Source organism: Bubalus bubalis, chromosome 14 (assembly GCF_019923935.1).
Source record: "Bubalus bubalis isolate 160015118507 breed Murrah chromosome 14, NDDB_SH_1, whole genome shotgun sequence".
NCBI lineage: Eukaryota > Metazoa > Chordata > Mammalia > Artiodactyla > Bovidae > Bubalus > Bubalus bubalis.
In genome coordinates, this window is record NC_059170.1 from 22,511,890 (window position 1) to 22,582,701 (window position 70,812).

The following is a 70,812-nucleotide window of genomic DNA, read 5'->3' on the forward strand; positions in this document are numbered from 1 at the left end:
AGGGTGCCAAGCACATAGTAAAAGAAAAAGTGTTAACACATAGTGGAAAGTGTCAGTTGCTCAGCCGTGTTCTACTCTTTGCGACCCCATGTAGTGTAGCCCATCAGGCTGCTCTGTCCATAGAATCCTCTATGCAAGAATACTGAAGTGGGTTGCCATTTCCTCCTCCAGGGGATTTTCCTGACCCAGGGATCGAACCTGGATCTCCTGCATTGCAGGCATATTCTTTACCATCTGAACCACCAGGGAAGCCTAGCATAAAGCAGATGCTCAGGAATCATAACATGCATTTATGGAGCACTTGTTTTCATTCATTGTGGTTAACATTTACATGTATGTATTAATTGACTCATTTGAGCTTCACACCACCTATCTATGGGCAGGCATCTTCATACAAGTGGAATCTGAAATACAGAGGCCAAATAATTCACCCAAGGTCACACAGCTTGGCTGTGTCTAACAGACATTCATTGAATCAATGGATGAGTGATTCCCTGGCATGCACCTTGCTCTCTTTGCCTCCAGGCTGTCCCTCATCTCACATAGTAGTATCCACAATATTGTAATTAAGTGGGTCAGACCCTGGAAGGGGACTGTCTCAGAGCCTTCAGTGAGTGCCTGAGGCCCACGGGCCAATGTTTTCACCCTTGGGGCTAATGTGACTGATCCTTTTTAATCACCTTTGACCCCTCCTGTAGTCTCCTCTCTTCATTCCCAGCTTTACACCCTGCACTTCCACAAGTGAACTACTCACAGGTTCCTAGATTCTTTCCAGCCCCCTGCTTTTGCTCAAGTTCTTCCCTATATGGGGACCATCCTTCCAAACCAGAGGTTGGAAGAGATAAATAATGAGATTCCATTATTCTGGAAGATGCTAACAGGAAGGTGGGCCAGTTCTTTAAGCCACACCACCCCATTTCTGGTGCTACTCCAATGCCAGATTGTATCTGGTCTCCAGCCACCTTATGATGGTGATGGTGACGGAGGTGCTTATAGAACACCGTATGCTCATCGCCATTTCTCTGGTGGGACACAAAGTCCCAGAGAAGAGAAGGAACTTGATAAAAGCAAAACAGGAGACGAGATTCAGAGTGGGGCTAGAATGCAGGTTGCTGGCCTCCCAGCCCAGAGTTCTTTCTGCAACGAGGCAGCTCTGTCTGGCATCACAGAGGGTCTGACCACCCAGAAAGAGCACCTCAATTCTGAGCTAACAGTGCCTGAAGTTCTGCCACTGGAGATCTTTTCCTCTGGGGTGCTTAGGGTGTTGAAGGCTTCTCAGTCTTCAGGGAGCCCCAGCTAATGATGAAAGCCCCTGCGATGAATCCTCCACTAAGCTCATGTCATCCAGTTCCCAGGAAGATGAGTAGCTGACAGGCAGCCAAGGGTGAGATGCCGTGGGAAGGAGACCTTGACTGAGAGCAGGAGGAATATGGGAAGCACGAAGGCAGGCATAAAAACGGGGGCAGGGGCGGGGGTGTCAGCCACAGAAAGGGCGGGGCTGCTGTGACCTTGGGCTTGGGACTCAGGAAACTTGGCTTCACCAGTAACTTGCTCTGTGATGCTGGACAAGTTTCTTTCCTATGCCGAGCTCTGATCTAGGTCAGTGCTGTGGAACAAACTTGCTTCAGGGTTTATCTTAGGGCTCTTGGTGTCAGGAAGTTGGGGCTCTGGGTGGTAATTGCCATGACAACTATCTCTGAGGTGATGGTGACCAAGGAGACTGTTGCCAAGTCTATGATTACCAGGTACAAGAACCAAGTGATTGGCTCTCAGTTCTGTCTTGGGACAGGTTGCTCCCTGCCACCTCCTACCATCACCTGCTAAAGTTTAGTGTTTGTGGGGCCAGACAAGTTGACCCAGGGATTTGTCAGGAGTCAGTCATTGTGTTCTAGCGCCCTTGCTTATGCTGACAGGCTGTGTGACCTTGGGCAAGTCTCTGCTTTTCTCTCCGCCTTAGTTTCCTCATCTGGAAAATGAAGGATTTGCATAAGTCCCTTTCACCTCTATATTTCTATCAATTTGCTTTTAAACAAGAGCCAAAGTGAAAGTGAAAGTGGCTCAGTCGTGTCCAACTCTTTGAGACCCCATGGACTTTACAGTCCATAGGATTCTCCAGGTCAGAATACTGGAGTGGGTAGCCTTTCCCTTCTCCAGGGGATCTTCCCAACCCAGGGATCAAACCCAGGTCTCCTGCATTGCAGGTGGATTCTTTACCAGCTGAGCCACAAGTGAAGCCCAAGCAAGGGGGTCATTTCCAGGAATGATATGAAAAGTGTTAACTGTGATGACTGACACTCACTAATGTATCCACACATTATGGGCAGGTACTAAGTCTTCAGTGGCTGTAAGTGGGGAGGTCTGTGTGGTTCCAGGGGAGGGTCTGGGGTGGCCATTACTCGGCGGGGGTGGGGGGGCAGTACTTGGGGGCATTCAAGGCAGGGGTTCTTAACAGCTAGTCGCAATGTATCTAAATATTTTTCACAACCAATATGACCATACTTTGCATTCTGGCTGAACACCAGCCCCAATCATATCTATGGTGGTGGAATTGCAGGCATTGTGAGCAGCAAAGAGAGATTTTCCAGGCAAAGGGGCCGCACTGGTGAAACCAATGACTCTCAAGCCCAGCCCTGGTCAACATCTCTGAGAGTAGCATCAGTCCCTCTTCCTGGCCAGGGCACCTCCCTGAGTCAGCTGTGCACAGTCCCCAGAGACTCGGGTTTGCCAGTGTCTCAGTTTCAGGATGGCTGATGCCCAAACAGGCAGGCAGGGCACAGCAGGAGCTGGCAGAGCGGGAGAGCCCAAGGAGGAAGCAGGGAGCTTGGGGGACGCCTGCTCCTCCTCTCCCGAGAGACCAAGCCTTGGGCCGATGCCAAACCCTTGGCCTCCCGGATCTGGTCCCCTCCCCTCTGCTTTCACCTCCTTGCCTCTCCCAGCAGGACTTTGCAAACAGCCTCTCCGGATGGGGGTGGACACGGCTGCCGCCTCCTCCCTGCGCACTTTCCATTCCCAGCCCTGAGCCTCAGCCAGGGTTCCTCAGGAAAATTGGCTGAAAGAGACATTTTCCATGCTCTTGACTCCTCTGCTGGGTGGCTGTCCCTGCCTCCACTCTCTTGTCTCTTCTGCAGCTGGTCACCCAGACCCAGCAGGAGGGGAAATACTTGGTCAACGGGTTGCTGCTCACTCACAATTTAATTTTATATGTTATTTTATCTCCCTGGACCTCAGTTTCCTATTCAATGAGATGAGCTAGCTACCCTGGGAAGCAGGTTTGGGAGTCAGACATTGTTGACTTAATCCTTAGCTCTGCAGGTTCCTAACTGGGTGACTTCGGACAAGACACTTAGTCTCTTGGAGCCTCGGTTTTCCTCGCCTGTAAGATGGTGTTGTCTCTTACTGTTGTGAAGATGACTGAAACAGCTCTGGTAACTAGAAGAAAGAACACCCCTCTACTCCAGGCAGAAAAATATGAAGAATGGAGTAGCCCAGGCTAAGATTTCACTCCATGACTTGGAAGCTGCAATTTAAAAGCTTTACTGGGATTTTGGGCAGTGAATAGGCACAATCGTTGAAATATTGCTCAACTTTGGAGGAATCAGAGAAATGCAAGTAAACAGTGAGACACCTTTTCTCTCAAACTTCTTTCACCCTGTGCATGAGAGAATGTATGTGTGTGTGTGTGTGTGTGTGTGTGTGTGTGTGTGTATGTGTGTGTGTGTGTGTGTGTGGTGTGTAGTGTCTGTGTTTGTGCATGCTTCCTCATACCAACAAGCAATTCTTGGACACCTTGCTGGTATCAATTCTGACACCATCTACCCAGAGATAGCATCCAATCATGCAGGCAAAGGGCCCTGTCCCAACAGACTGTCCTCCATTTTGGATGCCAACTGCCAGTCTGGGTTGTTACCTGTACTTCTGGCTGACTGGCTATAAATCAGAGGTTCCCACAATCCCCTTGGGTTTGGTGAATGGCGCACAGAACTCAGGAAACCCTTTTACTCACTAGATTACTGATATATTACAAAACATATTAAAAGGACATGGAATCAACAGCCAGATGAAGGGTACATAGGGTGAGGTCCTTGGAGTCTGCCTGGGAGATACATGGAAACGGTCTGGTTTCCCCAAACTGGAAGCTCTCTGAATACCCTCTGTTGGGTTTTCACCTGGGCGTGATGGATTAACCCATTGGCCATTGGTGACTGATTTAACCTTCAGCCACTTACCCCTCCCTGGAAATCACAGGATGGAAACAAAAGTTCCACCCCTCTATTCAGTGTTGGTTCCCCTGGCAACCAGGCCCCATCCTTAGATGCTTTCCAAAAGTCATCTTCATGAACATGTTGTGGTGACATAGGGTTTATGAATAACAAGAAACTCATTTCATCTTTATGGTTTTGAAACTAGTTTTCAAGAAACGAGGACAAGAGACCAAATATTATAACAAAACATTCTCCCATTGCTCTTATGACTTATCCCAAGAGTTTTGGGATCTGTGAGGCAAGAACAGTGGATGAAGACCCAATATATATGAAGAATGTATTTTGGTTGTCTGAATGACCAAATATATATTTTCTATAAATTACATTATAGCAACTGGTAAAATTTAGTGTGGGGAATTGGGCAGTGTTGATATAACTATAAATAAAAAGACCTCTCTTGGAGGGCAAGCTGGCAGTCTGTCAAAATGTAAATGTACATGCCCTCTGACTTAGTGAATGTGGATTGGGTAATTTCTCCTCTAAGTGCAAGAATATTTACTGCCACACTATAAAACAGTTACATTAACCTAAATTCACTCACCTTTGATTGGTAAAATATGTACATCCATATTGTAGAATATTTTGCAGCAATGAAAGAGAATAAGTTAAAGAAAAATGGACGGACTGACAGGAGAAAAAGACCCATCACAATTAGAAGATTTCAACACTCCTTTCTCACAAATTGATAAAACAAGTAGACATAAAACCACTGAGTATATAGAAGACTTGAACAGCATGTTCAATCACTTAGACCTAATTGATATTTTAAGAAGACTACACCCAACAATGGCAGAGTGCGTATTATTTTCACACACACATGGAACATGAATCGTGATAGACCCTATATATAAAACAAATCTAAAATTCTCAGTTGGATTAAATTAGAAATCAATAACAAAAAGGCATATAAAAACCTTTCAAATACTTAGAAATTAATATATTTCTGCATAACCTATGGGAAGAAGAAATTACAGAGAAAAGGGAAAATATTTTGAACTGAATAATAAAAACACAACATACTACAATTTGTAGGATGCATCTAGAGCACTGCTTAGAGGAAAATTTATAGTTGACAGCTTTTTTTTTCCAATATAGCTTTATGTGCTTATATTATAAAAGAAGAAAGGTCCCCCCAAATAATCTAAGTTTCTATGTTAAGAAGCTAGAAAAAGAAGGACAAAATAAATCTCCAGATAATAAGGTTCATCTATATGTACTGGCATGGATAGAAGGGCAGGATAAATTAAGTGAATAAAGCAAATTATAAGGACTTCCCTGGTGGTCCAGTGGCTAAAACTCTGCACTTCCAATGCCGGGGGCCTGGATTTGATCCCTGGTCAGGGAACTAGATCCCACAAGCCATAACTGAGTTCACATACTGCGACTCACGCCACAGCTAAAGATCCTGCATGCCACAACGAAGTTCAAAGGTCCCGAGTGCTGCCAACTAAGACCTGGTGCAGCCAAATAAATAAATATGAAAAATAAAAGCAGATTATGCATAATATGTATAGTATCAGGGGAGAAATATCAATAACCTCATACATCCCTGGAGAAGGAAATGGCAACCCACTCCAGTATTCTTGCTGGAGAACCTCATGGATAAAGAGGCCTGGTGGGCAGAGTCAGACACGACTGAGTGACTAAACATATGCAGATGACACCACCCTTATGGCAGAGAGTGAAGAGGAACTAAAGAGCCTCTAGATGAAGGTGAAAGAAGAGAGTGCAAAAGCTGGCTTAAGAGTCAAAATTCACAAAACTAAGATCATGGCATCTGGTCCCATCACTTCATGGCAAATAGATGGGGAAACAATGGAAACAGTGTCAGACTTTATTTTCTTGGGCTCCAAAATCACTACAGATGGTGACTGCAATCACGAAATTAAAAGACACTTGTTCCTTGGAAGAAAAGCTATGACAAACCTAGACAGTGTATTAAAAGCAGAGACATTACTTTGTTGACAAAGGTCTGTATAGTCAAAGCTATGATTTTTTCAGTAGTCATGTATGGATGTGAGAGTTAGACCGTAAAGAAGGCTGAATGCCAAAGAATGGACTTTGAACTCTGGTATTGGAGAAGACTCTTGAGAGCCCCTTGGACTGCAAGGAGATCAAACAAGTCAATCCTAAAGGAAATCAATCCTGAATATTCACTGGAAGGACTGATGCTGAAGCTGAAGCTCCAATACTTTGGACACCTGATGTGACTAGCTGACTCATTAGAAAAGATGCTGGGACAGATTGAAGGGAGGAGAAGAGGACGACAGAGGACAAGATGGTTAAATGGCATCACTGACTAAATGGACATGAGTTTGAGTAAGCTCTGGGAGATGGTGAAGGACAGGGAAGCCTAGCATGCTACAGTCCATGGGGTCACAAAGAGTCAGACACAACTGAGAAACTGAACAACAACAATAATATCAAGGCAGCAATAGCTTGCTGCCCCTTGCTGTCCCTTCTTTCTTTAAAACATAGAATCCCTGATATTCCCTGATTTTGAGCTGGTATATGGCTATTCAGAAATAAAATATCCTAGACTTCTTTGAAATTAAGTATGGTGATGTGACTAAGCTCTGGTCAATAATAGGATATAAGCAAAAGTGATATGACCATTTTCTGAGAGGTAGTGCTTTTTTGAGTTCCTAACTACTTCTTGTTGGCTGAAATCTGGATGTGACTATTGCAGTATAATGGATCGAAGATGGTGGAGTCACAAGATAGAAGGAGCCATGCCAGCCTTGGACTGTCTGCTTCTGGATTTCTTTTCCATGAGAGACACACATACTTCTATCTTGTTTCCATCACTGCTATTTTGGATTTCATCTCTTCCAATGTTTCAGTCCCTTGTAGCTTTCATTCCTATGCAACTAAACACATATAACTATGACCCCATTTATGTGGGGGAAAACAGCCAACAAACCTATATATTTCTGTGTTAGATGGTTCATTTTTGACTTCGACACAGAAATCCCCAAGGTAATTTGCTTCAACATTGAAGATGTATTATCTTACGTAACAGTAAGTCCAGAGGTGAGACAGCTTCATAGTTGGCTCATTCCGTGGCTCAACTTCGTCACCAAGGGCTCAGGGGCTTCCCATCTTTCAGCTTTGCCACCTTCTGACTAGAAGCCATCATAATTGCAAGATGGGATCACGCTCTGGGAAACATGTTCATACACTTCAATGACCAGAAGACAAAGGACTTCCCCTTTTTGCTGCAACTCTTTGTTTGCTTGCTTGTTTTTCATCTCTTTTTCAAAGGCAAAGAAACTTCTTCTAGAACCCTCCAAGTTTGTAGGTCCATCTTTAATTTAAATTAATTAATTAATTAAGCTGTGTTGTGGGGCTTGTGGGCTATTAGTTCCCTGACCAGGGATTGAACCTGGGCCCTTGGCAATGCGAATGCCAAGTCCTAAACACTGGACCACTAGGGAATTACCAGGATTTGTTCTTTATTCCGAGGTGGAAAAGGAGAACAACAGGGCAAAATGTGACTCTTGAACGTGTGGAAGAAAAGAAATATGGCCAAATGTCTGCTACAATGTATATCTAAGTGGGCTGAAAAATCAGGATGGATACACCCCCAATTGCTAACAGTGGGTACTTTTGGGGAAAGGAGTGGGATGGGGGGAAAATGAAAGGAGTTGTGTAGAAAGTACTAAAATTGTTATCCAATAAACCTGACCCACTTCTCTGTTGCTTGCAAAAGGGATGACTCATTGGCTCAAGCCAGGTCTGGTGATCTCATGCCTTTTTGACTGATAGTTGCTTTCTTAAAGTCCCTTACAGTTAGCGGTGGACATGAGACTCAGTCTTGTAAGTGAAGATACAAAAGGAAACTGTTAAGGGAATAATTTCCTCCTTAATTTAATAAAAAGAAAACCTCTTTCTGTCCTTTCCCCTTCCATTCTTGCTTGAAATACTGGTGTGAGGATGTGATGCATGGAGTTGTGGCAGCCATGTTGCAACCATGAAGGAAATGCCTAGAGGTTTATGGAAATGCAGACCCAGTGTCCTGATATTATAAGGTGGATGAATCAACCTTAGAATTGCTTACTTCTGGACATTCTATAAGAAAATATCCTTATAAGGATTTGTATCGTGTGCAATTGAGGGCAGCTTAACAGATAAATGCATTTTTATTTTTACCATATCTTTTATGTGGTTCTGATTTATCTTTATAATTAAAATGTATTATTTATGTAATTCAAAGTTCAATTTAAAAAATGTACTACTTGGCATTGGGCATCTTTGGAATCCCAATAAGTCTGAAGAGGCACTCTTGAACAAAAAGAACAAACTGTTCTTTATAATTAAGTACTAACTTCATGGTATGAGGGGTGACCTTGCAGACTGGGGGGTGGCTTAAAATACATTTCTCGATCACTATTTGGGTTTAGACCAGAGGTTACAAACTCTCAGCCTCTGGTCAGAATCCTACTGGGGGACATGTTTTATTTTTCCTGTCTAGGGCTTAAAAAATATTGGAATTAGCAGTAATTATTTAGGAATTGGGATACTTCACATAAATATCTGGCTTGCTGCCTTTCTTAGAAAAATGGAAATATCTGGCAACAATGGGTTCACATCCTAACAGGACTAACAGGAAGCTTGGTTCTGTCTCTCTCTTTAGGCAAGGCAGGACTTCAGTTTGCCACAGAACTTGATGCTTCCTGATGCCTGTTACCCAATTGACTTCACTGATTTATATTCTCTGATTCTGTGAGCACTTGGATTAGTGACCCTTTTTAGTTTTGGAGTCACTGTGCACATGTGTGTACATACACACGTGTATGTAAGATTCAACTGTTTCCTAAACAGACTGTGAGAAATGGCATGGAAACTTATTCACACAGGTGGGCAGACCTTAAAAAGGACTGAGTTTGGAGTGGTCACATTTACTGTGCGCTGTTTTGTAAGACTGCTGCTGCTAAGTCACTTCAGTCATGTCTGACTCTGTGCGACCCCATAGACGGCAGCCCACCAGGCTCCCCCGTCCCTGGGATTCTCCAGACAAGAACACTGGAGTGGGTTGCCATTTCCTTCTCCAATGCATGAAAGGGAAAAGTGAAAGTGAAGTCGCTCAGTCGTATCCGCAACCCCATGGACTGCAGCCTACCAGGCTCCTCCATCCATGGGATTTTCCAGGCAAGAGTACTGGAGTGGGGTGCCATTGCCTTCTCCGTTTGTAAGACTAGAAGTGGTAAAAAAGAGCAAAGAGCACCCTTGACTGCCCTGCTGGGACACCTGGGGTCTTAAGTGAAAGTTGTTCAGTCATGTCCGACTCTTTGTAACCCCTTGGACTGTAGCCCACGAAGCTCCTCTGTCCATAGGGATTCTCCAGGCAAGAATACTGGAGTAGTTTGCCATGCCCTCCTCTAGGAGACCTTCCAAACCCAGGTCTCCCACATTGCAGGCAGATTCTTTACCGTCTGAGCCACCAGGGAAGCCCAAGAATACTGGAGTGGGTAGCCTATCCCTTTGCCAAGGGATCTTCCAGACCTAGGACTCGACCCCAGGTCTCCAGCATTGCAGGCAAATTCTTTACCATCTGAGCTACCAGGGAAGCCCAATAACTGGGATCTTAATACAACCCCAATAACTCAGACTTCTGAAGATTACTGCTGAGGGAGGGGGATAATTCTGAAGAAAGGCTTACATCTGTCAGTAGGGAGTAGGGTTTTCCAAAAGGTGAATGGAGATTTCCTCAGGGTAGGCTTGAAAAGGCTGGTGCTTTTGGAGAGAAGCATGGGCTTGAAAAAGGAAGACAAGCTCAGACTCTGGGGACAGCGTCCTATGTCCCTGACATCCCACTAGGAAGGAACCCCTTTACCTTAGGGCCTTCTTTGTGTATTCATTAGAACAAGACTGAGTTTGTGTGCTGGGAGAGAGTAAAAACCTAGCCACAGTCTTCCTACAGCCTCCACTTTATCCTGCCATGGGTTGGCTCCCCGCTTCCCTCAAATGTCCATGTCCTAGTCTTTGGAACCTATGAATATGTTACACAAAAGAGGGAAATTGAGGTCACAGATGGAATTTCAGGTTGCTTATCATCTGACTTTAAACTAGGAAGATTATTCAGGATTGTCGGGGTGGGCTCAGTGTAATCACAAAGGTGGAAGTGTGAGGCAGAAGAGAGAGAACCAGAGAGATGGCACCGTGAGATGGACTTGGCTCCATGATGCTGGCTTTGAAGATGGAGCAAGGGGTCACAAGCCAAGGAAAGTGGCTGACTTCTAGTAGCTGAGAAAGGCAAGGAAACAGTCTTCTCTAGAACCTCCAGAAAGTAATGCAGCACTGCAGACACCTTGGTTTTAGTCCAGTGAAACTCAAGTTGGACTTTTATTCAATGGAACTATAACAGGGCTCCCCAGTTAGCTCAGCTGGTAAAGAATCCTTCTGCAATGCAGAATGGGTTTGATCCCTAGATTGGGAAAATCCATTGGAGGAGGGGATGGCAACCCACTTCAGTATTCTTGCCTGGAGAATCCCCATGGACAGAGGAGTCTGGCTGGCTATAGTCCATGGGATCACGGAGTTGGACACGACTGAGCAACGAAGGATCCATATAATAAGTTTGTGCTGTTTTAAACCATTAAGTTTGTGGTAATTTGTTACAGCACCAACAGGTAACAAAAGCACCAGGCCACCGGGAGAGGCCACGTGTAGGTGAGACTCCACTTTACTGCCAGGATCAACCTCCTCCAACGTGAATGATTCCAGCTCCAGATGTGTGAGATCATTCTAGTCACTCTGGTCTTTGTGAGTTTCCTAGCTGAGGTCTCAGAGAAGAGCCATATCCACTTTGCTTTGCCCAAATTCCTGACTTACAAAATCTACGAGTATAATAAAACGATTGTTTTTATGCCACCAACCTTTGGGTGGTTTGTTATGCAGCATAGAAAGTAGAAGAGTGATCCATCTTAGCCTTGAACTTGAATCAGGTGGAACTGGGGAAAATGACACACACTGCTGAACCCAGAGCTCCCATCCCATCGTTAATATTATTTTTCACTAAATCCTGAGCTGAACAGAAGGAAACAGGGCTGAAATTGAAACTGAACTTGTATATTTCTTCAAGCTGTTCCACTAGAATATTCAAATATTCTTGAGACAGAATTCTGAGAAAGAATTCTACCCTAACCCCTTCACTCCATATATTTTGATTTGCCTAAGGTTACCCAGTCATGGCACAGCTGAGAGATTCTTAATTTTTAAAAACAATTGAAAAAAAAAACAGCAACACAGCAGCCAATTGTGTCTTAACCCTCCTTAACTTCCTTCAGAGCACACACTCTTGTCAAAGTTTGAATAAAGGAAGGACTGAACTGTGCCTGTGAGATCCCACCATCCAAAAATGAGGGAGTTCCAGCCTGAACCTGATTCCTTCCTTGGGGGTCCCTGAGTGGAAGCTCCATGCCCTTGGCTGAGAAGCTGGAACTTTCCATCCAGGCCAGGATCAAATACGGATCCTCAGTGTTTGAGCAGCCAGGCTGGGGTGTGTAGGGATCCAGGTGGCCCTCATCTCATCTGAATCGGGCCAGCACAGTTCGTGGCCCTCCCCTAAAGCAAAAGAAGGGGGGAGGGAGACTCTGAGGAGACTTGGGGCCCCTGGGGAGACATTCATCTTTCCAGAGCTTTATCACTTTTTCCATAACAGTACCCTCCCTTCAAGGTGGAAAGTCCCAGCTGGCGGCTAAGGATACTCTCAATATGCTTTTGTTCTTCACCCTGCTCCCAGCCAAGGCAGCAGGGTGCTGGGCAGACACCAGCTGCCCTGAACTTTCTGCACCACCGAACAGCACCATATAGATAGCCCCTCACAGCATGGGACTAGACTGCCTTGATTCCAATCTTGGCTCTGCTATTTGCTAACTGTTTAACCCTGGCAGGGTTTGAACCTCTCTCTGCTATAGTTTCTCCATCTGAAAACTGGAATGGTGATATGACCCGTTTTGAGGATTTACTGTATGAAAAGCATTTAGCACAGTACCCGATACATGATAAGAGTGAAGGAACTGTTTTCTGTTTTTATTACGTAAACTTGGGCAATCTTCCTTTCTCTGGGCCTCCGTTTCTCCATATGTACACTGAAGATGGCAGTTCCTACTTGCCTCTTGACAACTTATCTGGTTGTGAATCCTGACTACCCTTTCTTGCTGTGTGGCCTTGGACAAATTTCTTTGGCTTTCTTAGCCTCAATGTGCTCATCTGTTATGTTACTTAATGATAACTATTAAGTAGATGGTGATGATGAAATGAGAAAATGCATACCAAATATGGAACATGGGGCCTACTACATAGAAAGAGCTAAAACAAAGTTAGCTTTTGGGTTTTGTTTTTTTTTTTTTTTGGTTTGTTTTTATGTCTGAGAAAGAACTTTCTAAACTGTCATAGGCTATGTCCCTGGGAGGAATATTGTGGCTTTCTGGCATGCTTTCCCAGCCATGCCTTATTCACAGACTCCTAGAATCCGAGAGATTGGGATTGAAAAGGCCCCTTTACAGATTGGTTAATAAATCGATTCAGCAAATATTTACTATGATGAGTAGTAATCTCCTACGATGACACAGGTTTTTTCCCTAAGGTTTTAAGATATGATAGTAAGAACCAGCATTTACTGAATCTTCCTAGACACAGGAACTGTTATAAGTCCTTTACACGTCTTAAGTAATTTAATCCGCCCATCAATCCTGAGGGAAGCAACTGGCATGAATCTCATTTTATGGATGGGAAAACTAAGGCACAGAGGGATGGAGGGGGGCAGGGGCTGAACACCGAACCCCTGGTTTAGGGTCCATGCCCTCCCGCACTGTGTTGTCTTGCCGTGTTGACTGCATACCCAACCTTGTATGCAGTCTGCACTGCTTTATTTTTCCCTCCACTTCCTCCCCCTAATCCTGGTCTCAACAATTTTTCTCCACAATCTGAGTAGCTTCCTCTTGCTTTCTGGCCCTCAGTTTCCCCATCTGTGAATTGAGAGAATAGGATTATTTTCATGACCACCCTGATTTTTGGCGCCTTATCAGTTTGTAATTATTTTAAACGTATACTTGTTTTCTAGTGTGTTCCAGGGAGTAACACCCTAGTCCTTCTGTTCACCACTGTCTCCCTAGAATCTGGCACTCTGCCCTGTACCTAGTAGGCCCTCAATTAATATCTGTGGATGAAGAAAAGAAGGAATCGTGGTGACTGTCCCCAGGTTTTCCCAAACCAGCTCCTGTGTTCTCTCCCCAGCCCCTCTTCTTTTCTCCGTCTGTGGGGCCTCCTCCTTCCCTCCCTCCCTCCCACCTCCCAGGGCCGGCTTGGGCCCTCCATCCGGCCTGCATTTTTCCGGGTTTGATATCATTTTTTCCACTCTCCCGCCTGCTGCCGGCTGCCTCTGCCAACTTTCCACAAGGATAGCCCCTCCCCCATGACCACAGGCCTCCAGAGACCGCTTGGGGTGGGGGAAGACCCTCCTCCTTTTCCCTTCCCTAGGCTGAGGTTGGGACAGGAAAGTTTGCCATCACTGCCCACCGGCAAGATTGGGGTGGGGGCAGGTCATAGCTGGAGGACATGGTGGCTCGCCTCCCTGTGCTTTGGTGTCCTGGCAGCAGGGACTTGGCCCACATGCGGGGCTGAGGCATCTGAGCAGGCAGCTGGACGGGGGCAGGGGGTGTCAGGCATCAGGGACACAATGGTCCAAACCGTTTGCATCTTGTTCTCCTCTCAAAGTAGTGTGACACCAATTTCCCTTAGGCTGGAAACTCCTGACCTGACCCCCAAGGCCCATCCCCAGCCAGACTGGATGCCTCATTCCCTCCTACTTGTCACACAGACGTAGGAGAAGGCTGGGCTCTGGGGTCTGGTCCTTACTCTCACTGGCTGGGTGGCTCCGGGGCACTCACTTCCCCTGTCTGGGCTTCAATTTCCACAGCTGCAAAAATGAGTGAGTTGGATTACATTGGGGGGTCCATCCTGGGGATTAACGGATTGAATTTCATGGAGCCCACCCACCCCCTTTATATTGTATGCAAAACTTGTGTCTGAAAGTCCATTTCCCTGAGAGTCTATAGTTTTTTGTCACATTCTCCAAGAGAACGGTGGGAGAGGTGAGGGACAAGGAAGCCTGGCGTGCTGCAGTCTATGGGGTCACAAAGAGCTGAACATGATTTAATGACTGAACACCACCACCACCAAGAGAACTATGGATAAGTTGGGCCCAGCCTTGTAGTCTCACAAGCCTGGATTGAATTCTGGCAACTTCACTTACAGCAGCTGCGTGATCTGCAGCATAAGCCTTCAGTTTGTTCGTCTGTTTTCTAACTAGTTAAACATGGGTTGTGAAGATTAATTGTTGTGACAGCTTAGTATCCAGTCAGCTCCCAACAAACACCAGCTATTATATTGCTAGGGTGCAGGCTAAAATTCCTTTCAGAGAATATTTTGTGGATTTAAACTAAAAAATGGATTAATGAGAAAACTGGAGGTTATCACACTGAACTGTGGGTGTTTGTACTCTACTAGGTCTCCCTCAGAGTTGTGGGGCAGGGGCTGTGCCCAGCAGTTCCGGGAGGAGCCTGAATATACAATTTGTCCAGTGATCTTACTGACTAACCCTGACACCCAGAAAGTGAAAGTTAGTCCTTCAGTCCTGTCCAACTCGTTGGGATACCATGGGTGGAAATCTCCAGGCAAGAAAACTGGAGTGAGTTGCCATTCCCCTCTCCAGGGGATCTTCCTGACCCAAGGATCGAACCCGGGTCTCCTGCATTGCATGCAGATTCTGGGCCACCAGGGAAGCCCCTACCCTGATACCCAGATCAGCAGGCTAACCCAGTCTGCAGCCCTGTGTACATGGGCAAGCAGGACATGGAGACACCTGGACGAGCCCCAAAGAAGAGGTCTGGGCACTCAAACAGGAGATCCTTTTGGTGTGGTTTATTGTGGGGGGCATTTCTGAGGGTTGGCCAGAGCCCAAGGACAAAAACGATTTTTGTTTTTTTGCATTTTTTTTTTTTTTTTAACAAAAAGATACCCACCGCATAAAAAACCCAATTTAGGCTTTGGCTCCCTAGTCTGTCCATCACTTCCCTAGGGCAGAGAGGTCCGTGAAGCTGTGGCTGGGGTGATGCTCTGTCCCTTGGGGCAGCGGGCGGCCAAGACCCACGATACACACTCGAACCACCAAGTCTCTGCCCCTCGGTGGTGCTAGTGGAGCCTAGAACGCACCCCAGTGTCTCGTCACCCCTTGGAGGGCGGGTGGGCGGCCTCAGAGCACGGCCAGGTTGTGGCAGGACTTGGAGCGGGCCTTGAGAGCCCGGCGGCGTGCGCTACGGGCTGTCAAGCGAGCCAGGAAGCGTCGAGCACGCTGCCCTAGGCTCGCCCTTCGTCTGGGCGCGGGCGGCTCCCCGACTGCGCAGTCCCGGCGGCGCAAGCGCAGTTGGCGCACCACGCCTTCGAAGAGCTCCGCTACGTTGTGCTGCAGCGTGGCTGACGTCTCGATGAACTTGCAGTCGAATACCACAGCGCAGGCGCGGCCCTCTGAGGGGGCGGGGTCAGATAAGACGTGATAGAGCCACAACCGGAAAAAGGAGATAAAGGTAGCAGAAGGTGTGGTCAATTTCAAGCAGGAAGCACAGTTTTTCCTTTCCCCATACCTCGTGCTCCATGCCAGAGGACTCAGACATAAATCTGGCTTTGAGGAGTTAGTTCACAGGCTAGTGATTGATACTGGTGGCAGAAATGAGGCTGGGAAGACAGGGAGGTTGGGAGCAGTTTGGTCCCACAAGTCTTGAATGCCAGGGAAGGGGTCTAATCTGTGCATCAGAATTATCTGGGGGAGCTTGTTAAAATGCAAGATTGCTGAGCCCAGCCACGGAGATTCTGATTCTGTAGGTAAGGCTTGGAACCTGCAATTTAACACAGTCTCCCGGGGGGCATGTTGCTGAATTTTGGGATGTCTGCTTATAAAGCATATGGTCTTCCAGCTGCAGGATGCCACTGGACTGGATGTAGGGCCCTGAGGTCTAGTCCTCAGTGGCTGGTGACCTTGTGGAACTGGCTTTCCTGCTCTGGGTCTGTTTCCATAGTTTTTAGATTTTGCCCAATGAGTAGGGCCATTTTAAGATCTGTATCTTGGGATTTTCCCAAAGTGACACAGGGAATTATGGCAGCATTTGCCCCCCAATCTGTCTAAAGTATAAACCTCATTCCCATCCTACTAGTTAGATCATTCCAGCCCTTCTTCCTCAGCCAGGGTCTCAGTACCCTGAGAAAGACCTGTATCTGTCTCATCTGATACATCAATCATATTAAAATATTCTCTATCCCACTTTAAATACAATTTAAATATAACATTAAACATTTTGGTTTGCAGTTGCTGGCTGACAAATATTATGTTTTGCAGACAAAGCTCTGTGAAATTTGAATGTATAATTTTCTAACTATTTTGGAGCCAATAATTTGTCTTTTTCCGGTCTCAGATGTAAGTCCCTGAAAGCTTACAGGCACTGGGCCTGTCATGCCTGGTGAACTGTGTCTCTGACTAAGGGCACTGGGGCACACAGGGGAACTTTTAGGCAGAGAAGTGACAAAGTCCGCTCTAGTTCTGGAGAACTCCGGCAACTGGTGAGGAGAACCCACGGAATGGGGACAGAGACATATAGGGGTTGGCCCAGGCTAGAGTGGAGATGCCAGGATGGGGCAGAGGCTGTGGGCATGGCAGGGGGAGGGAATGTGGGGTTAAGGGAAGTGGACTTGACAGGATTTGGGGACTGGTTAGAGGGAATGAGAGAAGAGGCAAACATGGTTTTTAGCTTTCAGGTTTAGGCAAATAGATGTGGTGGCCAGGGGATGGGGTGGGGTGGGATGGAGGTAGGGGCTGGAGCACGAATTACTGAGAGGAAGAGCACTGGAGGAGACAGTGACAGTGGGGCTGAGAGAAAGGCGGAGAAGGAGGGTGGAGGGCTCACCTTCCACGGAGACTTCTCGGCAGCGCGCCAGATCTGCCTTGTTGCCCACCAGGATGATGGGCACGTGGTCCGCCTGGTGTGTGCGCCGCAGCTGGATGCGGAGCTCAGAGGCACTCTCGAAGCTGCCCCTGTCTGCGATGGAGTACACGATGACGTAGGCACTGCCCACCTGCAGGCACGACTCCTGGCTCCAGCTTTCCTCCTGCAGGGCAGGGAATCAGAGGGTACTGAGGCCCTAGCTGAGAAAGGAAGACTGGGATGGTCTAATGGGTGGGATGGGGCTGAGGTTTATACTTTGGACAGATTGGGGGACAAATTCTGCCATGATTTCCTGAGTCACCATGGGAAACCACCAATCCTCTCTGAGCTGCAGTTTCTCTGCTTGAAACATCTGACTAATGGCACTACTTCGCTCCATTCTCTCATTCATCAATTCCTTCTATAGGCGGGACAGAGGGGCTTCCCTGGTAGCTCAGCTGGTAAAGAATCTGCCTGCAATGCAGGAGACCCTGGTTTGATTCCTGGGTCAGGAAGATCCGCTGGAGAAGGGATAGGCTACCCACTCCAGTATTCTTGGGATTCACTAGTGGCTCAGATGGTAAAGAATCCACCTGCAATTCGGGAGACCTGGGTTCCATCTCTGGGTTGAGAAGATCCCCTGGAGAAGGGAAAGGCTACCCACTCCAGGATTCTGGCCTGGAGAATTCCATGGACAGAGAAGCCTGGCTACAGTCCATGGGGTCACAAAGAGTAGGACATGACTGAGCGACTTTCACACACACATAGGCAGAACATTGGAGACAAAAGATCTATTTGGTTCCTGTTCCTTCTAAGGAGCATTCTGGCTTTGCCTGTTCAGCTCTTTTGTCTGGTTTGAGGAGGGGCTGGTCTTGCTGGACAGTTCTTTTGACCTTTTGCAGTCCAGAGTTAAGAGAGAAAGGAAGGGAGAGAAGTGAGGACAGAAGGCTGTCTTCCGGGGGAGGACTTTTTCTGGATAGTCTTGGAGAGTTGGAGGAGCAACGGTGGGTGTGAGGAAAGGGGGTGGGTGAGAGGCAAGCGGCCTTTTAAAAAGTGGAGTCCTTTCAAGATGTTTGACAAGGAAAGGGAAGAACTGAAATAATTTTGATATTCTGTTTTGGATGATGGTCTTTTGACAGGGACAGCACTCAGACTGAACCACCTGGGTACGAGCTTTCTACGTGTTTAATAAGACACAGTTCCTGCCCTCCAAAAGCTCATGATCAGGAAGGGATGCTATGGAAATAGAGATATAATGCAGTGTGATAAGTACCATTAAGAGAGGCATAGGCAAGTGGCTGTAGGAACCAGGGGGCTTGAGGCAGGGGTAGACCAGAAGAGCTCAACTGGGCAGAGTTGAGAGGGCTTCCAAGTAGACTGGTAAGTGGGGTTAGAAAGGCTGAGCAGGCTGAGCAGGAGGGGAGGTGGTGGGCAGGAGTGGGAGATGCAGAGTGTGATGGAAGCCTTGTTTGTTAGGGCCAAAGAAGCCAGGAAAGTTTTCTGATAACCAAATAAGGTAGATAAGTAGGGAGGCATCACTATTCATTATTCTCAAAGCAGGTAAGTTCTCAACGGTCATACTGATCCTTCCCAGATAACTCTGAACTGAGTCAGACAGATGTGGGTTCTTATTCTGGGTTCTTAGCTTTGACTATGGACAGGTTCATTTCTCTCTCTGAGTCTGTTTTTTCATCTGTAGAATAAGAGGGTGGGTCTCGACCATTCACTCATTCATTGCACATATTTATTTATGAAGGATTTGTTATGTGTTAGGATCACAAAAGCTGATTGGTACATGGATTGGTAGGTAAGAACCCCTTGAGGGTTGATTAAAAATGTAGATTCAGAACTCTACTTTTATAGGTTCTATTTCATTAGGTCTGGGGTGAGACTTGAGACTCTGATTTTTAATACCCTCCAGGTGACCCTGATGGACAGCAAGGCTAAAGTACTACTGGTTGAGCCAACAGCCCTCCCAATCCTGTCAGATTTTGCCTCTCTGATATATAAAAATATCGTCTAGCCCAAGGATGGAAAGAATGGATGCTTATTTCAATAAGGCTGCTGCTGCATGGACCCTCTTTGGGAAATGCCTTCACAGACACTGGCCAGGGAATCTGCAGGGAAACCAAGGGCCAGACAAGAAGAAAACACTTTCTTAGGCCACACAACAGTTGGGCAATTCCTGCCACCTAGTCCAGTATTCTTCCTACTCTGTCTCCCACGTGGGACTCTTAGTCTGATCACTCTTCTTAACTCCCTGGACTCTGCCCCATAGGATTCTCAACTGTATCCAAAAAGTGATACCAGACCCCAGACCCCAGTCTGTGAGCTCCATGAGGCCAGAGGACACGTCTGCTTTATTCACTCCTGGGTCTCCAGTGTCCTGGTCCATGGTATGTATCCACCAAGGTTTCTTTCTTTCTCCCTCCTTCCCTCCCTCTCTCACTCTTCCCTCTTTCCTTCCCTCCCTCTATTCTTTATTTAATAAAAAGCTTGGGGTATGAATCAGTCACTGGATCCCCAAGGCTTTCCACTGGGGCAGAAGTATGTGGGACCCAGAAGGCTGCTGCCACGTGGATGACCCCAAGGGTGGCCATGTGCAATGGGGCTGCAGGGACCCAAGATCAGACCCTGGGGTGGGCCTTGCACACCTGGCCCTCCCCTTGCCTTGGCTGAGGTGTGGACCAGCCAGTATTTCTGAATGAACAAGTGAAGGAGTAGAACCTTGGATGGAGGTTCAGAAGGTGATGCTCCCAGTGGGGATAGATAGGGGCAGTCCTAATGCATAAGAGCGCAAACTTGGATTTCCCTGGTGGTCCAGTGGTTAAGAATCTGCCTGCTAATGCAGGTGACACAGGTTTGATCCCTAATCTGGGAAGATCCCACAGGCCGAAGGGCAACTGAGCCTGTGTGCTACAACTACTGAAGCCCTTGCAAACTAGAGCCTGTGCTCCACAACAAGAGAAGCCACCACAATAAGAAGCCCACTCACTGCAAAGAAGAGTAGCCCTATTCGCTGTGACTAGAGAAAGCCATTGCACAGTCAAATAAATAAACAAATATTTTTAAAAAGAGTGCAAACTTGGGGGTCTTATAGATCTGAATTTGAATCCTACTTGCTATCTGAGAACTTTGGACATGTTACTTAACCTCTCTGAGCTTTTGATTTCCTCATCAATAGAATGAGAATCAGAAGTACACTTACTCAAGTTTTTGTCTTGACCGAATATCATAAAATACATGTCTAGTGCTTAGCACTTGGGGCTGACACTCAGGAAGAGGGTGCTCCATCAGTATCAGCTGCTCTTAAGAGAATCATCATCATTCTTATGATGTTCATTTGGACCTGGGTTTCCTTTTATGCTGGTGAAAAGGAATTGGTCCCATAGCTCCTTCATCCCTAAATTTGGGCCTATCACTGGAGCTGTCAGCCATTCTTGTCAATGACCCAACACTGTCCCTCTAAAGCCCCACTCTGTGGACAGGGCCTCCCTGAGTGTTGGGGGAGGGGCCTACCCCTTATAGAGATGGGATCCAGGTGATTTTTGGATCCTTCTCTTTGCTTAGTTGTATTTCTTCAGGGTTCTACAGTGAGCATACCTGTATAGCAAGCAGAAAAGAACTCCCAACAAGTTAAGAAAAGCATATTGGGGACATGTCCTTGGCTGATGCTTGCTAGCCCATTCCTGCTTTGGAATGGGCTAGCAAGGGACATCCTTGGTGTCCTTTTTTTCACTAGCAACCAAGTTATGATTAATAAGAATTATCTTTATTGCCAATTCTTCACTCGTGTTCACCAATTTTTTCATGCTCCAAACTGTGCTTATCTCTGTGAAACTGCGTAAGTATGTTTAAAAAAAAAAACTAGCTGGTAAGGAAGGCAGGAATGATCCACCCATTTATCAGGTGAGAAAACTGAAGCTCAGAGAGGGTAAGCCAATTGCAGAAAGCCTGTATGTAAGACAAAGGAACGGCGGTGTGGGGGGGTGTTCCCTCCTCTGTGCAATGTGAGTGGGTGAAGTGGGATGATGGTGCTCATGAGAGGAGGTTTGCAGGGTTAGAAGCACATCCTGGGATGCTATCAGGAGGGGGTGAATAGACTGGGAAGAGAGGGTCAAGGTCATTAGGTTCTTCTGGCTTCGGTGCTGCTGAGGAGCTGTGGTTTAATGGGCCCTGCCCTGTCCCTGCTCTGTGGTGTCCTACGAGAAGACAGGAGTCTGGTACTAGCCTTAGCGCTGCTGCTGTGCTTAGTCGCTCAGTCGTGTCGGGCTCTGTGCGACCCAGGGACTGTAGCCCACCAGGATCCTCTGTCCATGGGATTCTCCCAGGCAAGAATACTGGAGTGGGTTGCCATATCTCCAGGAGATCTTCCTCAGCACCCCTCCCCCCCAATCCTGCCTGCTGTGCCATACCAGCTTCTCAGCCTCCCAGGTGTCCATGACCAGCAGCGTGGTGTCCTCTCCATCCACTGTGAGTGTCCTCTCGTACACATCTTCTGCAAAAGAAGAAAGCCGGGTTTCAGGGAGGAGACGCAGGCCTGGGGGAGGGTGCAGCCCTTCCTAACCCCTCTTTTGGGTCACATCGCGCCCTCCACTTCTCCTTGAAGTGTTCACTATACTTGTTTGACGTCTGTTCCTCCTGACGGGTCAACAAGCCCAGGAGGAGTCCTGGCTCCCCAGCTCCCAGCACAGTACCCGGCACACAGTCGGTGCTGAGAAAGCGTTTGTTGGTTGGTTCGACTGAACGGATGTGGAGCCGTGGGGTTAAAGTGGGGCTGGGAATTCTCCCAGTCCTGCTCTGTCCCTGGCTTAGCGTGTGCTTCAAGAAAAGATCACGTCACCCTCTCTAGACCTCCGTCTCCCCATCTGTTATACATACCAGTGTACACGTATAGACCTTTCATATAGGTTTTCATTCTGGGCGACCAAGGCTGGAGAAAGAGCCTGGTCAGAGTATCTCCACCTCATCTCTGCCGTTAAGCCTCCCCTCCCCCTGACCACTCCACACACACACTCATCCTGGGTCCTTTCCACCAGCCCTGAAGGGACCCATCTTCATTTCCTCTGTCCTGTCCCTGATTCCCATCATCCTAGGACCCCCAGCCCTCTCAGTTCACTGTGCCTCTTGGGAATAGAGGAACCCAGGGCCCCAAACTTAGAATTTGGGAGTTTCCATTTTGGGCAGGATTTCAGTTTGGCTGCAGGTCATGGTGGACATGGATGGTTGTCTGTGGGGCTGGTAGGATCTGAGAATTGGGAGAAAATCCACTGTTTCTTTATAACTGGGACTTGTGGAACTCAGAATTGCTTCCCTTATGACAGAAAAATGAAGCACACACCATGAGAAACTAGCAAACTTCTCAGCCACTATTCAAGGAATTCCCCCTCCTATATATCTTTGTGTGGGTTATGCCCTGCACAGCTCTAGGGGGCCTCATTCACTTCACAGCCTGGTTGAATGACGTCCCTTAGGGTTGAGCAGGGCAGGAGTTGTACAAAGGTTCTTGGCAGCCGTATGTCCCAAATGACAGGGATTTGACTTCTTCAACCACAGCCCAGCCCAGCCCACAGGGTCCCTACCTCCCAGCTGTTCGTGGAGGTCCCTCTCTTGCTTCCCTGCAAAGAGACTGGCCAGACTGGTCTTCCCGACACCAGGATCTCCGAGCAGGACCACGCGATACAGGGCCTCCCAAGAGCTTTCAGAGTCGCTGGATTCAGAGGACCAGCCGTTGGGGGCAGGTGAAGGTTGCCGGGTAGGGGCGTTGAGGGAGACTGACTGGCCCAGTCGGGGATGCTGGGACTGTGTAGAAGGTGCTGTGCCCAGAAGGCCAGGCTGGTGGCCCCGGGCGGACAGGGGCAGTGGAGTGCTGGCTCGGCGACGCACGGGGGTCTTTGCTTCTTGCTGAGTATTTAGGGTCATCCTTGGGAAGGGGAGTTTCCTTCCTTCCTTCCTTCCTTCCTTCTGCAAGAAGTGGGAGTGGGTGGTGAGCCAGGTGAGGTGCTCTGAGCCCCTTCTGTAGTGTCCTGATGAACTGCTGCTCAGGCTTCCTCCAGAGGCCTTTTTTGTTCAGATGGGAGGAGGCGGCACCTCAGATCCTCCAGATGGGGGCTTTCTGGCTTCAGGCCCAGAGTGAACTTGGGTCAGGCTAGGAGGGGTGAGTGCGCGTGAACACACACATGCATACACTCCCAGAGGTCACTTCCTATGCTTTGAGGACGACCCACTCCCCCCAGACACACAGGCAGAAGGGCAGCAGGGAGACAGGATGTCCACACAAGCATGCACACAGAGCAACCCCCCGCATTCAGAACAGGAGACCCATGTTCATGAAAGACACCTGAATTGCCCCCTCCTCCGCTTCCTCACGGTTGGATTGGGGTTGGGGAGTACAAGGAGGGTGGAGAGCCCCTTGGTTGGGGGCGGGGGTGGGGTGGGGAATTCATTTTTGCTGCATCCCAGGAGAGCTGAGGAAGAGGCCCGGGAGGACAAATCCGTACTGCCAAAGACTGGGGGTCGGGGTGGGGGGTTTCCCTCCGGCTGAAACATGAGAGCCCCGGTGCCATGGGAACAGCGTGTCCGGCCCGCCCCCTCCGTGAAAAATTCAGGAGCGACTGGCACGACGGCCTCCAGCTGCTGTAGGAGGGCGGGGTTCGGAGGCAGCCAGACCCCAGGTCTGGTGACAAGAAGGGGTCCCGGAGGGGAGGGGGGGTGGAGAGGAGACCCACAAAGCCCAGGAGGGCATAGCATTCCCAGAGTCCGAGCTTACCTAGTCCCGAGGGTCCTGGGTGTGAGTCCCCAGATCCCTGGAGGGTTCCCAGGCTATCTAGCTCTCCCGACCCCAGATCCGGGGACCTTCACCCAGCGGGGGGCTTCGAGGGCCCCCTCCTCCTCCCAGCTTGTTCGGCAGAACTCTTCCGCCCTTCTCCCCCCGCCAACAGACGCCTTGGAGAACTCCGCTCCAACTCGACTAAGTTGGTGGCGGACTGGGTGGGCCTTTACCTTGGAGTGGGGAGGGATCCAGGGTCCTCGGCGGCCGCAGCTGCCCGGTGCTCCAGGGTGTACCAATGCCTCGCCGCGCAGCCCCTCGACCGGGTCCCGCCCAGCTTCCCGGGCCGGGGAGGAGCCGCGACCCCGCCCCGTCCAGCCCCGCCCCATTAGGGCAGCCCCGGGGTCTCCGCCCCAAGGCTTTGGCTGCTGAATGAGTTTTTGCAGAACTCCGCTGACCCATCGCTTTAAGTTCTTTGCCAGGGAGGGGGGAATAAGAGAGTGGAAGGACACGGGTCCCAGATTCCTGATCCTGGATCCACTTTGCATCCACATCTATCCACTCCAGCAATGGGGCGACCAACTCTTTGTTGTTCTTGTTCAGTTGCTAAGTCATGCGGGACTCTGCGACCTCATGTACTGTAGCACGCCAGGTATCTCCCAGAGTTTGCTCAAATTCATGTCCAGTCTGATGATGCTATCTAACCAGCTCATCCTCTGCTGCCCCCTTCTCCTTTTGCGTTCAGTCTTTTCCAGCATCAGAGTCTTTTTCCTATGAGTCCACTCTTCATATCAGGTTAGCAAAGTATTGGAGCTTCAGCTTCAGCATCAGTCCTTCCAGTGAGTAATCAGGGTTGATTTCCTTTGGATTGACTGGTTTGATCTCCTTGCAGTCCAAGGGACTCTCTTGAGTCTTCTCCAGGGCTACCCTGATGACTCAGTAGTAAAGCATCTGCCTGCTAAGGCAGGAGACTTGGGTTTGATCCCTGATCTGGGAAGATCCCACTTGGTGTGGAGCAGCTAAGCCCATGCACCGTAACTACTGAGCCAGCATGCTAGAGCTCGAAAGCCACTGACTCCTGATGCTTTTCTGCCCTAGAGCTCATACTCTGGAACAAGAGAAGCCACCACAATGAGAAGCCCGTGCACCGCAACTGGAGAGTAGCCCCTGGCCACTGCAACTAGAGAAAAGCCCTTGCAGCAACTAAGACAAAACACAGCCAAAAAAAAAAAAAAAAAAGTCTTCTCCAACACCACAATTCAAAAGCATCGATTCTTCAGCTCAGCCTTCATTATGGTCCAACTCACATCCGTACATGATTACTGGAAAACCCATAGCTTTGGCTATACGGTCGTTTAGCTTTCACAAAAACCCCTTGGGAAACTTGTTAAATATTCGGATTCCTGGTCCCACTATGCAAGAAAGACAGATTCAGCAGTCCTGTAGAGAGGTTTGAACATCTGCATTTTAAACAGAAGGCTAACTGAGCCTGATGCAGAGTTCATAGACCCCACTTTGATGGACCCCGCTTTGGATGGAGAATTAATTTTGGAAGGGGGTTTGGGGGGCGGAGGGAGCCCAAGAATTCTGCCCTGCAGGGTTCTGAATGTCTTGTTTTGATCATTCATTCATTCAACAAATTCTAAAGTAAGCGCCCCTTATGCAACTAGGGCTGTCCTATGCCTGGAAGAATGGCTGTCCCCTACTTGATGAATATTTACTGAACCTTTTAAAAAAAGTGTTTATTTATTTTTGGTTTCGCTGGGTCTTCGCTGCTGTATGTGGGCTTTCTCTAGTTGTGGAGACTGGGGCAACTCCAGCTGCAGTGGTCTCTCTTGTTGGAGAGCATGGGCTCTAGATTCCCAGGCTTCAGGAGTCGCAGCTTGAGGACTCTAGAGCTCCGACTCTAGAGCTGTAGTTGAGATGCAGCTCAGACTTAGTTGCTCTGTGGCATGTGGAATTTTCCTGGACTAGCGATCTAACCTGTGTTGCCTGCATTGGCAGGCGGATTGCTAACCACTGGTCCACTAGGGAAGTCCTTACTGAACTCTTGTGCTGTGCCTAGCATAGTTTGATCACGTTGCCTAGATTATTAACTCATTTAATCCTGATACCACACTACAAGGATTAACATAGTGTGGCTTACCTGAGCCTGGCACTCAGATCTCTGTGTACTGTCCCTTTCTATCATGGTCTGTGCTCCTCCTCACCCCTTCCAGTTTTCCTAGGCCTGTAGGAGGAGAAAAGTGACATTGTGAACTTCATATAGAAGAGAAGTTGGCTGTAGGAAACTTGTGGTTTGGCCATCCATGGGTCTTTGAGCAGGCTGCTTCCTTTTAGGTCGTGATGGACTGGGGTAGGTATGCTTGTGGACCCCCTACGGACCAGGCTGTGCCTGTAGATAGGCCTCATCATCATGGCTGAGGGGGTCCAGGTGTCCAGCTCGAGGCAGCTCCCACAGCAGCCTGGCAGACTTGCTCAGTCCCTGCAGGGCTTTGGGCAGATGCTGAACGCCCCTGCCCCCCATGCCTGGTTTCCTTCTGTGGTATGGCCCTCTAAACTTCCATTTGCTACCTACAGGATGCGCTGTGAGTGGTGCAGCATTGTTTGGGAGTGACACAACTTTTAAAACATTTATTTATTTATTTGGCTGTTCCAGGTCTTAGTTGAGGCCTGCAGAATCTTCCATCTTCATTCCTTGTGCCATTCGGGATCTTTAGCTGGGTCCAAATGATAAAGATCCCGAGCGGCACAAGGAATGACAGTATTCTGGCTTGGAGAATTCCATAGACTGTATAGTCAGTCCATGGGGTGGCAAAATCGGATACAACTGAGCAACTTTCACTCCCTGGCCAGGGAATTTTTTTTTTAATTGGAGTAAAACTCATTTATTTATTTTTAATTGGAGGATAATTGCCATACAACGTTGTATTGGTTTCTGCCGTACAACAACATGAATCAGTCATAATTACATATATGCCCTCCCTCCTGAACCTCCCTCCCACCCCTAAACTAGGTCATCACAGAGCACCAGGCTGGGTTCCCTGTGTTATATAGCAACTTCCCACTAGCTATCTATTTACACATAGCAGTGTATATATGTCAATGCTACTTTCTCATTTCGTCCCATCCTCTGCTTCCCCTGCTGTGTCCACAACTGACCAGGGATTGAACCTGGGCCCCTTGCAATGGGAGTTCGGAGTGTTAGCCACTAGACCATCAGTGAGACTAGACCAGTGGGAGTGAGACAACTTTGAGTCCCATCTCTGCAACTCTATTGCTGTATGCCTTAGGCAAGTCACTCCCTTCTTTGGGTTTCAGTTTCTTTATTCAAGGGCTTCCCTGATAGCTCAGTTGGTAAAGAATCTGCCTGCAATGCAGGAGACCCCAGTTCAATCCCTGAGTTGGGAAGATTCACTGGAGTAGGGGATAGGCTACCCACTCTGATATTCTTGGGCTTCCCTTGTGGCTCAGCTGGTAAAGAATCTGCTTGCAATGAGGGAGACCTGGGTTCAATCCCTGGGTTGGGAAGAACTCCTGGAGAAGGGAACGTCTACCCACTCCAGCATTCTGACCTGGAGAATTCCACGGACTGTATAGTCTATGGGGTCACAAAGAGTCGAATATGAGCAAGCAAAGTTGCAACTGAGCAACTTTCACTTCTTTATTCAAAACTACAGTCCGAACAGGTTACACTGTTGCTACAAAACTTAGAGTTGCCTACCAAATAAAAGCCTGAACTTGGCATTCAAGGCCATTGTGCTCTGGCTCCAGTCCTCTGCAGCACCATTTCTAGTCTCTCCGAACAAACCCTTCGCTCTAGTTAATACTCTTTTAGCCACATTCTGTTCCTTCAGACTGGAATACCCTTCCCTCTACTCATCTTTCAAGATGCAACTCAGGTGCCTAGGTACCAGCCACTGTTATGAGCTCTGTACATGTATTATCTCAGTGGTCCTCAAGCTTTAGTGGTGTGTAAATTCACCTGGAAGACTTGTTAAACCGTAGCTTGCTGGGATTCACCCCCAGAACTTTTGATTCACTGAATTTGGATTGACCTTGAGAATTTGCATTTCTAACAAGCTCTGGTTATTGGACCACCTCTCAGGTGGGGAAGCTGTCCAGGTTCTGACCCCAGGACATTGTTTCAAGACATTCTGTCCCCAGCTTCAGGGCTCAGCAACCTGCAGATGGTATGGTTGATCAGTTCCCCACATAGCTGGCTAAGATCCAGCTACATCCTTGGGCCCACAAGGCCTCAGACTCCCACTTAGGTCTCCTGCTGCCCACACCCCTGCCTTGATCTGCAGCCCGATAAAGGCTGATCCACAGGCAGCAAGACTCAGTGAGCTTGGTTCCTCTTCTCTTGTGCTCTCCCCAGTGGTTCCCTGCCCCCTCCAGAGCCCTGTGGCCATGACACAGCTGCTTCTGCTTCTTGTGGCTCTCCTGGTCCTGGGTCATGTGCCGACAGGTAACATCACCCTGTGTGTGTGTGTGTGTGTGTGTGTGTATGTGTGTGTGTGTGTATGTGTGTATAGAAATGAAGGACAGATTCTCAGCTGCTGGGGGATAGAGGAGGCCTGGATCAGTGTTTAAGTTCTGGCCTCACCACTGACTTTGTTGGGCAGTTTAGAGCGAGTTGTTAAATCAGACTGCACTTCAGTTTCCTCAGTTTAAAAATGGGATTCACTCAACAAATATTCATTATGAAAATATTTACTGTGTGCCAGGCACTATTACAATTTCTGGGAATCAAGCAGTGAAAGCAAACAAGGTTCTTGCTTTCATGGAGCTGATATTTTAGTCAGTAGAGACAGAAAATAACCAAATAAACATATAATATGTTAGGTAGAGATAAGTACTATGAAGAATAAAAGCGAGACAAGGGGCTAGTGTGTCAGGGGCATGGGGAGAGTGATGGAAAAGCTGATGGGGTGGTGAGAAAGGGCTCCGATCCTTTTTTTTTTTTTTTAAAAAGCTTTTTATTTTGGAACATTTCAAGCTTACACGAAAGTAGAGAGAGTGATACAATGAACAAGGCAAGTTAAAAATCTGTTTATTATGGAAAAATTTAAACTTATACAAAAATAGAAAATAATGTAGTGTTTTTAAAAGAACCCTTTTTATTTTTAGAAATTTTCAAGCATAAAGAAAAAAAATAGTATAAAACCTCACATGTATCTATCACCCAACTTCAACAGTTAGCAACTTGAACCAGCGCTGTTTTGTTATTCATCTGCTGCTTCTTCCTCAGTGAACTATTTTGAAGTGAATTTCAGATCTTTTATATGAGGGAAGCATGAGCAGAGATCTGACTACAGTGAGAATACAAAGGAGATTATTGCAAGCAGAAGAACCAGGGAGGCAGGAGGCGATAGGTGTGCTGGAGGAGAGGTGAGGAGGCCAGGGAGGCCAGGGCGAGGGGCACAAGGAGAGTGGAGAAGGGTGAAGTCCAAGATATGAGGAGAGGACAGCAGATCATAGAGCAGAAAATAATAACCTCTGTATCTCAGGATTGTTGGAAGGTTGAAATGCAATGATATATGAAGAGCAGTTGTTGTAGGAACTGCCCTCCCCTGAGAGTCAAGGTCTTGCATTCTGGTTCCAGACCCACCACTTACTGGTGAGGAGTCTGGAAAATCCCTCCCCTTCTTTATCTGGAACCAGAGGGGCTGGCCAGAGTGAGCCCTGGGTGCTCCAACTCTCTAAGCTGTCATACTGATAAACCTTTCCATTTATTGAACATGTACTGTGTGCCTGGCACTGTGCCCTCTGAAAGAGAGGTCTACAGATGAGGAATCTGAGGCCAAGGTCACTCATCTGGGAAATGGCAGAGCTGGGATTTGGACCCAGGGAGTCTGAGCTGGGTTCACACCAAACTGTTAACCATTGCACTGCATGCCCCCTTCGGAGTGTGGGTTCTTTGCCTCATAGAAATTTTGATACCAGCTCTGTATCATTGTAAAATTCTCTACCTTGGCAGGACGTAATGGGCTGAATAACACTTATGGGTAGGCCCAGGGGATCATGGGAGGATTCCTTGGGATGTCTTTTAATCCAGGGAGAGGCAGGTAAGCTTTCCCCCTCCACCTCCCACTCAACCTCAGTTCTTTTGAGTTTCTGGGTCATATATCTGGAAATAGCGCTGTAACAGGCCCATCTAAGTGGTCCTCCTCTCTCCTCCCTTCCCACACTTGTCCTAATTGCATCACAGCACCCTGATCACTTATTTCAGGACACTTACTGCAACTCTACTTATTGTATATATTTGCTTGAGTTTTAATCCCCTTTTCCCAGTTGACTGACAGTTCCTTGAGGGCATGGCCACGTTGTCCCTGTGTACTCCCAATGCCCCATGTTTGTTGAATTTATAAATGAAGGAGCTGCCCCTCATCCCCCATGCTATGACCAAAAACCCTTGGAAGGGATATTGACCCAAAGTCTTAACTTTTTCATGGCCTATTTTTTGGGAAATTTCTTCACTAAATCCTAACATTAAAAAGGTCCCTATGTATAAAATACAGTTTGAATAATGGTTACAAATGTGGACTCTGGAGCCAGATGGTTGTGCGACCTGGGACAAAGTTGTTAACCTTTCTGTGCCTCAATTTCCTTACTCATATACTGGGAATATAACAAGACAAACTGTAATCTAATACTGCTGTTATGAAAAGTGCTTTGAGTGTATTTGGGGTGTGGGTTAACGTGGACGAGAAATTCGTCTTTGACTTGTAACCAGTGGTCTAAATTGTGACGAATGGGTTAAACTGGACTGAGAATGTGGTTTAAACTGTAACAGGTTGTCTTATCTATGACTCATGGTCTAGCCTGTTACCTGTAGTCTGACCCTTGACCTGTGGTCACAGCTCAATTTATGACCTGAAGGCTGCTCTATGAGCACAGTCTAAGAGCTAACAGTGGGCATGTGTTCTACCTTGTGGCCGGTGGTCTAATCGGTGACCCTGTTCTGTAGTAACATCTGCGACCAGTGATCTAACCTGCCCCCGCTGGGTGGCTCTGTGACCCTGGGCCTTCCTCTGCATAGGGAGAAGTGAATTCAAACGGTGCTGGAACGGCCAAGGGGCCTGCCGGGCTTACTGCACGAAGTATGAAACCTACATGCATCTGTGCTCGGATGCCACCTTGTGCTGTCTGCCTTATGGACTCAAGCCTGTCAAGACTGAAAAGGTCTAGCTGGTTCTGGGACTGACACCCTTGCCCTCCAGTAAAATACAAGCTGCCAGCTGTGTCCTCTTGTCATTGCCTCGCCACCCTCAGGGCTGGAGTGAGGGGTGGGGGAGGTCCAGAGTGTGGGAGGGATGGAAGGATGGTTGATGGAAGGAAGTGTATTGCCCAAGGAGAGTGGGCTCTAATAGCCACTGTAAATGGTTCCGGTCCAGCCTGTAACACTTTCACTCTAATTCTGGAAAAATCACTCAGCTTCCATAAGCCTTTCCAGACTTCTCATCTGTAAAATGGGGATAATGATACTATCAGGAGGTTAGGAGTTTATACAAGGGATGCAAAAAAGAAAGGTAGAGTTAATAGTAATGATAACAAGAGTTAAGTAATGGGAATAATTAGTAAGTAATAGAGTTAACAACAAGCTTCTGGTGTTCAGAATGGGATAGTACATTTGGGTTGAAGGGTGGAGCCTGCTGAGAGTGAAAGGATTTTTCTATGCTCGTTTATCTTCTATGTTAATATTTCAAGAGTCTGCTCAGATGGAAAGGACCATGAGGATTTTCTGAAAGCAAAGTCCAATGCAGGGGACACGGGTTCAATCCCTGGTCAGGGAACTAAGACCCCACATGCTGCAGGGCAACAAAGCCCAGTGAGCTGCAACTAGAGAAGCCTGAGTGCCATTTGCATGGAAGACTCAGAACAACCAAAAACAATAATAATAATAATAAAAACCAAGACCTGCCCGTTCCTGCCCCCAAACCCCTAAAGTACTTAACCTCAGAAGACATTTGAAGCCTGGAGCCTGAGGATAGTCTTGGCGGCTTCCTGCTGTGCAAGGTGTTAACTCTTTAGTTTCTGGTATGAGAGGGATCTGGGAATCCCTGGACCAGACACAGGAAGCTGCAAGTGAAGGGGGAGACACCCGAGGGCTTGGGATGGTAGCTTTTACCAACCAACCAGGAGGGAAGCAATGCGTTATTTAATAACAAAGCATACCACCAGAACATCAGTCCTTGCCCTGCACCTTCCTTAGTTTCTGGGTGGTCCAGACCAGAGGTCCCCAACCTCATTGGCACCAGGGCCCAGATTCACAGAAGACTAGGTTTTCCATGCATGACGAAAGGGCTGGTTTCGGGATGATTCAAGTGAATTACATTTATTATGCCGCTGAAGATCTGACAGGAGGTGGAGCTCTGGCAGTATTGTGAGCGATGCAGGAGTAGCTGTAAACACAGATGAAACTTGCTAGCCTGTTGCTCACCTCCTGCTGTGTGACCTGGTTCCCAACAGGCCACGGACTGGTACCGGCACGAATCTCTGGCCCCGGGAATTGGGGACCCGTGCTCTAGACATTGAACCTATTGCCAGTGGGCCTGTTTTAGAACCCAGTGTGGTAGAGGTGAGGTGGGCATGGTGTCTAGAGCCTAGAAAGAGGATAAGAATCCCAGACATGGCCACAGGACCACAGAGATCTGACATGGAATGGGGGTCAGTCTCCTGTTCTTCCCCCAGGCCTCAGTGAGTCCGAGAGAGGCCAAAACAGTTCACCAGCAACTTGACTTAAGTGGGAAGCAGTGGATGTTTTCGACGACAGGCCCAAACTCTCCAGACTCCAGCGAATGCCGGCCAGCACCATACCAGCGAACCTCCTCGCTCTTACCCCGCCACTGTGTTTGGGAGGAGCAGGGAGACAGAGGAAGAATCCAAAACCTCGAGAAATTTTACCAAAGAGACTAAGTCCCTAAGAACTCAAGAAACCTCAGGAGACTATTTAAATTGTTGAATTAAACTGGATTGAACTAAATTTAGATCTGCACTCAGACTCCCCGGCCCTCCCTCTCACCCTCCCCGAGTTGTTTTACAAAGAATACAGAAGCTGTGTTTTCTTTGTACACTCCCAGACATAGTGCAAGGGAATTTGTGACTTTTCTTGGAGGGAAGATGGTAATGATTTCTAAGTGAGGAGTCAGACAGACTCAAGTTCATACTCTGCCACGTATAGGCCACAGGCTGTGCCAGTGGGGCGAGTCACTTCCCCTGTCTGATACCAGGGACCTTCTGTGCAAGATGGGCGCAATGACAGCTTTTTGTGGGGTAGCTGTGGGGTCAGAGTGGATTGTCTGGCCCTTCATAAGTGCTCAGCAAATGAAAGCTGCAGCAACCACTATCGTGTCTACGGAGCGAGAGACACGGCACTGGCCTTCTCCGTGGAATTTCAGACCTACCGAAAATCTGCAAGAACAGTACAAAGATTTCCCATAGATCTTTCACCCAGACTTCCCAAATATGAATATTTTACCACTGTAACCTTTTCATTTCCTCCTCTATGTATACGTGTATATATGTATAAATATAGGCAGGCATGCTAAGTCCCAACTCCTTGAGACCCCATGGACTGTAGCCCTCCAGGCTCCTCTGTCTATGGGATTCTTCAGGCAAGAATATGAGAGTGGGTTGCTATGCCCTCCTCCAGGGAATCTTCCTGACCCAGGGATCGAACCCATGTCTTTATGTCTCCTGCATTGGCAGGTGGATTCCCCACAACTGAGGCACCAGGGAAGTCCTGTGTTGGATCTTTTTGTTGAATCATGTGGAATCTTTCATTGAGGTTCATGGACTCTTGGGTTTATTTGTGGGTTTATTTGCTCTGTGGCATGTGTGATCTTAGTTTCCCAACCAGAGATCAAACCTGTGTCCCCTGCATTGCAAGGTGAACTCTTAACCACTGGACCACCAGGGAAGCCCCACAAATATAGTTTATATAAGTGTGTGTATGTATATATATATATATATCAGATATGACAGCCTTTTATAGAGAAATAGTTTTGGATTTTTGCTAGAAGCCAAAGGCATTTTCTTACATAACCACAGTACAATTATAAAAATCAGGACATTAACATTCACAAATTTCTGTTGTCTAATCTTTATCTACAGAAAACCCCTGGATCACACATTCCATTCAGTTGTCATGTTCCTTTGATCTCTTTTAATCTGGAACAGTTCTTCATTCTTTCATGACATTGATGGTTTTGAGGCATCCAGGCCGGTTGCTTTGTGAAATGTCCCTCAGTTTGAGTTTGTCTGATGTTTCCTTATGATTGGCTTCAGCTTTGGCATTTTTGGTGGGAATTCTACTGAAGTGATGCTGTGGGTCTTTCAGTCATGTCAGAGGGCAGCCATTGTCCTTCCAAGACTGAAATAGGACAAAACAGATGAGACGTTTCTAAAGTTTACACACGTGCAGGGCTATTTCCCACCTGGTATCCTAACAGACCCTCATTTAAGCCTACATTCAACCTCCTAAATCCCAAGGATGCATCTAACAAGCCAAGGAAACAGGGCAATTCTAGGGCAGAAGATTCCTCAAGATACTTTATGAATGAGGTTCCAAGCCCAGAGAGACAAAGTGACTTGTCTAAGGCCACACAGTTCTCAAGGCACACAGCTAGAGCTTGGACTTAAAGCTTTGGACTTCAAGTCAAGACTAGTTTTGAAGTAAAATAGGAGCCACCCATTGGTAGGACGGGCCAGTGTGAAGGGGAAACGTTGGGAGGAAGGGAGCTCCATGGCACTGGAGATGTGCAAGGTGAGCCAAGTAGGTGGGGGATGTTAGAGAGGAAGTTTTGCTTTGATATAGGTGCTTAGACATACTATTCAGAGCATAGACATTCCCAAAGAGTCACTGAATGGCTGAGTTAAGGATAATAATAGTATCAGTTAGCCTTTAGCAAGTACCAACTGCTTTATATATATCATCTCACTTAATTTTCACAGTTGTTTGATATTATTAATAGTTGTGGCACTCGGGATCTTGGTTGTGGCATGTGAACTCTTAGTTGGAGCACATGGGATCTAGTTCCCTGACCAGGGAATGAACCTGGGCCCCTGCATTGGAATCTCAGTGTCTTAGACACAGAAACACCAGGTAGTCCCCTTTTTGTACTTTTTAAATAACATTTTTTTCTTATTGTAAAAATGATACATGTCCACTGGAGAAAAGTTAGAAAACAGAGAAGCACAAATAAGAAGGCAAAAGTCAATATTTTCACTATACATATATATATAAAAAAAAATCCATAAAAATGTGATTTACAGATAAAATGGAGTCAAATTGTACATTTTTTGTGTGTCTTGGTTTTTTTAAACTTGTCTAAGTATCATGAACATTTTCATTTGTGCTTTGTTTTCCAAAACAAGATTTTTAGCACTAAAATGCCTCTGGAAATTTCTTTAAAAATTTCAAACTTTCATAACTTGAATAATATGCTTAGAACACATTGTGGAAAAATAAAACATAGATGAGCTTCAAAATATTCACCACTTTTTCATAATCCTTGTTAGCTTTTGTTACATACTTTGTCAGAATGGATATATACATTTTATATAATCACTAAAAATTATATACATATTTTAAAAGTTACATGATATATATAGTGCACATATACAAAATATGTAATATTCATATATATGTATTTTCACATGCATCAGGGTTTAGAGTAGAGTTCAGTTAGAATGGAGGTTAGAGGAGTTTCTCATCCTGCTGATCAGATGGATCCCTTCCGGCTTACAAGAAAGGAAAAGAACAAAGTTAAAATGATGGATGCTGTAGGAGGCTCAGGGTGGGATTGGGGGACACCCCACCCCCTTCCCCACCTGGGTTTTTGATGGCAGATGGTTGAGTGGACTTTTTGTACTGGGCCAGGGCTACATTTAAGTCTGAAAGCCAGGTGACAATCACATTTGGGCCAAATAATTCTTTAAAAAATTTTTGTTTATTTATTTTAGTTGGAGGATATTTACTTTACGATACTGTGATGGCTTTTGCCATACATCAGTATGAATCAGCCATAGGCATACGTGTGTCCTCTCTACCCTGAAACACACCACCCCCACACACCCTTCTTTTCCCTGCCCACCTCAACTCTCAACTTACTCTTGAATCAGGACATTGCCTTTCAGGAGACTGACAGAGATAGTGAGGTTTCCTCCATCAGTGGAGCACATTGTGTTTCCCTGGTGATAACACCAAAGTAAGTGATTGTTTATCTTTAGGGGCCATTTTAATGAAAGATAAATATCTCTATGCAGTGGAATTACACAATGCAGTGTGATGTCTTCAATGACAGATATTTTCTGTGTGTAGGGATTGGGAGAAATCCCTTCTCCTGTTCAGGCAGCCACTGGCTCAAGGAGGGATTCTCCTGGCTTATTTAAACTGCTATTGTTCATATTTGCAAGACATTTATCTGACAAAGGACTCATTTCCAGAATACACAAAGAAGGCTTACAAGTCAGTAAGAAAAGCAATGTAATAATGGAGTGGGCAATATTTAAATAGACATTTTACAAAAGAAGGTGTATAGATGGCCAATAAGCCCGTGAAAGATGCTCAAAATCATTAGGCATCAGGGAAATGCAAATTAAATTCATAGTAGGATGTCATTACCTACCACCAGCATGATTAATATAAAAAAGACTGACCATAATGAGTGTTGGTAAGGATATGGAGCAACTGGAATGCTAATACATTGTTGATGGGAATGTAACGTGGACAACCATTTTGGAAAAATAGTTGCAGAATTACTTACAAGAATAGAAATATGTACATATGAAGACTTCCCTAGTGTTTGTGGCAGTTTTATTCATAGTATCTCATAACTGGAAACAACATGTGAATAAATTGAGTTACATCCATATAATACAATAATAATAAACAACAATAACAATATACTGAAGCACACAGCATGAATTAACCACAAAAAACCATTATGTTAAACAAAAGAAGCCAGGTACAAAGGTGTACACACTAAATGATTCCATTTACGTGAATATTTGAAAAGGCAAACCTCCCAAATGCCTATCAACAAATAACTGGATTAGGAAGATACAATGTCTATCAAAGGATTACTACCCAGTCATAAAAAAGAACAAAATACTGCCATTTGCAGCAACATGGGTGGACCTAGAGAATATTATGCTTAGTGAAATAAGTCCAACAGAGAAAAACAAATATATGATATCACTTGCATGTGAAATCTAAAAAGTAATAAAAATGAGTGTATATACTAAACAGAAACAGACTCACAGACATAAAAAACAAACTTATGATTACTAAAGGGGAGAATGGAGGGGAAGGGATAAATTAGGGATATTGGATGGACAGATACAAACAGTCATATATTAATATAACATAGATAAGCAACAAGGATTCACTGTACAACACAGGGAATTATACCCATTATCTTGTACCAACCTATGATGGAATTTAATATGCAAAAATTCTGAATCACTATATTGTACACCTGAAACTACAATATTGATTATCAATTATACTTGATAATCAATTAGAATTAATATTGTGATCAATTATACTTCAATTAAAAAAAATTTTACTTGAAGAGTCAGATCAGTTCAGTTCAGTTGCTCAGTCATGTCCAACTCTTCACGACCCCATGAACCGCAGCATGCCAGGCTTCCCTGTCCATCACCAACCACCGGAGTCTACTCAAACCCATGTCCATTGAGTCGGTGATGCCATCCAACCATCTCGTCTTCTGTTGTCCCCTTCTCCTCCTGCCCTCAATCTTTCCCAGCATCAGAGGCTTTTCAAATGAGTCAGCTCTTTGCATCAGGTGGCCAAAGTATTGGAGTTTCAGCTTCAACATCAGTCCTTCCAATTAACACCCAGGACTGATCTCCTTTAGGATGGACTGGTTGGATCTCCTTGCAGTCCAAGGGACATTCAAGAGTCTTCTCCAACACCACAGTTCAAAAGCATCAATCGGATAGATAAAGGAAAAAAAAAAGTCAAAACTAAGTTGATGCTGAAGCTCCAATACTTTGGCCACTTGATGCGGAGCCAACTCACCGGAAAAGACCCTGATGCTGGGAAAGGTTGAAAGCAGGAGGAGAAGGGGGAAGAGAGGATGAGATGGTTGGGCGACATCACTGACTCAATGGACATAACTTTGAGCAAACTCCCAGAGATGGTGAAGGACAGGGAGGCCTGGTGAAATGGAGTTGCAAAGAGTCTGACACAACTGAGCGACTGAACAATAACAATCAAGTTGATTTAAAAAGTAAGAAAATAAGTTGAATACAAAACCAAAACCCCCACTATCTCTCTCTCAGCACATGTAGTTCAATTTGGGTAAATTATTTTGCTTGTGATGCAGCTCCATTTGTCTCAAAAAAATTGAGAATCCAGGGAGAGACTTAATGGCTAGATCAGATTCTCAAAGGGGAGATACTGCCCTCTAGGGGTTACTTTGGGAATTTTCTGGAGGCATTTTTTGATCAAAGTGAATGCGACCCCTGCTGGAATTTGTATATTGAGCACCTGGGAAGCCCCCGGCATCAACATGAGTGACTGTCCTGGAAAGTGAAATATTGACCCATTTCCCAAACAAAATTCAAATGTGCTGCTAGATCATTTACTTAGGTGAGAACTCGTCTGTAGTTCTCTAAGTCCAGAATCTAAGACTGTTTTGCAAGTATTTTTTGCCCATTGAGTTTTCCTGGAATGAAACTACCACGTAAATCAAGGAATGATTATATTTTGTTTTGGTTAGCACTTTATCCAAGCTGTTTACCATTTTGCAAATTCAAGACACAGATTGCAGGCACTTTAGTTTGTTTTTGAATTTGCATATGTAACACATTCATTCCTTGGGGCCTGCTCCGGGAGTTGGTGATGGACAGGGAGGCCTGGCGTGCTGCGATTTATGGGGTCACAAATAGTCGGACACGGCTGAGCAACTGAACTGAACTGCACTGCACTCATGGTATGTACAAGATCTGACTGCTTCATTCTATTTTTAAGTGTATTTACACACTGAAATGGGCTTCCCAGGTGTCTCAGTGGTAAAGAATACACCTACAAGTGCAGGAGACTCGGGTTTGATCCCTGGGTCGGGAAGATCCTCAGGGGGAGGAAATGGCAACCCACGCCAGTATTCTTTCCTTGGAAATCCCCTGGACAGAGCAGCCTGGTGGGCTACAGTCCATGGGGTCACAAAGAATCAGACATGACGAGTGACTGAGCACACACACACACATTAAAGTACGTATAAGTAGTTTCTCTTCTCTTCTTTTATATTATAGTTGATTTTTCTTGAAATTTTGTGAGTAGATAGGTTACAATATGGGCTTCCTGGTAGCTCAGCTGGTAAAGAATTCGCCTGCAATGCAGGAAACCCCAGTTCCATCCCTAGGTTGGAAAGATCCCCTGGAGGAGGGCATGGCAACTTTTTTTTTTTTTGGTTAAAAAAACTTTTCTTTTTTTTTTTCAGTAAAGAATCTGCCTGCAATTTGGGAGACCTGGGTTGGGAAGATCTCCTGGAGGAGGACATGGCAACCCACTCCAGTATTCTTGCCTGGAGAATCCCTATGGACAGAAGAGCCTGGTGGGCTACGGTTCATGGGGTCCAAAAGAGTCAGACACAACTGAGCGACTGAGCACACACACACAGAGGTCAGATGATACCTAAATTTTTGGATCCAGGATATCTCACAATTGAACCACTGGATCCCCTGAACCCTTAGGAGATTCTGCTCCATTTCTGAATACATAATTAGAATAGACATATTTTGTAGCTGGAGGAATTTCACGTTGGTTCCCTGTTCTATGAAGTGAGGGCTCTATTATGGTAGACAGGGACAAGTGGGAGCCACCGAAACATTCCCTACATACTATAGTAGAGAACCAATAACAATAACATTTCTCTGGGGAATTGCAGGGACTACAGTCACCATCAAAGACTTGAAGATGCAAGGATATTGATTCTCATCACATTCACATTCTATTTTTCCCATATGCCCTGTGCAAAAGGCAGATGGAGCTCAGAAAATGACTGTGGAATCTATCATCTATCACCTATCTATCTACCTAAACAAAGAAATTTCTTTTCAAAAGCCCATTCCTTATCACTTCAGTACAGCATAGGAGTAAAAAACAGTCACACAGCAAGGATTAGCGTTAACTAATTCAGATGGGGATTCTAACAGAGAGAGAGGTGGTAGAGTAAATACCTGAACTTTACTCCCTCCTCCAGAAATCTTGCTGAGGTTACCCCACTTCTGAAACCCAACTGGAGGCCAGAAGTAAGAGATCCTGTTGATGCAGGGGGTCAGACAGTTGGATGGAGAAGGATGGAGAATGGAACTGGAGGGACTGGAGGCGGGAAGGAAGGGTCTCCCAGCCTTAGGAGTTGTAGCCCCTTCCTGTAGTTACTAACCTGTAGATAACTTTAACTTCATTTTTGGCTCAAGTTTTCCAACAAATGTGTGACCAATTTTCAGTATTAAATCCTTTTAATAAAAAATACTTAGTCTGTTTTTTGTTTTCCTGTCTGTACTCTTTCTTTTGGGCTTCTCTGGTGGCTCAGAAGGTAAAGCATCTGCCTGCAATGCAGGAGACCTGGGTTCGATTCCTGGGTCGGGAAGATCCCCTGGAGAAGGAAATGGCAATCCACTCCAGCACTCTTGCCTGGAAAATCCCATGGATGGAGGAGCCTGATAGGCTGCAGTCCATGGGGTCTCAAAGAGTTGGACACGACTTCTTTAGGTAAAATAAAACATTTGTTTTCATGCTCAGTTCTTTGACAAATAAGCCTAATGTATATTCAGTGTGGGCTTCCCAGGTGGCTCAGTGGGTAAAGAATCTGACTACAGTGCAGGAGACACAGGTGATACAGGTTCAATCCCTGGGTTGGGAAGATCCCCTGGAGGAGATCATAGCAACCCACTCCAATATTCTTGCTGGGAGAACCCCACGGACAGAGGAGCCTGGTGGGCTACAGTCCACAGGGTCGCAAAGAGTCAGACACGACTGAGCAACTGAGCACAGCACAACACATATTCAGTGTACCTTTATCACATTCTCATGGAGGGCAATAAACACAATAAAGAAAAAAATATGATAGATGCTGAAACATACTATGGAGAAATTCAAGCCCAAAAGAAGCACAGGAGAGCCATTTTTGAAGAAAATTTTAAAATAAGGTATTTGGTGCAGGCTGCAGTGCGAAGAATTGATGCTTTTGAACTGTGGTGTTGAAGACTCTTGAGAGTCCCTTGGACTGCAAGGAGATCCAACCAGTCCATTCTGAAGGAGATCAGCCCTGGGATTTCTTTGGAAGGAATGATGCTAAAGCTGAAACTCCAGTACTTTGGCCACCTCATGCGAAGAGTTGACTCATTGGAAAAGACTCTGATGCTGGGAGGGATTGGGGGCAGGAAGAAAAGGGGACAACAGAGGATGAGATGGCTGGATGGTATCACTGACTCGATGGATGTGAGTCTGAGTGAACTCTGGGAGTTGGTGATGGACAGGGAGGCCTGGCGTGCTGCGATTCATGGGTTTGCAAAGAGTCGGACACGACTGAGCGACTGAACTGAACTGAACTGAACTGCAGTGAGAAAGTGATATATGAACAAAGACCCAAAGGATGTTAGAGACAAGTAGAGGATTGGGGATGACAGTTTCAGTCAGAAGGAACAGCAGCTGCAAAGGCCTTGAGTTGATGAAACAGAGCAGGAGCCTACACATAGTCTTTGCCTCCCATATCTTCAGCCTGTTTTTGTCTGTGGAAAAAACTTCAGCTAAAGAATAAGTTTAATCGGAGAAGTGAGAAAATGCAGAAATAAAAAGAATCCAACAAGACTAAATAGTCATTTAAGCAAAATCAAGGACCTCCTTCTCAAGGGCTATGGATAATATTCTAAAGCCATAGCCTGTGAGCTACCTTGTTTTACTGAACTCCCCTCCCGCCACCTGCCACCCCCATTGCCAACATCCAAAATATAAAAAACTTTCTTTTCTGCCAACCTTGCTTCATATTGGCATTTGAGTGACGAGCAGCTGGACTGCACTTTCAGTTACATTGGGATGATGCCTGGTGTGTCTGAGGACTAGCAAGGAGGCCAGGATGACTTGAGTGGAGCGAACCAGCGGAAGAGTAATTGAAGATGAGATCAGAGAAATAATGGATCCAGACTGCATGGAAAGGAGGGCACCCAATAACCAAATGGACAAAAGCAGTCAGGGGAGACTGGACTGAAAGAACAATAAAGGTTTGGGGATTGATGTGCTGCCTGAAATGGATTCTCTGCCATTAGTATCTACATTTGCAAAACAATTTTTAAACTTGGAAAGTCCTTCATGATCTAGCCCTTGTCCACCTCTTTGTTTTCATCACATACTATTTCCTTATTCTCTTTTAAATAACATCTATTTTCCTTTAGCCTTTTTTCTCCTAATAAGCATTGCTCATTTACTTTATTGAGGTATAATTGATATATAATAAACTGTACTAATTTATTTATTTTTAAACTGTACTAATTTAAAGTGTGCAATTTGATGTCATACATGGCATCCATATGAAATTATCACCAAAAATCAAGATAATGAACTTATCCCACCATCCCCCCAAATTTCCTTGTGCCTCTTTGTAATCTCTTAATACTCCCCTCTGTTTCTCCTCCTCTTACCTTCTGTCTAGTACTGATGTACTCTTACTATAGATTAATAGTTTCTAGAGCCTTTTACTTGGAGAAGGCAATGGCACCCCACTCCAGTACTCTTGCCTGGAAACTCCCATGGACGGAGGAGCCTGGTGGGCTGCAGTCCATGGGGTGGCCAAGAGTCAGACACGACTGAGCGACTTCACTTTCACTTTTCACTTTCATGCATTAGAGAAGGAAATGGTAGCCCACTCCAGTGTTCTTGCCTGGAGAATCCCAGGGATGGGGGAGCCCGGTGGACTGCTGTCTATGGGGTCGCGCAGAGTCGGACACGACTGAAGTGACTTAGCAGCAGCAGCGGAGCCTTTTACTACTGGAGTCATACAATATATTTATTTTTGTGTGTTTTATTTGGCATTATTATTTGGAGAGTCAGCCATGGTTTTCTAAGATTCAAAAGTTAATTGCTTTTATTGCTGGGTATTCTGCTATACGGATAAACCACAATTTGTTTATCCATTCACTTGTTGATGGACATTTGGATTGTTTCCCTTTTGGGCTACCACAAATTAGGCTGCTGTCCACATTTATGTGTAAAGTCTTCATGTAGACCTATGTTTATATTTCTTCTGGGTAAATACCTGGGTATGGAGTGGTTGGATCTTGTGGTTCATTAGACTTTTAAAGAAACTGCCCAACTGTACAAATAGTGTAACTCCAAAGTGGTTGTACTGTTTTACATTCCCACCAGCAGTGTATAAGCGCTTCCACTGCCAATGCTTGTTCCTCATCAGCAATCATTATGATCAATTATTTTAATTTTGGACACTCTGATATATGTGTAGTAGTATTTTATTGTGATTTTAATGTGCATTTCTCTAATATGTATCCATTTTCATGTGCTTATTTCTTACATGTGTAATTTTTCAGTGGTGTCAGTTCAAATATTTAGCTCATTTTGTTATCAAATTTTGTTTCCTTATATCGAGCTTTGAGAGTTCTTTACATAATCTGGAAAAAACATTTTATAGGACATGTAATTTTCAAATATTTTATTTTCTGGGACTTTTAGCTGATTTAGCTTTTCCATTTTTTTGTGTTCATAGCTTTTATCTTCTTTTGGAAAAACCTGATTTTTATTATACATTGAGAAAGCAAAGTAATATTTAAAAAAATATAAAAAGTAAAAAACAAGAAGACAAGAAACATCTCTATAACTACCACCCAGATAAAAAAATTAGAATATCAGCATTACTTCTTGCAATTCCTATATTCTTAGAATTAACCATCATCTTATATTTGTGCTTTACAGATAGTTTTGTCATCTATGCCTATGTCCCCAACAAAATATTTGTTTATCTCTATACAATTTTCAACAGATACTGGAAAAAATTCTGTTAGTTTTTTGATTGGAATTTCAATGAATCTAGGAAACAGTGTCCGAGAAGGCAATGGCACCCCACTCCAGTACTCTTGCCTGGAAACTCCCATGGATGGAGGAGCCTGGTGGGCTGCAGTCCGTGGGGTCGCTGGGGGTTGGACATGACTGAACGACTTCACTTTCACTTTTCACTTTCATGCATTGGAGAAGGAAATGGCAACCCACTCCAGTGTTCCTGCCTGGAGAATCCTGGAGACGGGGAGCCTGGTGGGCTGCCGTCTATGGGGTCGAACAGAGTCGGACACGACTGAAGCGACTTAGCAGCAGCAGCAGCAGGAAACAGTGTAGAATTGACATCTTTAAAAAATTGTTTTAAAAGTCCTTATTGAAATTGTTACAATATTGCTTCTGTTTTTATGTTTCGGTTTTTTGGCTGTGAGGAATGCCAGATCTTAGTTTCCCAACAAAGGATCAAACCTGCACCCTCTGCATAGGAAAAAGTGAAAGTGAAAGTCACTCAGTCGTGTCCTATTTTTGCAACCTCGTGGACTACACAGTCCATGGAATTCTCTAGGCCAGAATACTGAAGTGGGTAGTCTTTCCCTTCTCCAGGGGATCTTCCCAACCCAGGGATCAAATCCAGGACATATATATAGATATAGATATAGATATAGATATAGATATAGATATAGATATAGGAAGGTGAAGTCTTGCTCACTGGACTGCTAGGGGAGTCCCAGAATTGACATCTTGAAGATACTGAGTTATCTAAGTCACAAAATATTATGTCTTTATTAATTTAGGCTTTTTATAGTATCCTTCAATAAGGGCTTCTGATACTCTCTATAAAAATTCTTGAACATGTTTTGTTTGAAATGTTCACAGTTATCAGAAAATACTTTTTCTTTTTGGTTGTTAATAGTTTGATTATGTTATGTTATTTTGATTCTCTTTGTGTCTATCTTGCTTGGAGTTCACTAAATTTTGTGAGTCTATGGATTAATACCTTTCCACAATTTTGGAAAATTTTCAGCCATTGCCTTTAAAAAACATTTCTTCCCAATTCTCTTTCTTCTCCTTCTGAGACTCCAGTTACCTATATGTTAGACCATTTGGTATTCTCCCATAAGTTTCTCATGTTCTGCCCTATTTGTTCTGCATTTTTTTCTCTCTGTGCTTTGATTGCATTTCCTATTCATCTGTTTTTGAGTTACTAGTTCTTTCTTCTACTCTGTTCAATCTGCTGTTAAATGCAACCAATAAATCCTTAATTTTAGATTTTGTATCTTTTAGTTTAGAATGCCCAGTTTATTCTTAGAGATCCCATTTGTGATGTATTGAAACGTTGATGATCACGAGTGGAATCATTCCTCCAGTATTCATGTCCTTGTGTAGTTTTTCCTATATTGACCTCAGGTCACATGACTTCCTTTGCCCAATGGGTCTTATAAAAACATAACATCACAAGTTTGATAAATGATGCATATTGGGGCTTACCTTCTTAGACCTAGCCATTGTGTTAGAAGCCAAAGTTAACTTCCTTGAGATGGGGAGGCCATATGGAGAGACATGTGATTATATCAGTGACCCCGGGTGAGAATAGCAGAAGAACCAGTTAATTAACACACATAACTCTGAGAAATAATGAATAGTTGTTATTTTAATCCACTAAGTTTTAGAGTGGTTTGTAATGCATTGATAGAAAATTGGTACTTTTTTTTTCTGTGTATTGATTAAATTATTCTTTCAGTCAATCTTTTCCTCAAATTTCCTTGACAAATTTATAATAGTTATTTAGAAGTTGTCTGTTGCTTCTACAACTGAAGATATAAAGAAGGAACCATAGTGAGGTGGATAGGAGGGGGTGGAGTCATGGTAGAAGTCAAGACCTATCCCCCCCCCCAACCCTGGGGTGGGCGATCCACACACAGGAGGGTAATTACAATTGCAGAGGTTCTCCCCAAGGGGCGAAGGGTCTGAATCGCACATCAGATTCCCCAGTCCAGCAGTTTTACACCAGGAAGATGAGAACCCAGAATGTTTGGCTTTGAAGGTCAGTGGGGCTTACTTTGGGGACAGCCAGAGCACTGTGGGAAATAGAGACTCCAGTTTTAAAGGGCACACACTCTGGGACCCGTCTGCTGATCAGACCCACCTGCTGATCTCGGAGAACTTCCTGGAGAGGCAGGAGGCAACTGGAGCTTACCCTGGGACACAGACACTGGTGTCTGTGGACACCGGTGCTGATAAGTGGCAGTTTGGAATCCTCCCTCTAGCTTTACAGTTCCAGGGGACCTGATTCCACCCACTAGCCTTTTGGCACTAGTCCTGGGACACCTCAGTGTCCAGAAGGAGAAGAGGCATCAAAGGATAAGATGGCTGGACGGCATCACCGATGCAATGAATATGAACTTGGGCAGACTTCGGGAGATGGTGAGGGACAGGGAGGCCTGGCGTGCTGCAGTCCATGGGGTTGCAAAGAGTTGGACATGACTGGACAACTGAACAACTGGGACACCTCAAGTCAAGCAACTAGCTGGGAGGGACACAGCCTCACCCCCCAGCAGGCATAACTGCCCCAAGATTCCCTGAGCTCACAGCTGCCTTGGAACCTGGCTCTGCCCACCAGAGGGCCTGGCCCCAACCCTGCACACCAGTGCTCTAGCACTAGCTCTGGGACCCCGAGAGCCCTGCACCCAGTGACTCTGGGATCTTGCTCCACTCAACAGTGGGTGGGCACTACTGGCCCCAGGACCCCAGTCTTGGGACTCCCAGATCCTGCAGACAACAAAAGTGCTTTTAGTTCTTGTATTTCCATATAGGCTAAAGGAAAATTTCGGAGTTTCAAAGCAATGATTTATTAGATGATAACCTTCCACTAACTGCCAGAATAATGGTGTTATTGTATGTAGTGTAGATTTCAGAAAATTCCACTGAGTGCTTGTGAAATATAATGAAATGGTTTTGACTTAAACGGATCACCTGAAAGAGGACTTTCTGAGAACCACTGGGTAGACTAACAAGCAAACATAGGGATCAGCCAGAGATGTTTATTGATAGAGTTCAAGAATCTACTGGGGTCAGACGCAGGGTAGCTTCATCTGCCTTTTGATAACTTCAGGCTTCAAGGAACTTAGATTTGCCATGGTAAGTTTTTTGGCAGGTACCTGGACTTCACACAGCACAGTTTATTATTTGTGCAGTAAACATAGACCTTTTCCTTCTTGAAGCATTTATGGCGGCACTTGCCATGAAAATTCCAGCATTTTCGGGTGCCACCTGAAAAGAAAGAACAGAGACAGTGTCAGCCCTAAGAAGAGGTAGATTCTGGATTTGAAAGGTCTGTAAAAGGATTAAAACCGATGTGATAGAGGGTCCTCAGTGTCCTTTGACTTTCACCCTGGTCCTTCTTTCTCTTTTTTCCTTCTCTCTCTTCCTAAAAATTGTGGTAACATACAAACAACATAAAGCTTATCAGTTTAAGTATTTTAAGGTGTACAGTTCAGCGGCATTATGTAAAGTCACAATGTTGTGCAACCATCATCACCACCTAGTTCCAGAACTTTTTAATCATCCCAAACAGAAACCCTGCACCCATTAACTGTTCCCATTTCCCCTCTCTTCATCCTTGGGCAATGACCAATTTGCCATCTTCTCTATAGATTTGCCTAATATAGATATTTTATGTCAATGGAATCACATAACCTGTAGCATTTTATGTCTGACTTCTTTCACTTATTCACTTATTTTCAAGGGTCATCCACGTGTTTTTTTTTTTTTAATTAAAAAAAACTGAAGTACAGTTGAATCCACATGTTTCATGGATCTGCTTCTGTGCTGTTGTTTATGCTGGTTCTCAGTCACGTTTTCTTATTTCCCTGTGTGCCTAGTAAATCTCTGTTGTTGTTGGTTAGTTGCTAAGTCATATCTGACTTTTTGTCGACCCCATGGGCTGTAGCCTGCCAGGCTCCTCTGTCTCTGGGATTTCCTATGCGAGAATCTGGAGTGGGTTGCCATTTCCTCCTTCAGGGGATCTTTCTGACCCAGGGATTGAACCCGTGTGTTCTGCATTGGCAGGCAGATTCCTTATCACTGAGCCACCAGGGAAGCCCAGTAAATCTTAGTAGTGTAATAAACATCAGAGTTGAAGAAAACTGAAGTATAGGTGATTTACAATATTATGTTAGCTTCAGGTGTACAGAACAGTGATACACACACACACACACACACACACACATATATTGGGGCTTCCCTGGTGGCTTAGAGGATAAAGCATCTGCCTACAATGCGGGAGACCTGGGTTCAATCCCTGGGTGGAAAAGATCCCCTGGAGAAGGAAATGGCAACTCACTCTGGTACTCTTGCTGGAAAATCCCATGGAAGGAGGAGCCTGGTAGGCTACAGTCCATGGGATCACAAAGAGTTGAACACGACTGAGCGACTTCACTTTCACTTTTCATATATATATTTCTTTTCGGATTCTCTCCCTTGTAGGTTATTACAAAATATTGCATATATTTCCCTTTGCTATACAGTAGGTCCTTGTTGGTTATCTATTATATATATGTATATAATAGTGTGTATATGCTAATTCCAACCTCCTAATTTATCTCTCCCTTACCCGCCTTTCCCCTTTGGTAACCATAAGTTTGTTTTCTATATCTGTGAGTCTATTTCTATTTTATAAATAAGCTCATTTGGATCATAGTTTAGATTCCACATTAAGTGATAGTACATGATATTAGTCTTTCTCTATATGACATTTCATTTAGAATGATAATCTCTAGGTCCACTCATGTTGTTGCAAATGACATTATTTCATTCTTTTTTTATGGCTGAGTAGTGTTTGGATCATATATATATCATAAGAGATGAGGGAGATGCGGGTTTGATCCCTAGGTCAGAAAGATCCCCTAGAGGAGGAAATGGCAACTTATTCCAGTATTCTTGACTGAAGAATCCCATGGGCAGAGGAGCTTGGTGGGCTACAGTCTGAGGGGTCGCAAGGAGTCGGACATGACTGAGTGATCAACACTTTCACTTTCTTTCAGGACTGTGCCTACGCAGAGCAAGGCTCAGGAAACACTTGCCAAATGTGAAAAACTAAACCTTAGAGCAAGAATCCTGGAGTGGGCTGCCATTTCCTTCTCCAGGAGATCTTCCTGACCCAGGGATTGAATCCATTTCTCCAGCTTGGCAGGCAAATTCTTTACCACTGAGCCACATGGGAAGCCCAGCCTTAGAGCAATAATTCAAATAAAAAGGTATAGTTAATAAGGCAACGGTAGATAAAAATTTGAATCATAAAAAGACTCAAGTAACCTGAAAAAGGGCAAGGAAAGAAGATAAAGTAAACAAAGAAAGGATAGGCAGATAGAAAACAAATAGAAAGATGGTAGGTTAAATGAAACCATATCGATAATTATATTAAGCATAAATAGTCTGAACGTCTCAATTAAATGGCAGAAATTGTCCGATTGGATGAAACAGCAAGATCTATTACATACTGTTTATAAGAAATTCATTCTAAATGGAGAGACATAGTTATGTTAATAGTAAAAAGAAAAAAAATCATGAAATCACTAATCAAAGATAAGCTGGAGTATTATTAATATAATAGCTATGTTAAGATTTAAAAAGTAGACTTCAGAACTAACTAAATTGCTAGGTATAAAAAGGTCATTTCATGATGACAATCTCAACTTATCAAAAAGACATTAATCCTCATTCAAATGCACCAAATAACAGAGCTTGAAAATACATGAAACAAAAAGCTGAAATAACTGAAAGGAGAAATAGACAAATTCACAATGATAATTTCAGCTTTCAACATTCCTCTCTCAATAGTTGATAGAACAATTTAATACAAGATATAGAATATTTGAACTGATGAGTTTATCAACCAACTTAATAGATATTTATAGACCACTCTACCCAACAGCCGGAGAAGGCAATGGCAACCCACTCCAGTACTCTTGCCTGGAAAATCCCATGGGCAGAGGTGTCCAGTAGGCTGCCATCTATGGGGTCGCTAAGAGCTGGACACGACTGAGTGACTTCACTTCACTTCACTACCCAACAACAGAAAAACAGAGATTTTTTTCCAAGAGCTCACAGAATATTTACCAAGATATACCATACAGGATCTCAATAAAAATAAAAGGATTGAAGTCTTTTAGAGAATGAACTTATGGTTTCGGGGGGTGGAGAAGAATGGGGGAAAAGATAGGGAGTTTGGGATCAACATGTACACTCTGCTATATTTAAAATGGATAACCAACAAAGTCCTACTATACAGCACAGGGAATTCTGCTCAATGTTATGTAGCAGCCTGGATGGGAGGGGAGTTTGGGGGGAGAATGGATACATGTATATATATGGCTGAGTCCCTTTGCTGTCCATCTGAAACTATCACAACATTGTTAATTGGTTGCACTCCAATATAAAATAAGAAGTTTTCTTTAAAAAGAATTGAAGTCTTACATAGGTGTATGTCTGTCCACAGTAGAATTAACTAAAAATTAATAGTAGATATGCATGTGGAAAATTCACAAATACTAGAAATTGAACAATGTACTGGGAAATGACTAATGGGTGAAAGAGAAACCAAAAGAGAAATTAGAGAAGTTTGAATTGACTAATTAAAAGTACAATACATAAAAATATTTGTGGAACTGAGACAAAGTAGTAATTAGAGGGAAATTTGCAGTTTAAAATGTGTACTTTAGACAGAATGGTCTTAAATCAACCATCAATGCTTATATCTTAAGTGAGAAAAACAAGAGCAAATTAAGTGAGAAAAACAAGAGTAAATTAAGTAGAAGGAAAAAAATCATTAAGATTGGAGCAAGAGTAAATAGGAAATTTGGGGTGCCATTTCCTACTCCAGGAGATCTTCCCGACCCAGGGACTAAACCCACGTCTCTCGTGTCTCTTGTATTGGTAGGTGGAGTCCTGGATTCTACTGGATACCGCTAGCATCACCTTAGAAACCTCAGAAAAATAACAGACAAATTAAAACTGAAAGCTGGTTTCTTGAAAACATAAAAAATTTTCTAAATTTCTAGCCAGGCAGGCTGACCAGGAAGAAAGCAAAAGAGAAGAAATAAATTGTTTATTATCAGGAATGAAAGAGAGGGGATTCCCTGGCCGTCCAGTGGTTAGGACTCCATGCTTTCTCCAAAGAGGGTGGAGGTGTGATCCCTGGTTGGGAACTAAGATGCCACGAGCAGTGCAGGGTGGCCAAAAACAGAAAAAGAAGGAAAGAGAGGACTTCACTATAGAGTCTATAGATATTACAACGCTAATAAGGTCATAACAGAGAAAACTTCATGACTATAAATCGAACAACTTACACAAAGCAGACAAATTATTTGAAAAACACAAACTACTGAAGCTCATACATGAAGAAATACATAACTCTAAACCCCTTAAGTTTTTGAAAGAAATTGAATTTGTATGTAAGTATTTTTCACAAAGAAAACGCTAGGTTGAGATGGCTTCATTGGTGAATTATATTAATACCAAGCATTTAGAAAGAAATAATACCAATTCTTTTAGAAAGAAATAATACCAATTCTTTTCAAAGTCTTCCAGCATTACCTTGACACCTAAATCAAAGACATTCCAAGAAAATAAAACTACAGACTTATATCCCTTATGAACTTAGATGTAAAAACCCTTACAGACTTAACATCCCTCATAAACCAGACGTGAAAATCCTTTACAAAATATAAACTGAATCCCAAAGTGTATAAAAAGGATAATACATCATAATAAATGTGAATCAGTCCAAAAATGTAAAGGTCAGTTCAACATTTGAAAAATCAATGTATTAATAATTCACCACATCAGCAGAGTAACCCTCCCACCTCACCCAATCACATGATCACTTCAATAGCTGTAGAAAAAGCATTTGACAGAATTCATAATACCTGATTACCAACATCTGTGAAAATTCTGCAGATACTATCATACTTACTAATGAATTAAAAACAGATTTTAAAGGGAGACATAAAACTACTACTGTTTAAAGATGACACGATCATCTATGTATAAAATCCTCCCAAAACCTATGAAACCTATTGAGTCTAGCAAGGCTGTAGGATATAAGATTAATATATAAAAACCAATTGTATTTCTGGATCATATAATAATTCTATTTTTAGTTTTCCAAGGAATCTCCATATTGTTCTCTATAGTGACTGCACCAACTTACAATTCCACCAATAATGTAGATGTGTGTACATTCTAAGTCGCTTCAATCAAGTCCAACTCTTTGTGACCCCATGGACTATAGCCCATCAGGCTCCTCTGTCCATAGGATTCTCCAAACAAGAATACTGGATTGGGTTGCCATGCCCTTCTCCAGGGATCTTGCCCACCCAGGGATCGAACCCACATTTCCTGTGTCTCCAGCATTGCAGGGAGATTCTTTACCACTGAGCCACCTGGGAAGCTCAACAGTGTAGGAAGGTTCCCTTTCCTCAATACCTTCTCCAGTATTTATTATTTATAGACTCTTTAATGATGGCCATTCTGATTTGTGTGAGGTGGTACCTCACTGTAGCTCTCTTTTGGCCACACCTGTGGGATCTTTGTTCCCAAATCAGGAATTGAACCTGTGCCCCCTGCAATGAAAGAACAGAGTCTTTACCACTGGACCACCAGGGAAGTCCCCTCACTGTAGTTTTGATTTACATTTCTCTAATAATTAGTGATGTTGAGAATCTTTTCATGTGCCTACTGGCCACCTGTATGTCTTCTTTGGAGAAATGTCTATTAAGGTCCTCTGCCCATTTTTCAATTGGGCATATACCTAAAACTATAATTCAAGGGCTTCTTTGGTGGTCAGGTGGTTGAGAGTCAGTCTTGCAATGCAGGGAATGCTGGTTCGATCCCTGGTCAGGAGGATCTCACATGCCACGGAGCAGCTAAGCCCATGTGCCACAACTCCTGGAAAGTGAAAAAGTGAAAGTGTCAGTTGCTCAGTTGTGTCCAACTCTTTGTGCCCCTGTGGACTGTAGCCCTTCAGGCTCCTCTGTTCATGGATTTCCTAGGCAAGAATACTGGAGTGGGTTGCCATTTCTTCCTCCAGGGGACCTTCCCAGCCCAGGGACTGAACCCAGGTTTCCTGCATTACAGGCAGATTCTTTACTGGCTAAGCCACCAGGGAAGCCCCAGAACTACTGGGCCCATGTGTAATTCTGTGTTTTATTTTACAAAAAAGATAAGGCACTCCCCACCACAATTTAACAATAAACTCCGAAATTTTAATTCAAGAATATCAAGATGAACTGTTGTTGGGAGTGAGAGGAAAGACGGTCTCATATACTTTGTTTCAGCCTCTCTGGAGGCTACTTGGCACATTTTCAGATGGTGCGGTCTTGACCGGCAATTTCCTTTCTAGATGTCTATCCAAGGGAAATACACATGCCGACTGAGAAGCCTGTACACTGGAGATACAGTTACAAGCAAGTTAGAGACAGACAGCTGCCCTCAGAGAACTTCCATTCAAGTGGGGGAGGGGAGATGAGAAACACTATTAAAGAAATAGCTACCCAGATATTTGATTGACTAGACTTAGGCTGAAAATTATAAAGGAGGAACTCTGGGTGCTATGAGGACGTATAATTGAAAAGGATGTGACATACCCCACCTAAATCTAATCTCTGCTGGGTTCTTGGGCTTTATACATATGTCACAATTAACCTAACTTAAAAATTTTTAAAATATTAAAGTGATACAAACTTCATTCCCCTTTAATCATGAGACCCTTTGGTTGCTGAAAAGCAGAATTAGGCAGAGTTTCTGGCCTTTGGGGGGATGGTAAACAATAGAATGACAAAGTTCATTGCTCAGCTTAAATGAGATGAGTTATAGTTTATAGCAAGACAACACATTTAAGAACCTAATGTATTTAGAAGGGTCAGGGAGTTCCAAATTTCAAAGAATTCCTTTATATATTATTAGCTGAGCCTGGTGGATTCAGATAAAACCACCTCATCGCAAGCCACAGGAGGCAAAGGCTGAGGGTCTGGCCAAAGAAACTTCCTTTACCACCACCACATCTAATAGAAAGAAAGAGGAAATATTCTCCTTAGAGGAAACTGGGGCATTTAAATCTAATTTTGCAGCAGCAGCAGGAGGCCTTAGAGCTCCACCAGAGCCCACAACTTGTCTCTGCCAGCCAGGACAATGAAGACCCTACTAGCAAGCTAGAGACAGAGGCCTTCCTCTCCTCCAACACCCCCTACCCCCCTGCACCCCACCTCGGGGCCCCCGGACTAGGGCCTGCTGGTAAACCTGAACACTTAAGAAGTAGAGATAAGTCATGTGAGAAAGGCAGGGGGCAAGAGACTCTCTTGCTACAAACACCCAGATTGGTCTGGAGAAACTACTAGAGAAGAGGGGATTTACTTTCTGCCCTCAGAGGGTAGCCCAGGGAAATTGCTAACAGTACCAACACATTATGGTGCTATCTGGAGGGGAATTAGATTAGAAATGCCTGAGGGAAGTGGTTGAGCATCTCCCTCTCCTCTCCTGTGGCATAAAGTACTCAGGAAAGTCCTCAGTTCCCTTTTGTCTCCAGTGGAAACAGGAGAACAGATGATGAGTTGAGAGCCTAAGAGACCTGCCAGCAGTAGACCCCCGTGCAGAAAGGAGTGGGAGGGGCTGTGTGTGAACAGCTTAAACCTAGGGATTAGATGGAAGATTTGACTGAGATGAAGGCCTGAGTCAGTGAGGCTTTCAACAGGACCAGGAAGTTTCCTCAGTCATGGATCACACATGAGGGACCTTGCTGCAGAAGTCAGTGAAGGTCCAGCACTGGGCTCTACCTCCTCATGAGCCTGCTCCAGGGCCTTTGCACTGCACATTCCCACCAGCTTGAATATTCTCCATAAATCCATAGGGATCACCTCTTATCCTCCCTCAGGTCAGGGTGAGCCATTCCATGAGCACCCCTTTAAAACAGCAAATTTACATCCCTGTGGTATTTGCTATCCCCTTTCCCACCTACTCTGCTCATCATACTCACCACCTGACATTTCATATGTTTCACTTATTAAAAAAAATTTCTGCTTCTCTCAACAGAATGCAAACTCCAAGAGGCTAAAGACTTTGCTTACCTTGTTTTGTTCTCATGTGTTCACTGCACTACCTCCTGCACCTATCACAGTGCCTGGAATATGAAATTTGTTCAACATTTGGTTTATTGATAGCTCAGTTGGTAAAGAATTCACCTGCAATGCAGGAGACCCTGGTTCGATTCCTGGGTCAGGAAGATCCCCTGGAAAAGGGATAGGCTACCCACTCCAGTATTCTTGGGCTTCCTTTGTGGCTCAGCTGGTAAAGAATCCGCCCACAATGTGGGAGACCTGGGTTCAGTCCCTGGGTTGGGAAGATCCCCTGGAGAAGGGAAAGGCTACCCACTCCAGTATTCTGGCCTGGAGAATTCCACGGACTGTACAGTCCATGGGGTCCCAAAGAGTCAGACATGACTGAGCAACTTTCACTTTCACGTTTATTGAGTGAGCCAATAAATTAAATCATGACATCTAGTTAACTCCTAAATCCAGGTGCTATCCTCAGAAAGCGAAAGGGAACAGAAGGAGAAATTCTCAAAGACTTACTCAAATATTTATTCAAAAGAGACTGAATTAACTTGAAACTGTTTTAAACCAGAACTGATGAGCATTTATTAAACTGAGGAGTTTAGGCACAGTCCCTTAGCGCCTTCCACCACCCCTCTCCCCAGCCATTGCATCAGCAGGATGGAATTTCCTGGGAAAATTGAAATGAGTTACATAAAATGAAGAAGCTACACTTTTTTTTTTTTGCATACCAAAATTTCAGTGTGTTCAATGTTGTTCCCTCAAACTAATGTTACTATACACATGTCTTTGTTGTAGCAGATTGAGAAATGGGGACATTGAAACTCTGAGCCGCTGAGCTGCTTACTGGAGGTCACAAAGTTAGAAAATGATTGAGCAGTGTTTAACCCAGGTTCTGAGGCTTTCCTCTCTATCCCCAGCTGAGTAGTATTTCAGACATTTGCCACAGGCAGGAACAAGGGCTGAGGTGAGGAAATTTATATATTACAGCCCTGTGGACAGGTGAGGTGAAAGCCTTGGCTGAGCAGAAGTTTCTGTCAGTTGAGCAAGAGGGGCCAGACAGTGATGCTAGAGTTGGTGGAATAGCCCTTTTTTGCTTAAGCTCTCCTACGGCAGCTCATCTGGCAGTCAAGGCTCATCAAGACCTGGACCTTGACTGCTTCTGCAGTCTTAACCCTTGCCACACCCTTAACCTTGGGCTTCTAGATCCTGGGCTTCCCTGGTGACTCAGACGGTAAAGAATCTACCTGCAATGCAGGAAAGCTGGATTTGATCCCTGAGTTGGGAAGGTCCCCTGGATAAGGGAATGGCTACCCACTACAGTATTCTTGCCTGGAGAATCCCATGGACAGAGGACTCTGATGAGCTACAGCCCATGGGGTTGCAAAGAGTCAGACACTATTGAGCGATTAACACTTTCAGTCTTATCCCTTGCCACACCCTTAACCCACCCTTCCATCGTGGGCTAGTTTCCTGAAGGCGTGGTACTGTCTCCCATATCTGGACCTTTGCTATTAGCTGACTTCCACCCGGGACACCCTTCCTTTTCCACCTCTTCTCCCTCCCCTTCTAATTTCTAACCACTTTTCAGGACTCAGAGTATCCCTCCAGGAGATCTCTCCTGGCCCTCAGCCTGGGCTGGTCCCTCCCTGTGCACCTCAGGACCCCAGATCCCCTCTAACACAGCTCATGGCACTCTGGGTAAATGCTATTTCACATCTCTCCCAGTGAGTGCCTCCCAGTGTGGGTGCTCAGTTGCTTCAGTCATGACCGACTCTTTGTGACACCATGGGCTGCAGGGATCTCTCCCACTCAGGGATTGAACCTGAGTTTCTTACCTCTTCTGCATTGGCAGGCGGTTTCTTTACCACTGCGCCATCTGGGAAGTCTGAATCCCTCCCAGGCCATGTCATTTATCTCTGTGGTCCTAGCTTCCCAACACAGGGACTGGCACAGAGATGGTAACAAGTCAAAGATGAGCTTTGCTTTCTCCTTAAGGTGGTTGCGGTTTGTATTAAGCCTAGATCATTCTGGGGCCTATTTTGTGACATGGCCACTATTGTGTATCCTCCTCCTGCTTCTCCTCCTCCTATGCATTCTTCTTCACAAGCTAACCCCCCTTAGCATGCTCCCTGGGACAGCAGGATGGGGTGACTGAGCAAGAAGCTCTCCATGTTGTAGTTGGTACCTAGATCTCGGCTGCCTGGCCGCCAGGGAGGGCTCCTCCTCCACAAGGTGACTGCAGGAGGCCCGGCAGCCCATCCTCCCCGCCCGTGGGATTCTGTGTCCAGATCTCTCTCTCCGCACCCTGTGCCCCTCCCCTGAAGAGGTCCCGGTTACCTGGAGTGAGCTGGGACAAGAGCAGCAGTCCGGCCAGAATCAGCGAGAGGAGCTTCATGGCTACAAGTGGCCAAGGGAAGCGGCAACGGCAAAGCAGCTTGGCAAATGTGATGCGATGGCAAAGCTAATGGTGGAGTGCTCTGGCCTCTCTGGCTTCCGCTCCTTTGCTCCAACCGGAACAGATGTCACCCGCACGTGCCCTCCACCGCCCACGGGCACGGCCCCCGCACGCCCTGAGCTGGCATGCTGGCTTTTCTCATTTAGGTCACGCTATAGGGTTCGACTGCCAATCAAAGGACCACCAGGGGGCGCCACACAAGCGGAACACAGAAGGTCAGGGAAGATATCGTAGAGAAGATAGCAGAGAACTTTGTTTTGAGAAACAAAGACCAAAACGCCAGGTGGATGAGCCCTCGTGGCTTTCCAGGCAAAGGGAAGTCTGTACAGAGGCTTTTGTTGGTGTTGAACATGAGAAATATACTGTAACTGGGGCTAAAATCGGCAGGAGAATGGAAGGAAGAGATGCAGCTCCCAGCAGGAGTCTGGCTGTGCCCTCTCACAAGTATTAGCAGCCGTAGCCCCCGGCCATCTCAGGGCTACCCATGTGGTCAGGCCTTCTGGGGGCCAGGCTGTGACCCATCCTCAGAGGTCCAAGAACCAGCTATTGTAGTGGGGAGGTCCCTCCTCTGAACTCTAAGGATTTGAAAATCCATTCTCTTCCCTCAGTTTCGGCTACCTAAGGGTAGTAGCTGCATTCTCTGGTTGCTGTTGTTCAGTCGCTCAGTTGTGTCCGACTTCTTGTGACCCCATGGACTGCAGCACTCCAGGCTTCCCTGTCCTCCACTATCTCCTGGAGTTTGCTGGAATTCATGTGCATTCAGTCAGTGATGCTATCTAACCATATCATCCTCTGCTGCCCACTTCTCCTGTTGCTTTCAGTTTTCCCCAGGATTAAGGTCTTTTCCAGTGAGTCGGCTCTTTCCATCAGGTGGTCAGAATATTGGAACTTCAGCTTCAGGATCAGTCCTTCCAGTGAATATTCGGAGTTGATTTCCTTTAGGATTGACTGGTTTGATCTCTCAAGAGTCTTCTCTAGCACCACAGTTCGAAAGCATCAATTCTTCTGCACTGCATCCGTACATGACTACTGGAAAAATCTGTGGTTACTAATACCTGTTTCCTCAGGGTCCTCTTTTTGCTGTTTCTGCCTTCCAACAGCAATGTAACTGATTCCATACATTAAGTATGCTATGTGACTTCCATTTCTTGACTGGATCCTATTTGACACAGATGTCAAGGGTATAAAAGCATGATCCCATGGACAGAAGAGCCTGGTGGGTTACAGTCCATGGGATCGCAAAGAGTAGGACATGACTTAGCGACTAAACAACAATGGCTTACAAGACAAATCAACGTTGAAAACCATTTTTGTAGGGACAGAAAACAGATTGAGGAGGTTGAAGACTGAAAGGTAAGTGAAGGAATGAGATCAGTAAGTGTAAACAGCTCTTTCTAAAGCCTTTAAGATGAAGAGAAGACAGTAGCTAGGAAGGACTCAGTGCCTAAGGCCTAGAAATCCATGATTGCTGTTCATTTCTGTTGCATGTGTGTACTCAGTCATTTCTGACTCTTTGTGACCCCCAGGACTGTAGCCCGCCAGGCTCCTCTGTTTATGGGATTCTCCAGGCAAGAATACTGGAGTGGGTTACCATTTCCTCCTCCAGGTGATCTTCCTGACCCAGAGATAGAACCTGCATCTCCTGTGTCTCTTGCATTGGCATGCAGATTCTTTATCGCTGAATCACTTGGGAATCCCTTCATTTCTGTTAAGGAAGCTCATTTTTTCAAACATATGTTAGTTAAGACTCAATTAGGGAAGCAGCAGTACGGCTATCAGCATTATGGGCTAAGGAATTTACGACAAGGATGAGACTATTCAGTTGTGGGAAGGGCTGGGAAAGTAAAGAGCTCTCTGGGGTCCTGAAGGAGCTGGTGCAGAAGCCTGTGAAAGGTTACTTGCTCCTTCAAAACCACTGCCTATTTTAATTCATTTGCTGTTCAGTTGCTTAGTCTTGTCCAACTCTTTGTGACCGCATGGACTGTAGCACGCCAGGCTTCTCTGTCCTCCACTGTCTCCCTGAGTTTGCTCAAACTTATGTCCATTGAGTTGGTGATGCTAACTAACTGTCTCATCCTTTGCTGCCCCCTTCTCATTTTGCCTTCAATCTTTCCCAGCATCAGGGTCTTTTCCAAGGAGTTGGCTCTTGGCATCAGGTGGCCGAAGTATTGGAGCTTCAGCAACAGCCCTTCCAGTGAATATTCACAGTTGATTTCCTTTACAATTAACTGTCTTGATCTCCTTGCAATCCCAGGGATTCTCAAGAGTTTTCTTCAGCACCACAATTTAAAAGCATAAGTTCTTCAATGCTCAGCTTTCTTTATGGTCCAACTCTCACATCTCTACACGACTACTGGGAAAACCATAGCTTTGACTATATGGGCCTTTGTTGAGTTCATAGAGAGGTGTTTAGTTTTGGGCCTGAACCTGGGTCAGTTTGGTCAGAAGGGCTGGCAGTTGGGAAGGAGAGCTGACATGTAGCAGGAAACAATGAAGACAGGCTGAAACTCGCAGAAACCCCTTACCGCCTCTAACCAGTGACAGCCTTCAGAACACAGGGATGCTGCTTCATTTCCAACTCCCCAATATCATGCAAAAAAAAAAAAAAAAAAAAAAAAAAAAAGAAAAGAAAGAAAAAGAAAAGAGAGAAAAGAGTTTGTGGCAAAGCCTAACTTGATTCCATACAGGGAAAGGAATTGCAAAATGTAATTTCATCCTAGTTTGGGCTACAAAAACAGCACCAAATGCTTATGTTCAAACTCATCACATTGTATCATTAAAAATACGCAGTTGTTTTTTTTTCTACTCAACAGTTTAAAAAAAAAAAATTGAAAATGCAGTTTTCTATTTGGTGGCTAGGGAATGGGGCAGAAATGTATCTGTTGGATGCTGTCCTCCCTGAGAGAAGAGACCCTACTGTCTAAAGTGCCTGGATACATAGAGAATTTTGGTGTGGAGGGTGGAGGAAGCAGAGCTAAAAACATACAGTCCTGACTCTGATTTTCTGTTTACTTTGCAATTTTGGATAAAATTCAAACTCTTCTCCCTGACTTACCTGATCCAGTTGCCATGTAGCTCTCTGACTTTATCTCATATCAGTTCCCACTCGTGCCCTATTCTTCAGCCATACTAGCCTTTACTCTTTCCATTGAACACACTATATCTGCTTGCACTTGCTATGCCCTTCACCTGAAATATTCTTATCAATTTTCTTGTAATTGGCTCCTTTGTGTCACTCATGTCACTTTATATTAAATTTATCAAGTCCCTGCTATGTACTATTCCAGGATCATGAATTTTTAAGTCAGATAGATTTAGGTTGACCCCACTCCAGTACTCTTGCCTGGAAAATCCCATGGATGGAGGAGCCTGGTGGACTACAGTCCATGGGGTCGCTAACAGTCAGATATGACTGAGCAACTTCACTTTCATGCATTGGAGAAGGAAATGGCAACCCACTCCAGTGTTCTTGCCTGGAGAATCCCAGGGACGGGGGAGCCTGGTGGGCTGCTGTCTATGGGGTTGCACAGAGTTGGACACGACTGAAGTGACTTAGCAGCAGCAGCAGCAGCCTGACCTTCAAATTGTTAGCTTTCTTTTTTTTAAAATTTATTTATTTTAATTGAAGGCTAATTACTTTACAAAATTGTTAGCTTTCTGAAATTGTATAAATAACTTAGCCTCTACTGACTTAAGGTTTTCATGGATAAAAAGACAATGTTACATAGCTCACTGAATTGTTAAAAAGATTAAATGAGTAAAATATATAAAGTTCTTAGAAGAATACTTAAAACAGAGTAACTTCTGATTAATTGTTAATGATCATGACATTAAAAAAAATCATTTAATTAATCCCAAAATGTACAGAAAAAAGTGTGTAAGAACAATGCCTGGGGCTTCTTCTGGAAAGACTCTATGGTTTTCTGCTCATATCTGTCACTTGAAGACTGGGATCACCTGGGAATGTCAGAGTTTCAGGAGGTGGCAATACTGAACATTGACAGTTTAGTAATCAGTGAACTAAAGGAGACAGGAATGGGTGAATTTAATTCAGATGACCATTATATCTATTATGGTGGGCAAGAATCCCTTAGGAGAAATGGAATAGCTTTCATAGTCAACAAAGGTCTAAAACGCAAGTACTTGGTTGCAACCTCAAAAATGACAGAATGATCTTGGTTCATTTCCAAGGCAAAACATTCAACATCATAGTAATCCAAGTCTATGCCCCAGCCACTAATGCTGAAGAAGCTGGAGTTGACCAGTTCTATGAAGACCTACAACACCTTCTAGAACTAACACCAAAAAAGATGTCCTTTTCATCATAGGGAATTTGAGTTCAAAAGTAGGAAGTCAAGAGATACTGGGAGTAACAGGCAAGTTTGGCTTTGGAAAAGTGAAACAGGGCCAAGACTAATAGAGTTTTGTCAAGAAAACGTAACAGTTATAGCAAACATCCTCTACCAACCATCCAAGAGACAACTGTACACATGGACATTACCAGATGGTCAATACCAAAATCAGATTGATTATGTTCTTTGCAGCCAAAGATGGAGAAGCTCTATACAGTCAGTAAAAATAAGACCTGGAGCTGACTGTGGCTCAGATCATGAACTCCTTGTTTCAAAATTCAGGCTTAAATTGAAGAAAGTAGGGAAAACCACTAGGCCATTCAGGGATGACCTAAATCAAATCCCTTAGGTTTATACAGTAGAGGTGACAAGTCAATTCAAGGGATTAAATCTGGTAGACAGAGTGCCTGAAGAATGATGGATGTAGATTTGTAACATTGTACAGGAAGCAGTGACCAAAACTATCCCAAAGAAAAAGAAATGCAAGAAGACAAAGTGATTGTCTGAGGAAGCTTTACAAATAGCTGAGGAAAGAAGAGAAGCTAAAGGTAAGGGAGAAAGGGAACGATGTACCCAACTGAATGCCGAGTTCCAGAGAATAGCAAGGAGAGATAAGAAGGCCTTCTTAAATGAACAATGCAAAGAAATAGAGGATAGTGATAGAATGGGAAAGACTAAAGATCTCTTCAAGAAAATTGGAGCTATCAAGGGAACATTTCATGCAAGGATGAGCACAATAAAGGACAGAAACAGTAAGGACCTAACAGAAACAGAAGAGATTAAGAAGTTGCAAGAATACACAGAAGAACTCTACAAGAAAGGACTTAATGACTCAGATAACCATGGTGGTGTGGTCACTCACCTACAGCCAGACATTCTGGAGTGTGAAGTCAAGTGGGCTTTGGGTAGCATTGCTGTGAACAAAGTTAATGGAATTGACAGAATTCCAGCTGAGCTATTTAAAATCCTAAAAGATGATGTTCTTAAAGTACTGTTCCTAGCATGTCAGCAAATTTGAAAATCTCAGCAGTGGCCATAGGTCTGGAAAAGGTCAGTTTTCATCCTAGTCCCAAAGGACAATGCCAAAGAATGTTGAAACTACCCTTCAATTGTGTAGATCACAACACACTGTGGAAAATTCTCGAAGAGATGGGAGTACCAGACCACCTTATCTGTCTCCTGAGAAACCTGTGTACTGGTCAAGAAGCAACAGTTACAACTGGACATGAAGCATAAATTGGTTCAGAATTGGGAAGGGAGTACAACAGCTGTATACTGTCACCCTGCTGACTTAATTTCCATGTAGAGTACGTCATGTGAAACACCAGGCTGGATGAATCATAAGCAGGAATCAAGATTGTCAGGAGACTCAGTTTTCTTATTTGTAAAGTGAAATTAATAATAGTTGTCTCATATGATTTTTGTGAGGAACCTTGGTGCCGAGTTGAATATTCAACAGATGATGGCTATTATTAATACTTCATTTTTAGATCCATGCAGAATAAACTTGTAACAATGGCTATTTCTGGAAAGAAATGGATATCTGGGGAAGGGAGTGGAAGGGAGACTTAGATTTTGGTATATTTATCTTTTTATACTTTTCAAACTCTCTACCCTCTATATACATTACCAATTCAAAATAAAGATCGGTTTTAAAACTAAAAAAAAAAAAAAGATTGTGAGGAGAAATATCAACCTCAGATATACAGATGATGCCACTCTAATGGCAGAAAGTGAAGAGGAACCTTTTGATGGGGTGAAAGCAGAGACTGAAATTCATTCAGTGAAAGTCTGAACGAATGCTTTCCCTTCTCTACTCCTCCACTACCAAACTGGAAAATTACATTTGAAGAAACGAGTTTGCTCAACTTACACTAAAACAAGATAATAGTGGATCTCTAGGACAGATAATGAGGTGCTTTATAGAATTTAATAAAGACTACACATTATTTTCAATGTGTAACATGGAGACTTGGAAAATTGTAGATTGAGTTATAACAAGGGCTGAGATCTATTTTTAAAAATCCCTCTGGCTTGTGTGATTTCCCTCTGCTGTCCCTTAAAAGGTGGAAGTAGATAAAGGGAGGCATATCAGCTGAGGGGTGTATGGTCCGAAGGTGGATGCATGGGCATTGGATAGCAAGGAGAAGCCTGAGGGAGGCAGGATGTTCCAGGGCCAACTGTCCCCGTGGGCAGCTGAGAGCACGTGTCTATGACACGTGTTCCAGCTGATTAGAAGGAGCAGAGAGTCCAGAGCTCTTCTTCATTTGGTGTCTCTGTGCCAGAACTGAGACTACTCCCTGGGCTCCCTGAAGTCATGAAGACTTTTTTGCTAACTTTGGCTGCACTGCTGCTCTCATCCCAGGTCATTCCAGGTAACCTAGGCCTTTTCTGGGGAGAGATGGAGGGGTGGAGAGTGGATCTTGGTTGGACACTCCAGGGCTTGGGAGAATGGGCTGGCAGGCAGAAACATGAAACACCATTAATCTGGGGGAAGAGGAAAAAGCCCCCAGTTCCTGAGTGAGACCCCACCCCACCATTTAATAGCACACTACTTGGCTCCTCTGAATTTCAGTGTACTTATTATTTATCCATTTGAAATAATGAAGTTGAGGGATCAAACTTAAACACACTGAAATTTTGTTGTTCAGCCAATGGAGCTTTTTAATTTTTCAAACCCACATAAGAAGGGATCTAGCACTTAAATGATCATCTTTGCCAGTGAGAGGTGTCAGGTCTTAGGCAGCAACTGTAACCTCCAGAATTTTCCTCAGTGCCCCCAAATCCCTTCTCTTTGGTCAGTTCCAGGGGTCAAGGGCAGGGGGTCAGATGTGTGAGGAGTGGTGGGGGAGGACATGGGAAGCAGGAAAGAAGGAAGCCAGTAGTGATCTTTTCTCATGGTGTCCCTGAAACCACTTGGATTTGCACTGATCACACCTGCCTTAAGTGAGGTTGAATCTCATGATTACTGTTGCCCGTCTGTGCCAGCCCCGATACTGGAGCCATGGAAAGGTTTTAAGCAGAGACAAGGTCGCTTCAAACTTGCCCAAACCCTCCTTTTAAATTGACTTAAGTTTCTACCCTCACCGCCCTCCAGGTATCTCTTCAACCTTCCACAGTGTCAGGATGTGGGGGGATTGCTTGAGGGCAGTCTGGACCCACACCCATGTCTGCTCATGGTGGACACAGTCAACAGCATCACCTGATGATGGGAGAAGAATCTCCAAATCCTGGGTTAGTTAGAACCGGCTTCATCATTTATTAGTTCTGTGAACCCCAACAAGCCACTTGGCTTCTCTGAGTTCCAATTTAGTCACTTTGAGCTTCCCTGGTGGCTCAGTGGTAAAGAACCCACCTGCCAATGTAGGAGATGCAGGTTTAATCCCTTGGTGCAGAGAAAGAAATAGCAACCCGCTCCAATATTCTTGTCTGGGAAATCCCATGGACAGAAGAGCCTGGTGGGCTGCAGTCCATGGGGTCCCAAAAGAGTCAGATACAACTTAGTGACTGAAACAGCAATAAAAATGATTAGGTTTAGGGTTCAACATTGAATACACTGAAATTTTAGTGTGCAGCAATTGTATCTTTTGTATTTTTTATAACTCATGAGAGTTTTCCCAGGAACTTTCATTCTGTTGGTGAGAAAGTTGGAGGTTAGAAAGGCCCCAGGGGCTGTAGGTAAACTCAGCATACAATTTTATCCTTCTTCTCTGGTTTGAAACAGTCTCTTGGATTAATTCATTCTGCTTTGGGTAAATGTTTAGTCTTTCAGTGTTTCTCCTTTTCCTCTCTCCCTTTCTACTTCCCTTGATGGCAGCTGGATTTAGGGGCCAGTAGCTATGCCATTACTTAGTTAAAGAATTCATTTATTCAATAAATATTGTAGAATTCACTCCATGTGTCAGGCAATGTGGTAAGTGCTGGAGATAGAGCAGTGAACCCACCCACCAACCAACCACCCACCCAAAAATCCCCGTCCTCTTGGAGCTTACATTCTCTGTGGGGAGGCAATAAACAGAGTAAGCAAGAAAATGGACAGCAAGCATCAGAGGAGGGAGATGTAGAATTTAAGAAGGGATGTAAGGGAATGCCCCACTGAAACAAATTAGAACAAAGACATGAAGGAAGTGAGGGGGTGAGCCATGCAGATATGCTGGGAAGAACATTCATTTATTAGCTGAACTACTTATAAAAGAGATGCTTCTCTTCATCTGCTATTTGGTTACCTTGTGATTTTGAGAGTTCAAAGGGGAGAGGAAGGACAAATGCTTGATTCTGTCTTTGCTTTTCAGTTTGCAAGTTAATGAATTCATTTTCTGTTAACCTCTGAGGACAAACAGTTTGTTTCTCCTAAATATTATTATTTTGGACTCATGGTTCTAAGCCACAGTTCCAATCTATTGCAATTATTCCTATTGAGGCACAAAGTTTTCTATTCTTGACCCGTGGGAATTTCTTCCATTTAGCTCTTGGTATGATAGAATAGTTTTAGGCTCATCTTACAAGTTCTTAACTAGAACTGGAAAAAGTCACATTGCCCAGGTATTGGTTTCTTTTATTTTAGTGGGAAATGATATTTTTAGACTACAATATGAATCCTAAGAATACTAATTTGTATTGGTCAACATTTCTTACCTTTTTTCATTCATTAGAACTGGAAAAATTTCTATCCATCCATCTGTCCACATACTTAGAAAATAAAATACTTGTGGGTTTATACTGGTACTTCCAATTCAAATAGAGAACACAAATCCAGAACAATTTCTGTACCACATCATATTTTAAAAAATTGAATTATAGTTGATGTATAATATTATATAAGTTTCAGGTGTATGACATAGTGATTCGCAGTCTTTAAAGGTTATATTCCTTTTAAAGTTGTTGTAAAATATTGACCATATTCCCTGTGGTATACACTGTGACCTTGTAGCTTATTTTTTTATACATAGTAGTTTGTGCCTCTTAATCACCTACCTCTATCTTGCCCTCCCTGGTCCCCTTTCCCAGTGGTAGGTGATTCTCTGTATGTAAATCTGTTTTTTTTGTTGTTGTTATATTCACTGGTTTGTTTTATTTTTAGGTTTATTATTTTACTTGGCATAATACCATCCAAGTCATTCCATGTTGTTGCAAATGGCAAAATTTCACTCTTTTAATGGCTGAGTACTATTCCATTTTTTGTATAGACCACATTTCTTTTTCTATTCATTTCTGTTGAAACCAGTATTTTTTCCTTGTGTTGAGAATCTTGGTTTTCAAGATCACAGAGGATGATCAGATCAGATCAGATCAGATCAGTCGCTCAGTCATGTCCGACTGTGAACCCATGAATCGCAGCACGCCAGGCCTCCCTGTCCATCACCAACTCCCAGAGTTCACTGAGACTCACGTCCATCGAGTCAGTGATGCCATCCAGCCATCTCATCCTCTGTCGTCCCCTTCTCCTCTTGCCCCCAATCCCTCCCAGCATCAAAGTCTTTTCCAATGAGTCAACTCTTAGCATGAGGTGGCCAAAGTACTGAAGTTTCAGCTTTAGCATCATTCCTTCCAAAGAAATCCCAGGGCTGATCTCCTTCAGAATGGACTGGTTGGATCTCCTTGCAGTCCAAGGGACTCTCAAGAGTCTTCTCCAACACCACAGTTCAAAAGCATCAATTCTTCGGCGCTCAGCCTTCTTCACAGTCCGACTCTCACATCCATACATGACCACAGGAAAAACCATAGCCTTGACTAGACGAACCTTTGTTGGCAAAGTAATGTCTCTGCTTTTGAATATGCTATCTAGGTTGGTCATAACTTTCCTTCCAAGGAATAAGTGTCTTTTAATTTCATGGCTGCAGTCACCATCTGTAGTGATTTTGGAGCCCAGAAAAATAAAGTCTGACACTGTTTCCACTGTTTCCCCATCTATTTCCCATGAAGTGATGGGATCGGATGCCATGATCTTTGTTTTCTGAATGTTGAGCTTTAAGCCAATTTTTTCACTCTCCACTTTCACTTTCATCAAGAGGCTTTTTAGTTGCTCTTCACTTTCTGCCATAAGGGTGGTGTCATCTGCATATCTGAGGTTATTGATATTTCTCCCGGCAATCTTGATTCCAACTTGTGTTTCTTCCAGTCCAGCATTTCTCATGATGTACTCTGCATATAAGTTAAATAAACAGGGTGACAATATACAGCCTTGACGAACTCCTTTTCCTATTTGGAACCAGTCTGTTGTTCCATGTCCAGTTCTAACTGTTGCTTCCTGACCTGCATACAAATTTCTCAAGAGGCAGATCAGGTGTTCTGGTATTCCCATCTCTTTCAGAATTTTCCACAGTTTATTGTGATCCACACAGTCAAAGGCTTTGGCATAGTCAATAAAGCAAAAATAGATGTTTTTCTGGAACTCTCTTGCTTTTTCCATGATCCAGCAGATGTTGGCAACTTGATCTCTGGTTCCTCTGCCTTTTCTAAAACCAGCTTGAACATCTGGAAGTTCATGGTTCACATATTGCTGAAGCCTGGCTTGGAGAATTTTGAGCATTACTTTACTAGCATGTGAGATGAGTGCAATTGTGCAGTAGTTTGAGCATTCTTTGGCATTGCCTTTCTTTGAGATTGGAATGAAAACTGACCTTTTCCAGTCCTGTGGCCACTGCTGAGTTTTCCAAATTTGCTGGCATATTGAGTGCAGCACTTTCACAGCATCATCTTTCAGGATTTGGAATAGCTCAACTGGAATTCCATCACCTCCACTAGCTTTGTTCGTAGTGATGCTTTCTAAGGCTCACTTGACTTCACATTCCAGGATGTCTGGCTCAGAGGATGATAGAGTTAGAATATTCCATAATTACTCATTTGATGTCTCCCTTGTCACATATACAATAGTTTAAGTATACTGTATAACAAAATCAACAGTACCAGAATAACGTGATTACTCAAACTAGTCAAAATTTGTGCATAGACTGTCACCAGTATTCTCCCATTTTGAATTGTAATGTCTCTATATTGTCAGAACATATATCCACTACACATTTCACTATGTTGATACCAGTTTGTTTTTGTCCTTTGTATTTAGAAGTTAGTTTTTTGATTATAACACTTTTCTTTTCTTGAATATCTTGAAAATATGACACCATTTTTTTCTGGGATAAAGCATTGCTCTCAAAAAGTCCAATTTTTTTCTTTTATGTCATCTTATATTTTAGGGGCCTAAATGCCCAAAGCTTTGTTTCCTTTTGTCCAGTAATTTTAGGAGAATGTATCTTGTCTTGGGTCAATATTTTCAGGTATGCTGTATACTTTTGCAGGACATGCTTTCAAATCTTTTTCTGTTTAGGAACATTTATTGAACCTAGTTTGTAGTATTTTTTCCATTCCCTTGATTTTGTTTTCTTCTTTGGTAGTTCCTATTATTTGTATGTTGAAATTTTTTTGTTTGTCATGAATATTTGTGATACTCATTTATTCCTTTTTATCTCTTTCTTTTTGATTAAGAAATCCTTTTTATCATCCTGTATTTATTTTAAGCCATTATCTCTTGCATTTTTTGATCCTATATTCCTTCTAGTTTAATCTTTACTTACAAAGTAATTTTTAAAACATGTGACTCTTTCTGAGGTTCTGTAATGTTATATCTAAATTTATTTAATGCTTGTATTTTTATGCACTATTTTGCTTAATCCCAACAATAGCTTGAGACAAGTGCTACTGCTGCTAAGTCGCTTCAGTCGTGTCCGACTCTGTGCGACCCAGTAGATGGCAGCCCACCAGGCTCCCCCATCCCTGGAATTCTCCAGGCAAGAACACTGGAGTGGGTTGCCATTGCATCTCCAATGCATGAAAGTGAAAAGTGAAAGTGAAGTCGCTCAGTCGTGTCTGACTCTTAGCGACCCCATGGACTGCAGCCCACCAGGCTCCCCCGTCCATGGGATTTTCCAGGCAAGAGTACTGGAATGGGGTGCCATTGCCTTCTCTGACAAGTGCTATATCTCTGTTTCAGAAAAGAGGAAATGGATGATCTGAGAAATGAAATAACCTGCTTGAGGTCTTCCAGTTGGCTTGTGTTGTAGACAAATTTCAAATCCAGCTGTATGAGTTCCAAGAGTCCATGCTCCTAATCATTATAACCCACTGACTCTAAGAGAAGGACCATTAGGGGTGGGCTGGGATTGGAGTGGGGTGTCCAGAAAGAGTGTGAGACTATAAAACCAACTGTAAATCTAGAGGTGATGCTCCCATTTTCAATGGTCCTCCTTTTCCTGCCTGGCTGGCTGTCCTTTCAAGCCAGGATTTATTTCCCCATAGTACTGATCCTGGCTTCCTTCTTTTTTTCTCTTTGTATCAGGCGGCACTGAAAAATGCTGGAATCTTCATGGCAAGTGCCGTGACACATGTTCCAGGAATGAAAAAATCTATGTTTTCTGCCTGAGTGGTAAACTGTGCTGTGTCAAGCCCAAGTTTCAGCCAAATACATCGCCACAGTTAATTAATACTTGAAGCCAAGGGCACAAAAATGAAGACAACATTGCCCTGAGCCTGTCCTCAGCTGATTCCTGGGTTTCATTAAAATGCTTTTGGCTGACTTCTGTGTGTGTCTCTTAGTATACCTAATCAAACTCCAGTAGAAGAAGTGGGTAAGGAAGCAAACATTGGAGAGAAACCTGGACCTACTATGTGCCAGATATGCACCTACTACCTCACCTATTCCTTTCAAGTAAACTAAGAGGAAGATACTGTCATCATTTTTATGTTATGGTTGGGGAAGCTCAGGCTGTTGAAGTCATTCATCCAATTCCAGTTATATAGTTAACATGAGCAGGTGTTGAGATTACATATTAGCTTGCAATTAGCTCCATGCCTCCTG

At 44.5% G+C, this 70,812-nt stretch overlaps 3 protein-coding genes, 1 long non-coding RNA gene and 2 other non-coding genes across 9 annotated transcripts; 1 reads left to right on the forward strand and 5 right to left on the reverse strand.

Annotated features, from left to right (window-relative positions):
* Positions 1–7,626: 7,626 nt before the first annotated feature.
* TRNAA-CGC lies at positions 7,627–7,699 on the reverse strand. The gene has a single exon. It is a non-coding gene; the product is annotated as a tRNA-Ala (tRNA).
* Positions 7,700–15,173: 7,474 nt separating this feature from the next.
* REM1 (RRAD and GEM like GTPase 1) lies at positions 15,174–24,390 on the reverse strand. 4 transcript variants are annotated; one of them, XM_044927765.2, is made up of 6 exons: positions 24,242–24,339; positions 24,161–24,164; positions 22,822–23,203; positions 21,655–21,737; positions 17,222–17,423; positions 15,174–15,791 (listed from the first exon to the last, which is right to left on the reverse strand). In XM_044927765.2, the coding sequence occupies exons 3-6, from the start codon at positions 23,159–23,161 to the stop codon at positions 15,520–15,522; spliced, it is 897 nt and encodes a 298-aa protein (XP_044783700.1). In that variant the 5' UTR covers positions 23,162–23,203; positions 24,161–24,164; positions 24,242–24,339; the 3' UTR covers positions 15,174–15,519. The 4 variants fall into 4 exon arrangements, with proteins under 4 accessions (XP_044783700.1, XP_006060737.1, XP_025119488.1 ...); XM_006060675.4 differs by lacking the exon at positions 24,161–24,164 and having other exon boundaries at positions 24,242–24,390; XM_025263703.3 differs by lacking the exon at positions 24,161–24,164 and having other exon boundaries at positions 22,822–23,387; positions 24,242–24,369.
* Positions 24,391–28,421: 4,031 nt separating this feature from the next.
* On the forward strand, positions 28,422–31,244 carry DEFB124 (defensin beta 124). The gene is made up of 2 exons (XM_045162585.1): positions 28,422–28,479; positions 31,054–31,244. The coding sequence occupies exons 1-2, from the start codon at positions 28,422–28,424 to the stop codon at positions 31,200–31,202; spliced, it is 207 nt and encodes a 68-aa protein (XP_045018520.1). The 3' UTR covers positions 31,203–31,244.
* A 2,744-nt stretch (positions 31,245–33,988) lies between these two features.
* LOC123329068 lies at positions 33,989–36,210 on the reverse strand. Its single transcript, XR_006544211.2, has 2 exons — positions 36,127–36,210; positions 33,989–34,386 (listed from the first exon to the last, which is right to left on the reverse strand). It is a non-coding gene; the product is annotated as an uncharacterized LOC123329068 (long non-coding RNA).
* A 10,857-nt stretch (positions 36,211–47,067) lies between these two features.
* On the reverse strand, positions 47,068–57,739 carry DEFB123 (defensin beta 123). Its single transcript, XM_006060676.4, has 2 exons — positions 57,492–57,739; positions 47,068–47,316 (listed from the first exon to the last, which is right to left on the reverse strand). Exons 1-2 carry the CDS (start codon positions 57,547–57,549, stop codon positions 47,171–47,173), a joined length of 204 nt encoding a protein of 67 aa, XP_006060738.1. The 5' UTR covers positions 57,550–57,739; the 3' UTR covers positions 47,068–47,170.
* On the reverse strand, positions 52,638–52,710 carry TRNAE-UUC. The gene has a single exon. It is a non-coding gene; the product is annotated as a tRNA-Glu (tRNA).
* Positions 57,740–70,812: the final 13,073 nt, after the last annotated feature.

Bases quoted from the DNA above. Each gene is read 5' to 3' on its own strand.
- REM1 (XM_006060675.4), bottom strand. From the start codon at position 23,161: ATGACCCTAAATACTCAGCAAGAAGCAAAGACCCCCGTGCGTCGCCGA. The intron at 21,738-22,821 runs GTAGGGACCCTG...CTTCTTTTGCAG, and splicing joins CCTCCACGAACAGCTGGGAG to AAGATGTGTACGAGAGGACA. The intron at 15,792-17,221 runs GTGAGCCCTCCA...CCGCCCCCTCAG, and splicing joins CCGAGAAGTCTCCGTGGAAG to AGGGCCGCGCCTGCGCTGTG.
- DEFB124 (XM_045162585.1), top strand. From the start codon at position 28,422: ATGACACAGCTGCTTCTGCTTCTTGTGGCTCTCCTGGTCCTGGGTCAT. The intron at 28,480-31,053 runs GTAACATCACCC...TCCTCTGCATAG, and splicing joins CCTGGGTCATGTGCCGACAG to GGAGAAGTGAATTCAAACGG.
- DEFB123 (XM_006060676.4), bottom strand. From the start codon at position 57,549: ATGAAGCTCCTCTCGCTGATTCTGGCCGGACTGCTGCTCTTGTCCCAG. The intron at 47,317-57,491 runs GTAACCGGGACC...CTTTCTTTTCAG, and splicing joins CTTGTCCCAGCTCACTCCAG to GTGGCACCCGAAAATGCTGG.